A 71,881-nucleotide genomic window follows, 5' to 3' on the forward strand; every position below is an offset into this window, starting at 1 on the left:
TGTGTGTGTGTGTGTGTGTGTGTGTATGTGTGTGTGTGTGTGTGTGTGCGTGCGTGCATGCATGCGAGAGAGAGAGAGAGAGAGAGAGAGAGAGAGAGAGAGAGAGAGGGGGGGGTAATACTTTGGTCTACTTGTGGGACTCCTAACACTGGGAGTGGGGTCGATTCCTAATGCTGCTCATTGTACTTCGGCTGGCTTTGGGGGCACTATTACTCATACTGGGTTGCCTTGCCCAGCCGTAATACAAGGGGAGATGCTTAGTCTTACTGCAACTTGATATACAATGCTTTGTTGATATCCATGGGAGGCCTACCTCCTGAACAGAAACACAGGAGGAGTGGATTTAGGGTGGGAACAGAAGAAAGGTGAGGAGAGGGAATGAAAGGAGAGGAGAAATGAGAAACTGTGATTGAGATGTAAAATAAATACATTTCATTTTTTTAAAAAAAATAACATCATGAGATTTGCAGTCAAGTGGACAGATTGGAAACAATCATCCCGAGTGAGATAAGACAGGCCTCAAAAGTCAAATATGATAATGTATTCATTTATACATGGACATTAGCTGTTAAGTAAATAACCAGTCAACAATCTGTAGACCTAGAGAGATAGGTCAAAAGGAGGGCTCTAAGGGGTGAGGCATGAATGTTCTTGTGAAAGGAAAATTTATTTTGCTATTTGGACTGGGAACTGGTGGGAATGGAAGCAGGGTGGATCAGGTTGTGGGGAGAGATGGTGTGGAGGCAGAGAGTGTACGGAGAGGCAACTGGAAATGGGGGAATTTGGGAAGCAGTGTGGAAACTTCCAGGAATCTATAAGGGTGACACCAGTGATGATTCCTAGTAATGGGAGATATGGAGTCTGAACTGGTCATCTATTGTAGCCAGGCAAGACTCCCATTGGTGGGACTGAGATGCATTCAATTGAGTTGTTAGCCACGGGGGTCCCTTGGAGATCACTGAACAACCAGGGCTGAAGCTAGGACAGAGAGGTGCTGTCTGCAAACTAACTGAGAGCCCATTGCGGGTGACAACTCCCACACAGTTCACTAAATGTGAAGAATTCAAGTTGGTACAGGAAGCTACTTTGAAGGCTACCAAAAGAGAAACATGGACATCAACCAAGTCATAAAACCTTTGACCTACAATGTATCCTGCCTACAATGCCCTGGGACAATTGCAGTGCAGAATTGGTGAGAGTGGCCAACCAATGTCTGATTTAACTTGAGGCCCACCCCACAGGAGGGAGCCTGTGCCCTATTCTGTCTGGATGGCCAGAAACCAGAGACTGGATAATCCAGACCCCTAGATAAAATCAAAAGTGACTAGTCTAAAAAATTCCTAAAAATGTTCAGCTATACTCTCAGATCATGGATCTAGATCGGTACCTTGTACAGTCAACATCATAGAGGCTTCCTCCAGTAGTAGACGGGAGTGCAGAGACCCACAACCAGACATTATGTTGAGAGAGAGTCTAAACTGGAGGTTTTCATCCTATCTCTCCCCTCAGAGCTCAGGGAATCCCACAGAAGAGGTGGAGGAAAGATTTCGGGAGTCAGAGGGGATGGAGGACACCAGGAGAACATGGCCTGCTGAATCAACTAAACAGGGCCTGAAACAGCAAGCACAGGGCCTGCATGGGTCTTCACCAGGTCCTCTGCATATGTGATATTAGCTTGATGCTTTTGTGGAACCCCTAGCTGGTATTTCCTTGACTCTTTTGTCTGCTCTTGGACTCGCCTCCTCCTGCTGGGATGCCATGTCCAGCCTCCATGAGCTCTCATGAAATTGAAAACCTAATGCAAGGCAAAGGATACCACCATTCACACAAAGTGGCAGCCTACAGAATGGAAAAGATTCTTACCACCTACACATCTGATAGAGAGCTAATATTTAAAGTATATAAAGAACTTCAAAAACTGGACATCATGAAAACAAATAATGCAATTATTGTCCTACTATATATTTCCTACTACAATGACACTTGCTCAGCCACGTTTATTGCTGCTCTATTCATAATAGCCAGAAACTGGAAACAACCTAGATGTGCAGTAACCGATGAATAGATAGTGAAAATGTGGTACATTTATACAATGGAATATCACTCAACTATTTAAAAAATCAAAATCATGAAATTATCAGGTAACTAGACAGAGCTAGAAAAAAATCAACCTTAGTGAGGTAACGCAGACCCAAAAAGATAAACATGGTATTATTCACTTACATGTGGAAGTTAGCTGTTAAATCTTTGATAAGCAGGCTATACAATCCCCAAATATTAACTATAGAGTAAAGCACTGGGGGAGAGAAAGATCTCTCTAAGAAAAGGAAAAAGAATGTATATTATAGATGCATGGAACGAGGGTGAGTGGAACAGGAGAATCACAGAGGGGAAAAGAAGATGTGGAGAAGAGAGAAAATGTGGGGAGAATAAGACTAAGGGCCATTGAGAGATCTATGAAACACAGTACAGCAGAAGCTTCTTAAAATATATACAACTGTAAAGGAAATGTAAATGGAATCACCAAATAGCAGGGAGACACCGTCCCAGAGAGACATCTCTCACCATCAGCTGAAACCTCCAGTGCCAGAAATGGGTCACATCTAACTGAGTTGTTGGCCAAAGGGGCCCATGGAAACCCTAACCAACTCAGGCTATTGGGTTGCTCTCTACAAACTAATGTAAGGCCCTGTAGCTGAAGACAAAGCTGCATAATTCACTGAACATGAGAAGTCAATCTGGGGCACAGTTTCCATGGTACTCCACACACCACCAGAGGAGAAAGGGCAGCACCAACCCAGCTACAACTCTCCCCAGGGTTCTCAGGGAGATGGTAAGAGTCAGTGGGGATGGTTAACACCAAGGAAACAAGGTCTTCTGAACAAAACAGGACTTAGACACACACATGAACTCACAGACTGTGGCAGCATGCACAGGCCCAGAACAGGTCTAAGGCAGATGAGGTCAGCTCTGAGAGAAGAAGTGGACACAGTCCTATCCCTGAACCAGCTGTCTGCAATGGACAACTGACCACAAAAGAAAGTCAGTTTTCTCCAATGGAGTCTCACTGGGTACGCAAAACACACTGAAAGGCAGGCCCATGCCCAGCAGTAGTCGATCAACACAACGTGAAACCAACTGTATTTTTAGAGTTTTTTTTTCTTCTCCAAAGTTGTCTGGGCATGATTTTAACCTTATAGTTCTCTTGCTTATATATTATGGCTTCGGATACTGTTTTATAGGTTTCGTATGTATGGATATGTGAGTCTCTTTTGCTTTTTCTTTAGCTCATTTTTCCTGTTGGTTTGCTTGTTTTGTCCTATTATGATTTGTTTGTTTATTATTTTTATATGTTATCTGTTATTTTTTAATAAGAAAGAATTTGGGTGAGTAGGAGATGGGTAAGATCTGGGAATATTTGGGGTGGAGAGACTGCAATCAGAAAATATCATATGAAAAGAATCTCTTTTTCAATGAATAAAGTGTGTGTCTGTGCATGTGTGTGCAGTGTGTGTAAATGTGTCTGTGCATGTGTGTGCAGTGTGTATAAATGTGTATGTGCATGTGTGTTTGTGTATGTGTGTGAGTGTGTAGGGTATGTGTGTTTGTGTGTGTATTATGTGTGAATGTGTTGTCTGTGTGCAGGGATACACGCGCCATGGCATAAGTTTCAGGCATAAGTTTTCTTCTTCCACCATGAACTCCTAGGATCTAACTCAGATTTTAAGGCTTTACGTGTCTTTACCCACTGGGCCATCTTGCCAGCTGGCATTACCTAACATTCTAAATGTTCTTTTTAAAAGCTTAAACACACACACAATTGTTTTTACTTTATAAACATTTGTACCATATTAAGATTTTTTTTCTTGGGCTGGAGAGATGGCTCAGTGGTTAAGAGCACTGGCTGCTCTTCCAGAGGGTCTGAGTTCAATTCCCAGCAACCACATGAGGGCTCAAAAACCATCTGTAGTGAGATCTGGTGCCCTCCTCTGACCTGCAGATGTAAATGCAGACAGAACACTGTATACATAATAAATAAATAAATAAGTAAGTAAAATAATAGTAAATAAGTAAGTAAGTAAGTAAGTAAGCAAAAAAGATTTTTTTCTTTTTTATTCACTTTTCCATACAATTTATTTTGATAGCATTCTTCCCCTTTCCCAGCTCCTCCCAGATCCTACTCCATCTTCCTACCTATCCAACTTTATGTTCTTTCCATATTTCAGAAAACAAAACAGAAACAGAAACTAACACAACAGTGGAAAGCAGAGAGAGAGAGAGAGAGAGAGAGAGAGAGAGAGAGAGAGAGAAAACAAAAGAGTCTCTCCTGATCACGGGGCCATCCCGAGAGTGTAATTGATGTACCCAGTGTCATTCTGCTGGAGAAAATACATATTCCCTCTGCAACAGGTATGGATTGCAGAGAGAATTTTTGGTTGGGGTGGGACTTTAAGCCCACTTTCCCTTCTCTCCAGTGTGGTTTTTTCTGACTTGAACTGTGCAGGTCTTGTGCATTCTGTCATCATCTCTGTGAGTTCATATGAGCCTCAGTTCTGTTAAGGCATATTAAATCTAATTACAGCTATTTTAATTAGCTTATTTACATACCTCAGTGAACAGGAAGAAGATGAGCTGTGCCTACCTCAAGTTGTCACTCCTGCTGACTAGTGTTCATGGTGCTGAAGGTACTCTGCATGCTACCAGAAGACAAAGATAAACACCAACTCTGTTACAAATCCTTAGATTTGCAATGGTGACCTGTCCATATGATATGCTCCTTCAATGGTGTCACAAATGTGGGAATAACCAACCACTCTCTGATCAGGAACTCAGGTTCACTCCATTACATAGTACCCACATCTGCTCAGGTGGCCAAGAACCTGAGATAGACATTGATCTAGATTTTAAAAAAAATACTATCATTCTGCTAAACGGACATAGCAATAAGATGATTCCTAGTTATATTTTGTTCTACCCTTAGGACAGCATCTCACTCAGCCATCTATGGAGAAGCTTCCTCCTGTAGTAGATGAGAACCTATATAGAGTCCAACAAATGGACGGTGTGCTGAGGCTGAGAGACCTTGGAACAGTCAAGCCTAAATGGAATGGCTTCATCAAACCCCTTTAATCAGAGCTCAGGGAACTAGGACAAAGATGAGGGGAAAAGAGCCAGAGGGAATGGAGGACGTCAAGGAAGCATGCCTTCCAGACACAATAGATCTGAAGCACATACATACTGCCAGAATCTTGGACAGCATGCACAGAACCTGCGGAAGTCCAAGAAAAGGGGAACTAGACACTAGCTCCCATTCCTAACTCAGAAGCCATCTCCAACTGACAACTGCTCACAAAAGATAATTCATTTTTCTCTACTAGAGTCTTACAGGGCATATAAGTAGATAGATAGAGTTCATACACTCTTTCTCTTTGGGTTGTTTGGATGCGTGGAGTTAAACATACAATGTGAACATTGTTGCAAAGAACTTTTCTGCCAGCATCCTTCTGTACAAAGAATTACTAAAAGTCAAAAGAGAACAGATATATTTGAAAGTACAATTGACCTTATTGGTTCAGTTTTACAAATGTAAAAACCAAGATTCATGTCACTGGGAATCTTTTGCCCTATTCAAAAAGAGACCCTCCCTATTAACCATTAAAATATTCCCTCTTTTTAAATTTGCAGTATCATGATATCTTTACAAATTCAACATTTACGGGAAACTACACTTCCATTAGCAAAAGAATTTCTTAATGCCAGAGTTCTTCCCTGTGCATTTTCTTTGATATTAAGAAAGAAAAACAAAAACCAGGTAGTGGTGGACCAAGCCTTAAATCACAGCACTCAGGAGGCAGAGGCTGGTGGATCTCTATGAGTTCAAAGCCAGCCTGCTCTACAAAGCAAGTTCCAGGACAGGCTCCAAAGATACAAAAAGAAACTCTGTCTCAAAAAGAAAAAAAGAAAGAATGGAAGAAAGAAAGAAAGAAAGAAAGGAAAGGAAAGGAAAGGAAAACAACTTATTTTTACAGCCTGGGTTTAGGCAACTGCCTAAATGGCCTATAGAACTGATATCATTTTGTAGAAATTGTATGAATATTAACAAATCACCCTAATGATTTCTTTATCTGAAAAGATAAGTTCATCATCATAAATTCACTTTGAAATGCAAAAGCAGAAATTATACTGTTGTTAAAATTTTTCGAAACAGCGCTTCATTTTTTTAAGTCAATTTACTTTTTCTGAAATAAAGAGTTGATTGTACATCTTATTCTACTAGAAAATTTGATATATCACAAAGTAAAATTACAGCATGTACCAACAATTGATCAGGTAAAATGAATCTGAGATATAATTCCTTCTAAGAATGTCTAGTTAGCCAGTTGAGTGATCAGTAATCATAAAGACTGCCGGAAATTGAATGAATTCTGGGCCCAGTAAGACCCTCTGATTTTTCCTCCTAGTGCTGTATTTCATTATACCTTTCATTGTCATTTTTCAACACTGTTTCTTAACAACTAAAATTAGAACACACATATTTACTTAAAAGTTTTTTAGCTATAAACTAGGCTAAAGGATATAAAAGTTGAATGCCCAAAGCATATAATATCTTCCTACAAAATTAAGTCTTAGTATTTTTGCTTAAGCAAGTTTCCTTATTTTTAAACCATTTCCCCATTGATTTTTAAATTAACTGGTGAATATGTAGTTCAGAAAAGTTCATTTCAGTTTTGTATAACTCATTAAGTTACTTCTATATACTCTAAAGTATGTCATTTAATGTAATATAATTTATATATTGCATTAAGCTTCCTTTTAACATCATTATTGTACATTCTTTCTTCAGTCAGGATTATAACATAACCAGATGCTAAAAAGAATATTTAACCATTAATTAATATACACTTGTTCAATTATAATAGAGACAAAATACAAAGCCAATGTAAAACTTCACATATTGGTAATAGAATAATGTGATAAAATGGTGGTTATAAAATGTAAAACTATTGAATCATGCAAAACTGTGTCATTTTAGTAATTCTAGACATAATAGTCACTTAATCAAGTCTGCATATTATCAGGATGGCAACTTTAAAGCAAATGAAACTTTCAGTGTGATAACAAATGGGACATCCTTCAACTTCTCTTTTATAATTTTCAAACAGAAATGTCCTTTCCCAACTTGAATTGATTAATAACCAAGCATTTGGAGACCTTATTCAGAAAAACAATAGCGTTAAGGTCTACAATCTTTAAAACCTAATATCTATTAAGAAAATTAGCTACTGAAGTGGAACACGATAGATGGGGGGGGGGGGGACGCGAATCAAATAATCCCACACTAGCTCCAAATAGGGTATACTAAGTTTTTTCTTTATTTTAATAAAAACTCACAGAACAGTAATGGGGGTCCAACATCCAGGTGTGAAGCACGGGAAGAGAGGGGCAAGCGGGCGAGACAGCGGCTTTTTTGGTACCGAAACTGAGCTTTGGGACCTTAAATTTGCTGGTCATTTTTCAATCACAAATAGTTGTTCAAAACTGCCAAGTTCTGTGCACGGAATCCAAGATGCTAGTATGACTGTAGCGAGACCTTGGGAGCACAGTCTTTACACACTGACGACTCTGAGAAGAACCTTCACAGCTCCCTTCGGAATCCGCGGTACACACTTCATCGCAGCAATTGGTGCTCCCTTCTCTTTTCTAGAGAGAACATCCAGACTTTAATTCAACAGCTGTTCATTAAACATCCTATGTCATGGATCACACCAAAAATGAAAATGCAAAAACCCATAACATGTGACTTTTGTGCTTACCCTTAAAAAAATCTAATCCAGAAAAAAAAAGGCATACAGTTATGAACAATAAACTACAATTTCTGCAACAGACTTGTGAACTGGAAATCTCAGTGACAAAAGTCATCAAGAAAACTTGCTGGATGAAAAGTTGCTATTTACAAGATAAGCCAAGTAAAAATACCGCAATGGTCAAGACAAAAATATGAATGAATGCAAGAGCAGAAACAGATTGTCATTGTAGCAGGACTGGGAGCTGCTTAGTTTTCCTGGAATTAGCTAGTATGCAAGGACTACCGGTGATGTGAAATGATGAAACAAAGGGTTGTCAGAGTGAGGCTGGAGCAATCTGTAGTGACTTATAGCAGAAAAGCCGAATGAAGACTAAAAGGAATGAAATTCATATATTTTATTTTTGCCAATTTTTTATTTCTTTTTTTATTGATTTTTATTGAGCTCTACATTTTTCTCTGTTCCCCTCCCTACCTCCCCTCCCTCAACCCTTCCCCCAAGGTTCCCATGCTCCCCATTTATTTAGAACATCTTGTCTTTTTTCTATTTCCCATGTAGATTAGATCTTTGTAAGTCTCTCTTAGTGACCTCATTGGAATTGTGGATTGTAAACTGGTTTTCTTTGCTTTATGTTTAAAAATCACCTATGAGTGAGTACATATGATAATTGTCTTTCTGTGCGTGGGTTATCTCACTCAAAATAATGTTTTCTAGCTCCATCCATTTGCCTGCAAAATTCAAGATGTCGTTATTTTTTTCTGCTGTGTAGTACTCCATTGTGTAAATGTACCACATTTTCCTTATCCATTCTTTGGTCAAGGGGCATTTAGGTTGTTCCCAAGTTCTGGCTATGACAAACAAAGCTGCTATGAATATAGTTGAGCACATGTCCCTGTGGCACAATTGAGCATCATTTGGGAAAGGAAACACTTCTTCCTTGCTGGTGGGAATGCAAGCTGGTACAACTCCTTTGAATGTCAGTGTGGCAATTTCTCAGAAAATTAGGAAACAACCTTCCTCAAGACCCAGTAATACCACTTTGGGGTATATATCCAAAGGAATCCATATATTTTATAAACAAGAAAAGTTATCAAAAAAACTTTTAGTATGAAAATCACAGAAACCTGGGCCCATATTTGAGGCAGAGCACTATCCTAGCATGTGCAAGACCTAGGATTCAATACACATAACCACAAATGAATAAATAAACCAGGGCCATATTTGAGGCAGAGCACTATCCTAGCATGTGCAAGACCCAGGATTCAATACACATAACCACAAATGAATAAATAAACGTTACAGAAACACAAGTTTCCAAAATTTCTAAACAAGTATGTACATTTTGTTGACAATAGTTGTGCTGGCTAATTTTATGTCAACTTGACAGAGGCTAGAGTCATATGACAAGAGGGAATCCCAATTGAGAAAATGCCTCTGTAAGATGGGCTGTAGGCAAGCATGTAGAGCATTTTCTTAATTAGTGATTGATGTGGGGGTCTCAGCCCACTGTGGGTGTGACCATCCATGGGCTGGTAGTGGCCCTGGGTTCTATAAGAAAACAATCTGAGAAAGCCATGGGGAGGAAGGCAGTAAGCAGCATCCCTCCATGGCCTCAGCATCAGCTCCTGCCTCCAGGTTCCCACCCTGTTTGAGTTTCTGTCCTAAGTTTCTTCAAGGATAGACTATTGGAATCCACAATGTGGAAGTGTAAGTCAAAGAAAACATTTCTTCCCCAACTCCTTTTGGTCATGGTGTTTCATCATAGCACTAGTAACCCAAACTAAGACATTTCATATTTCATGATATATCTGCTAGGTTACCATCTAATTGGCTACCATTTAGATGACCTGTTATAATTTTTATTTTTTTATTAATTTTACATACCAACCACAGTTCTCCCCTACTCTTGTCCCCCTCCTCCCAACCCCATTAACCACATCTCAGAAAGGGTAAGGCCACTCATGGGGAGTCAACAATGTCTGGCACATTCAGATGAGGCTGGGACCTGTCTTATATTTAAATGTATTTCCCATAATCCTAATCTCAGCCTCGAGAAAACTTGAGAATTAACTACTTGTTCTACTACTTGAAGAGTACTCTTAAATATACAAAGGAGATACCATGAAGGGTCTGCTTAAAGAATTCCAGCCAGAAACTGACTTGAACTCAATAGTCCTATCCGTAGCTAGTCATGATGCCTATGAACCACAAAAATAATCAGCATGATAGAATACCCTACCTTGTTTGTGACCAACAGCTCTCTAAGTGGACTTTAGACCCACTCAACAAGATGTAAGCCATGCCTAGTACTGGGAACCTAGCCAACTCCCCATACCTAGTGAAGTCATAACTGCCACTTTCCTAAACCAGCATACTCCCTCACCACATTCTAAATGTTTATAATTATATCCACAGATAAGTAGTCATCACCACTCATAAATGAAACTTCTCTTTTCAATAGATGGAGACTGCTACAGAAAACCATAACCAATCAAATGCAAAGCTTCATGGATGCAACTATAGAAAAACTCCCCTACCTAAGACTCAGGGAGCCACGTGGAAGAGGAAGCCCAAAGATTGGAAAAGTTACAATCAAAGAGTTTGCTGTGAGATTGTATCTCCTACTGATATAAGAAGCTACACACATAAAATATCACTAACATGATTACCTAAACATGAGCCTAATGAGAACAGCTAGTAATTCTACTAGACAGGGGAAGACCACAGGCCTCAGCATAGACAAAGAACTATAAGTAACTAAGGAATGCAGAAAATGTGAGAGCACTCCTACTGGTCATCCAACACCAAACGGGCAGCCCAGAAAACAGACATACAAATAGCATTATGGAGACTGAACAGGTTGTACTTATATATTTAAGAGTATGGATTTAGACCAGTTGGTGTGGCTCATGCCTTAAATCCCAGCACAAAGGAGGCAGAGGCAGGTGAATCTTTATGAGTTCAAGGCCAGCCTAGTCTGGAGTGTGAGTTCCAGGACAGCTAGGGCTACAGAGAAACCCTGTCTCAGAACAAAAAGAAAAACAAACAACAAAAAAAAATAATACAGATGTATATACGTGTGTGTGTGTGTGTGTGTGTGTGTGTGTGTAAAACCCATTTTGCAAAGGTTGATAAGCAGTCCTCAGTCACTCTCCATCTAATTCCTCTTCAAATTTGTGATTTTATTTATCCATTATGTGTCTGAGTATTTGCCTGAATATGTCTGTGCACAATGTATGTGCAATGTCCATAGAAGACAGAAGAAGGCATTAGATGCCCTGGGATTGGAGTTACAGGCAGTTGTTGACTGCTATGTGGCTGCTCTAAGTGGAACCAGTGTCTTCTGGGAAATCTGTCAGTGCTCTTAACCACTTTGTCACCGTTCCAACATTTTACCTTACTAGGAGATTGGTTCTCTTAGTGAACCTGAGGTTCCCCATTTTGACTAGTCACTGACCAGTTAGTCCCCATCCAATACCAGTACTGTGTTTCTAGACATATCACCACATCTGGCTTCCTGTGACATCTCAGATCTGTGCCACAAATAGTCTCAGTTTACCCACTGGGCACCTGCCTGGGCCCCACTTCTTTCTTTTTCAGTCTTACTTTGATTGCTTACACTCAACTGACGAAGCTCATACATCAACATCCCAACAGTGCATCGAGCAGCATAATGTTCATAGCATTTCTGATGGATGAATGAGGCTGTGACTCACCATCCATAGGGATGAGTTTCCAGCTGCTTTCCACAGTAGAAATGGACCTGCTAGTTGGTTACTTCTATTGTCAAAGCTCCTTTCTCAACAACAGCCTATTATCTGTAAGATGAGCATTGCCAATGTCACAGAAAAAAAAGACAAAATAATTACTATAGAATAAAAGTCACCTTTGATTCCAAACTATTATAGTCTAATAAACTAAAAAATAACAGAAATGTTTAAAATTTGTCTAAGAAATAAAAATTTACAGTTGTGTTTATTCTGAAACATTTGTTATACTCTAAGATATCATTGATACAGATATGGAATAATCAACCCTGACCACTATCCCCATCTGAAAATGTTATCAGCTGTCTTAAAAAGAAAGATTGTCTCTGACACGTAGAATCTTGCTCAAAACATGGATGTATGCCAACTTCACATCCCTCATCACCAGTAGCAATAACTGGGAAAATTACAGAAAATTTTTGTTAATGTTAGCAATATTCTCAATAGCATTAAATGCAATATGACTGTAGCCAAAATTACTTAGACATTTCCCAGAATTCTGAAAAATATCACAACTTTTTATGAAGAAAAAATACTTTAATTTTTCTACTGTATTTATTCTGCTTAATACAGAAGTTGTGTTATAAAGTGCTCCTATCAATTCTTGAAATTGAATATTACCAGTTTCTAGTTGACTCTGCTTCATGGGGGTTGGGGAGAGAATTAGACATTATTGAAAAACATTGCAAGTAAAATTAATGTTATGCCTCTATATATAAAAGGATAATATATTTGAGTGAAAACTGTTTTTAAAAATCCTTAAGAAGCACTTAACAAATACAACTCGAAATCCTGATGCTAAAATCATAGCACTGTTGAGAATTCTGTGAACAAGGGGGTTTGCTGGACAACTTCAGAACAGTAGCAGTACAGATATTACTAAAAGATTTGTCTCAAAAAAAAAACTTTGAAAAAATCAGATGAACAAATCCCAAGTCTGTCATTAGCACAAGTGAAATCAAATATACTCTTACAGGAACTGAATTTATATGTTCTTAAGAGTTTGAAATAGTTGATATTTGTAGTAGACAAATATATTGTATGTATTTTACTAATGTAACCATGTAGGAGAACATTAAAAAAGACGTGCCTTTGATCAAAAGAATGACACCTGTGAATCTTAGGAGAACCCATAGCTTTAAAATATATAATTTAAAAATTAATAAAAAATGTAGGTTGAAAAAATTTCTCAGCTATGTATAGCTACTTACAAAAATAAAAGACCAAATTATAGCCAAGCTTCTCAGCTTGCGCAGGAAGAGTTCAGTGGGAAAGTAGAGTGTCATACTAGAAGATAACAATGACCATAGATCAAGTCTGAGGTTCCTCTTGTCTGCACCCATCTGCTGCAACCCGCGATGCAAATCCATAGCCACCTGTAAACAAATCAACTCTGTTAGCATTAAAGCACTGTAAAAATATGCACAGTAACAGCTGCATATTTAAAAGATTTCCAGTTATCTTCTCTTTATCAATGAAGTCTTCTTAATGTCCTTCTCCACCATCCTCCAGGTAATAGAAACTGAGAGTCCCCTACTAGGCTACAAACTCTGAATGCAGTTCTTCATTTGGTTTCCAATTTCTACAATATCTGGAAGAACACTAAACAAAAGAGTCTATAAGATCAAAATATATCATATTCATGTTTGCATTAAATTCTCAAAGAACAAATTAAACATGTTATTTTTTAAAGTCCAGTAAGAACAAAAAATATGAAAACAGGATACTATATCATCATATAATCAGTTCCAAGACAAGTTTTATACATAATACTATAGATACTAAAAGAAAGAAAATCTGGCCTACAAATCTTCAGAGGGAAAATAATCACTTGAGACAAATACTAAGAAAGTGCGAGCTGGAATCAAGAGTGCCAAAAGGCCTTCTTGGTGGAGGAAGAAGCGAAAGGTGTGGCAGTGAAGAAGACTACGCAGTACCTGAAGATGTCACGTACCTTTGGGAGAGTAGAAGATGGGATGAGAAAGACATGAGAAGGATTGTGGAAGTGCGCAACAGACCAAAAAGCTAGACCTCTGTCCTCATAGAGCAGTTAAGCCAGGAGAACAATGTGATCACTGAAAATGTTGGGCAGAGGCCTGAAAGTAAGAGGGACAAGACAGATGGCAAAGAACTCAGTCCCACAAGACAAGGCTAACTTGATGCTTGAAAATACAGTGACACAACCCACCACCAATGACCATCAGGTTAATGACCCAATGGATATTAAGTTCGGATATATAGAGTACTATGGAATATAACTTATTTTAGAAAATTGTGTGTAATATAATCTTCAATGAAAAATGTGTCAAGAACTTGACAAGTATTATATGATGATTCAGAAATATTAATAACATCTATCTTTGAGGTATGTGTCACGCTTTTTCTGGTTAAAGACATGATACAAATACTAAATGTAATGATTTCATTGTGGATGTATGAATTGAGTCTAAGCTCCACAACTCTGTATTTTGTTTGTTTGTGATTTTCTGTAATGGTCTTCATATGTTGCAAAGAGAAGTTTCCTTGATGTGGGGCAAGAACTACACTTACTATGGGTATAAGGAGAAACATTTAGAATGTAGTTAGGGACTGTACTAGTTTAGAAAAGTGGCAGTTGTAGGTTCTCCTTCAAGACACATGATTTCCCTAGCCCTGAGTAGTTGCCTAGGTTTCCCTCTTGTTGAGTGGGCCTTCAGTCCAATTAGAGACCTTTGGTTACCTTTGGCTAACAACAAGAAATATACTTAGCATTAGCATGCAACTCTAGACAATGTTACAGTTTATAAGTGTCATAGCTGAGTGCAGACAGGACTGTTCTTTGCTCTCCTCCTTTGGAAATGTGTGGCACTTTCAGATACCATGCAAGCTAGTCTTCAGGGAAGGGACTTTCAGGTTGCAGGCAGCTTGGCTCCTCTGGTTCTGTGTCTGATATGTTTGATGTGTTCAACAATAGGAACTTACTTTCTGCCTTTGGGGATACACAAAGGCAATATAATGACTTATAATGTTTTGGGAGTCTCTTTGAAAACAGTGGCCAACCATTCAAAAAAGAGATTCTCATACCTGGTGATGGATTTTTGTTAGTCTATGGCTCCTGAGGAAATTGTCAGTCAAAGTGGGAAAATCTTCTTTTAAATTATGTGTGCATAGAGTTTTTCTAAGAACATTCAAGTCCTGTCTCCAGAACAAATATTCATATGTGATTCATCAATTGGCACACACTCATATAATTATATCAATGTTTCGACAAACTTCAAGCTTACATATAAAGCCACTACCAATGAATTTTCAAGGGTACCATCTCATAAATATTACATACTGTTAATGGATTGAATTTTATCCTCTCAAAAGATGATGCTGCCGTAACCTCTAGTTCCTGTGAACGTGCCCTTAACTGGAAATAGAGTCTTTGCAAATGATCAAATTCCAATGAAGTCTTAAGAGTGGCTTCTATTCTAATAACACTTAGATGTTTATAAATAAGGAAATAGGGACACAGAGGCAAACATGTACATGAAGGGAAAGTATGTGAAAATGAAGGCAGAGACCAAAGTAACACATCTACAAGCCAAAAGTACCAAAGCTTCCCAAACAGACTCCAGGAAGGAGCCAAGAACAGAGTCTCTGGGGCAGCTTTAGAATAAGCCAATCAACTGACATCCTGACCCTGTATTTCTTTTTTTATTGATTTTTATTGAGCTCTACATTTTTCTCTGCTCTGCTCCCCTCCCTGCCTCTCTCCTCCCCTTCAACCCTCTCCCAAGTTCCCCATGCTCCCAATTTACTCAGGACATCTTGTCTTTTTCTACTTCCCATGTAGATTAGATCAATGTATATCTCTCTTAGGATCATCATTGTTGTCTGGGATTGTGGTTTGTAGGCTGGTTTTCTTTGCTTTATGTTTAAAAAACCATCTTATGGGGCTGGAGAGATGGCTCAGAGGTTAAGAGCATTGCCTGCTCTTTCAAAGGACCTGAGTTCAATTCCCAGCAACCACATGGTGGCTCACAATCATCTGTAATGGGATATGGTGCCCTCTTCTGGTCTACAGGCATACACACAGACAGAATATTGTATACATAATAAATTAAAAAAATTTAAAAAATCTTATGAGTGAGTACATGTGATAATTGTTTTCCTGTGTCTGGGTCACCTCACTCAAAATGATGTTTTCTAGCTCCATCCATTTGCCTGCAAAATTCAAGATGTTATTTTTTTCTGCTGTGTAGTACTCCATTGTGTAAATGTACCACATTTTTCTTATCCATTCTTCAGTCGAAGGACATCTAGGTTGTTCCCAGGTTCTGGCTATGACAAACAATGCTGCTATGAACATAGTTGTGCACATGTCCTTGTGACACGATTGAGTATCCTTTGGATATATACACAAAAGTGGTATTACTGGGTCTTGAGGAAGGTTGTTTCCTAGTTTCTGAGAAACCACCACACAGACACTGAGAGAAACGACTAATTAATGGGACCTCCTGAAACTGAAAAGTTTCTGTAAAGCAAAGGTCACAGTCAACAAGACAAAACGACAGCCTACAGAATGGGAAAAGATCTTCACTAATCCCATATCAGACAGAGGTCTGATCTCCAAGATATAAAAAGAACTCAAAAAATTAGTCATCAAAAGAAAAAATAATCCAATAAAAAATGGAGTACAGACCTAAACAGAGAACTCTCAACAGAGGAATCTCAAATGGCTGAAAGACACCTAAGGAAATGCTCAACATCCTTAGTCATCAGATAAATGCAAATCAAAACAACTCTGAGATTCCATCTTACATCCGTAAGAATGGCCAAGATCAAAAACACTGATGCCAGCTTATGCTGGAGAGGTTGTGGGGGAAAGGGAACACTGCTGCATTGCTGGTGGGAATGCAAGCTGCCTCTGCATTTCTATCCTTCAGTACTGAGGACAAAAATAATCGCTGTTGTTTTGCTCACGAAGTCTATGTGACTTTAGCAGCATGAAAAGATAATTTACTTTTTAGGCCAGACTATGCTTTTACTTTCTGAAAGTCAAGATAGAAAAATAGAAATGAAAAACTTAGGCAGGCAGAATAGAGCAGCGCTTGTAGAGGAGAGAAGGAGAACGAGAGGTGCAGTGGCCTTGACAGGTATGGGAGCGTAGCTGCAGCAGACAAGGGAATATGTCATTACCTAGTGATGCCGGGAAACTTGGGCCACTAGCACTCCCCCTTTACCCTGGAGACACCACTGCTGCTCTTAAAGCTATTGAAGAGAATCCACATCGGGCCACAGCCTATGACCTGTAGTGGCCATGTAGAACACGGTGCACAGATGAGATGAGACCACCAAACCAATGCCCTCTCCAGCCCTCACCATTCAGTCGTGAGCTGCTATGGAGGAGCCAGAGCACTGCCCTGCTGTGAGAAGGAATCTGAAGAGCCCACAGTACCTCCAGAACAACTATGAAAAGGTAGGTCTGAAAAGAAGATGCTTTTAAAAAGTAGACTCGCAAAACTGGAAGGAAAGATGTAGACAGCAGTGAAGGGTATGGGAGCCATATGGGAGAGCACAGACATGGTGGACCAAGAACATAGCATTACTGAATAGGGCCCACTCTAGGCTCACTGAGCAGCTCCCAGCGTGAAACCTCTGTGACTGCAATCTTTGCTTACCCTGCTGGGAGGCCTACAGCCTACAAGCTCAACAGCCATGCATGCTGAGCCTCGGGAGGTGGGCACCAAGGACAGGGTAGAGTGTGGTAGCCTGAGTTACTCCTACAACTGATAAACACCTTCATCAAAGTGACTGGATACAAGATTAACTTTTAAAAAAGGAATGAGTAGCACTCCTACACACAAACAATAAATGGGCTGAGGAAGAAATAATAGAAACAATACCCTTCACAATAGCCACAAATAATATAAAATACCTTGGGGTAACTCTGACCAAGCAACTGAAAGTCTTGTGTGATAAGAACTTTAATATATTGAAGAAATAAATAGAAGACATCAGAATATGGAAAGATCTTCCATGCTGATGGATCAGTAGGGTTAATATAGTAAAAATGGACATCCTATCAAAAGCAATCTACAGGCTCATTGCAGTCCCCATCAAAATTACAACTCAATTCTCTACAGATCTTGAAAGGGCAATACTCAATTTCCTATTGAAGAAAAAAAAACTCAGGATAGCTAAAACAATCCTGAATGATAATAGAACCTCCAGAGGTATCACCATCCTTGATTTCAAGTTCTACTACAGAGCTATACTAATTTAAAAAAAAAAAAAACATGGTGTTGGCATAAAAACAGGTTGATCAATAGAACTGAATTGAAGACCTAGACATAAATCCACACACTATGGATATATGATTTTTGATAAAGAACCCAGAAATAAACAATGGAGAAAAGAAAGCATTTTCATCAAATGGTGCTGGATATCTGCATGTAGAAAAATGTGAATAAACCCATCTTTATCACCCTGCACCAAACTCAAGTCCAACTGGTTCAAAGACTGCAGCATAAAACCAGATACACTAAACCTGATAGAATAAAGAGTGGGGAATAGCTTTGGTCAAATAGACACTGTAGACAACTTTCTGAATAGAACATCGATAGTGCAGGCACTAAGGTCAACAGTTAGTCAATGGGACCTCATGAAACTGAAAGACAAAAGACACCATCAATAGCACAAAATGACAGCCTACGGGATGGGAAACCTATGTCAATTCCACACTTGATGAGGACTTATACTGAAAATATATAAAGAACTCAAGAAACTAGATATCAAAAAAACCAATTCAATTGAAAATGGGGTACATATCTAAACAGAGAATTCTCAATAGAGAAGTCTCAAATGGCTGAGAAACTCTTAAAGAAATGTTCAACATCCTTAGCCATCAGGGAAATGGAAATCAAAACTACTTTTAGATTCCATCTTAAACCTGTCAGAATGGCTAAGATCAATAACACAAGTGACAGCTCATGCTGACAAGAATGTGGAACAAGGGGAACACTCCTCCACTGGTTGTGGGAGTGCAAACTTGTACGGCCACTATGAAAATCAATATTGTGATTCCTCAGAAAATGGGAAATCTATCTACCTCAAGACCCAGCTATATCACTATTGGCCATATACCCAAAGGATGCTCCATTCTGCCATGAGAACACTGGCACAACTATGTTCATAGAGGCTTTATTCATCATAATAGCCAGAAACTGGAAACAACCTAGGTATCTCTGAATCAAAGAATTGATAAAGAAAATGTAGTATATTTATATAATGGCGTGTTACTAGCTGTTTTATAAAAAATGACATCATAAAATTTTCAGGCAAATGGATGACACTAAAAATAATCATCCTGAGTGAAATAACCTAGATCCAGAAAGACAAACATGGTTTGTACTCACTTATAAGTGGATATTAGCTGTTAAGTAAATGAAAATCATGCTTCAATCCATAAACCCAAAAGACTAACTAACAAGGAGGCCTCAGGGGACACATGGATCCACCTGGAAGGGGGAAGTAGGTGAACTCAGGGAGAGTGGGCATGGGAATAGGAGGGATCAAATGGGTGTAGAGGGAGGGGATATGGGGAGAGACTATTTGAACTGAGGGTATTTGAGGGGCAATATGGAAAACTAGTGCAGTGTAAACTCCCAGGAATCTATGAGAGTGACCACAGAGAGGACTCCTAGTAATGGAGAATACACTGTCCTGCCCTGTCCATCTTCTGTAACCAGAAAAGGCTTCCAGTGGAGGGACTGGGGCATCAATCAGCCACAAAACTACAATCTGTCCTGCCTGCAAGATGTGCTAGAGCAATTGTGGCACAGAACTTGTGGAAGTGTCCATCCAATGTCTTATTTAACTTGAAGTCCACTACATGAAATGGAGACCATGCCTGACACTGTTTGGATGGCAGCCCAGAAACCTCAGATAGAACCAAACATGACTTTAAAAGAATTCAGTGAGATGATTCCTAATGATATTCTGCTATACTTAGAGATTCATGCCTAGACCAGTTATCATTAGCGAGGCTTCCCCCAGCAGCACATGGGAGGAGATACAGAGACCCACTGGCTAACATTAGAGGGGGATAGAGAAGCCAGGTTTAGTTCTTCGTTGGGTCCCTCCTCGTGGCCTGGAGCTCAGAGAAACCTGCAGAAGAGCAGGAGAAGGAACTGTGGAAGCCAGAGTGAGGGACACTGGTAGGGCACTGGCCAAGGATGGAATCAGCTGAGTAGGGTTCATGAGGGCTCAAAGAGACTGAAGCAGTTTAGAGCCTGCAAGGGTCTGCATTAGGTCTTCTGCATAGATGTTATGTTGTTGGCAGGGTGTTTGGGGGAGACTCCTGACAGTGGAAGTGGGGTGTTCCTGACTCTTTTGCCTGCTTTTGGGACTGTTTTCTTCCTACAAGGTTACCTTGCACGGCCTCAATGTGAGGGTTTGTGCCTGGTCTTATTGTATCTTGTTGTGCTGTGTTCAGTTGGTGTCCGTGGGAGGCCTGCTTTTTTGGGGGGAGGGGGTAGATGTGGGGGAGAGGACAGGTAGGGGAGACTAGGAAGAATAAGAGAAGGGAAGCTGTAGTCAGAATATATTGTATAAGAGAAAAATAAATTAAAAAATTAAAAATAAAATATATTGTATAAAATTCTCAAAGAATAAATAAAAAATCATTTTTAAAAAGAGTATGATTCATAGTTTTATAAGTTCCCGAGTATATGTCCATGTGGAAGAAAGCAAATAATTTACTAAACCAGCTATTTGATTTTGAAGGAAGAGATTAGAGAAAAGTGAACTTTAACTGCAGTTTTGTTAATAAGAGGATCATGGCCCTGTGTAAACATTATGAGTCAGGTTTAGTCATTCAGCTAAAAATGAATTGAATTTCCAGGAGTAAGACTCAAAAACAAAGTACATACATGTGGATCTACATGGCTACATTTAGAAGATTTTTCTCCAAAGACACTGTAAGAGCAAATCTGAAAACCATCTCACTGTGCTGTTTTCACTGTCGTGCGCCTGTACTAAAGAAGAAAACCCAAATGCTTTCCAAATAGACAGTTATTTCTGCCATGAACATAGCACAAACTATAAAAAGGGAAAAGTAATTAAAGTCCTGACTGACAAAATATATCAAAAACTAGACATACATGTGCGTTTTTCTGGTCCAGTATTTAAAGAGGTCAGAAAATTGACTGAAGGTAAAGAGACTAGTGAAAACTCTCTTAGTATCCAAATTATCATCTTTTTGAAAAATACAAAGCAATTCAAAAGCTCTGGAAGACACATGGTCTTCTCATTCTATATGAAGCTCCTAGGTTGATAAAGCTCTGCTATTTTTTCCCAAATAAGTATTAAAATATTTGAGGGAAAAACCTCTTTTCTTCTCTTGCCACACCATCCCCTCCCTTTCTATACCCCTCTGTCTCCTTAAGGAGGAGTCTGCCCCTTCTAGAATGTGTGAGCATTGTGCCTTGGAGTGAAAAAGAGGGTCTGAACGGAACTTGAAAGAGGTGAGTCTGGTTCTTGCTCTTTGACTTACTGTGTGGTTTGGTCAAAGTAGCTAATTTCTCTAGGCTCCATCTTTATTTCTCCATTTTGTTTAATAATATGAAGAACACAGGATAATTTGTGTTTTCTTAAGTATGGCTTCAGTAACAGCAGAAACCAGCTTCCTGGATGAAGATGGCAAAGCAGAGGCACACCTACTCAGGAGTGATGAGCCCTTCTTACAGCAGCCACAGAGCCAACATTTTTAATTCACTTGTTTAAGCACAAATCACTGATGTCACATTTAAACTGTATTTTTTTAAGGCAAATAGACAATAAGAATCAAACTTAGAACAAGGTCATGTCTTTAGAAGCCATATGAGAACATATTCCAAAGGGCTTCAATATTACTGGTAATGTTTTATTTCTCAACCAAGTTTAGAGTAGATGAATATACATAATAGATAATCATACATGTACATTCAATCATGTTTCATATGAAATTCTTTTTAATCATTTTTACGTAACCCACCAAAGCATCTGTTACCAAAAGGTAAATAAATGAAAACATTTCTCTGGAATTTTAAGGGCCAGGGGAAATAGTTGTGTGTGGTTTCAAACATTCTCCTGCTGAACTTAAAGGTAAATATTGGGGGTAGGGATGCCATTCACTAAGGCATGTGCTCAGCATGTGTAAGAACCTGGGTTACATTTTTAGGGGTAGATAGTATATGATATGTTAACTTCCTCTCTTCCATGTAGTAAAAACAAAAAGTTTGCAAAAGGCATAAAGACAAAATAAGCTGTACTGGTAGCTTGATAAGCCCTTTTAAGAATACTGAGAGAGATGATGGTCAGTAAGCTGCATTCTAAACATATGCCTGAGCAAAACACGCGAGACCCACGTCTGAATTGTTTTTCCTAAGACAAGTCATGACTGCGATACTTTACCTTAAACTAAGCAAAGCTCTTCTCAGCGTCTACCTGGAACTACCTGCAAAACTCAAGTGCCTCTGATAGGTCTAAAAATTTCCACCAAGGAAGTATAGGTCATTCAGCAAAATATATTGACTGTATACTACCATAATGACTGATTAATTGTCGTTATGATGCAGATACTTAGTGGAAACAGATGTTTCTTTTTCCTCTCAACAGTACACAGGAACGTGTAAATCTGCTGACGCCGTGTGGACACCTCAGCACAACAGAGGCGAAAAGACATTAGCACATGGCAATATTAGTTTTTACTACACAACAAATTGCACAGAAAGTATAACTTGAAGCTTTCCAGCTCTACAGAAGGGAAACAAGTAGACTTCTATAACCGGACGCTTCATTTCACATCTGCAGTTGGCAAAGCCCTTCTGAGACACTAGGCATAGTCATTGCCACCATTGCTTTCTTAACACAAGGAAAGGGAGGTTGTCCTGTCATCTTTGCTCCTGCAGCATGAATAGAACGCTGCCTTTACAGAGAACTTCGTTTCTGGGCCTTGGTATAATGGCTAAAACTTTTCTGGAAAGTAGCTTGGCAATCAATGCGAAGAATTGACGAAACAGTCTGTACCTTCAGTCCGAGTAGTTACTTTTCTCTACTAATATATTGTGGGGAAATGGACACACATGATTAAAGATGTGTTTAAAATGCACAACTTTATTATAATGGAAATTAGAAATTCTATTTCTCCAAAAGTAGATCAATGATTAATTACAGTGCATGGTTAAAACACAGCTAAGCAAATATAAGTGTCCTTCGTAATAATTTAATCATATTTAACTTCTTGGAGGAAAATGGGTTGAAAAACACACAAAAATGTCATTTTTAGTTTTTACAAATTCTCTCTAATGAGGACACACTAGTTTTTAAATCAAGAAATGTTGTGAGTCTCTTTTTTTCTTTATATGTTGTATTTCTATGTTCTGATACAACTGTCATTGTCCAAAGTTTCCAAAAATATTTCTGGATCAAATAATTCTACCAGAAAAATTGATAAGGTAAATTGACTCAAAACTATGCAATATGTAATTAATTTCTAAGTTTAGCAGAGAAACAAAATCATGTGCCAATCACATAGGTAATATACATTCTCCCCTTAATGAAACAGGTTGACTACAAATTATAAAACATTTACAGAACAAACATGTTTACTTGCAATCTACATGTTCTGTTATATGTCATCAATTCTAGAATTTGTCTAATTAAAAGTATTTCTAAAACCAATAAAGCAGCTTATTAATTGCTCTCCTCTACAGGCCAATAAGAATATTTGCTCTAGCTTTCCGAGGACTCTTAGTTTCCTTGTTCTGTTTTACAAGAAGGGGTTGATTTGTCTTAGACTATTACTGTCTATTACTTCTAGAAGTCTCGAGGAAAGGTGGGAAGCAGCAAATTCTGGCAATCTGCCTAAAGAGAAATCAATGAAACAAATTAATCCTTCGCTGGCTGCAATGACACAGTAATCCATCACTCAGAGCTGCTTTCCACACCAAATCAGAGAACAGCAGAAAGAGCCCTGGGGGACATCACAGACAGCACTGGGAAACACTGAAGAATCAGTTGGTTTAAAGAGAAGAGATTTCAGTTGATTGCCTGTTTTGTCAAATAAATATTTTTCTTCCACAATGTGATCAACCTAAGAGCCATCACTACATCTTTAGAGTTCAGTACCATATACTATCTGACACCTATAGGGGATGCATACTAAGTCATTTGCATTGTTAATTAGTATGGTCAAATATCTAATGAGAAATCATACCATTCTATTCAACTTTCATGTGCGTCCCCTTCTCAGTAGGGTTTAACTGTAAATTTACATACAAATCTGCAACTTACACAATATTTCTTAGGAAACTCCATATGAAGTGTTTATACATCAGGTGTAATGTTAGAAATATATGTAATTTTCTAAGTGCTATGTAAAGTTTAAGGAGTTGAGATTTTTAATTACATTTTATAGTGTGGATTTCACAAAGCGAAGCAGATTATATAAATAAATAGAACTTTAAAGTGACAAATAATCATTTTGTTTATAATAGTTAATGGTATTACGAGATAAATGTATAAATCAATGTAAATGCCTGTATCTTACTTGGCTAATGTCTTCTAAGGAGAAGTAGTGGCAGGAACATGGCATCACAGCATATTACTATTGTTCCATGTAGGCATGAATTCTGTAGTTATACACGAGGAGTTAGTGAGGATATTCTAAATAACAAAACAAATAAAAATAAAAAACACAAACAAACAGCACTACATGAGCTCCTGGAACGCTGAAACCCTGGAATACTTTATCACAGATCCAAACAGAAAATTAGATTCAATAAATCCTAAGCATTTAGTTTTTGAGTGTCGTCTTCAATCCCAAGGTCTGCAGCCATGTGATCACAATTCCCGACCATGCTGATGCATTTTTAATTCAATGCATGAATCTAGTATTTATTGATTTAATAAGATGAGGAGAATTACCTTGTTGCTGCTACTGATGAACTGTCAGCAATGTAATCTAGTGAAATCTTACAGGGGATGTGTGTAGGACTGAGAGATGGAAAGAAGCGATATTCATGTGTCTTTAGGACTGAGAATAGGAAAGGAGCGATAGCCATGCATACAGAACCACTCGCTGCTCATGATAGTGGCAAAAGCAAAAACTGTTCTTTTCCAACGGCTTTGAACTTCAGACATTTTGTTTTTCTGAGGATGTTGCCTACAAATTGATTTAACTGACAGTGAACAGGCTGCAGAATAATTTTGCTGAGACCCTTCAACATTGAGGGGGAATGTATTATCCCGCACTTCCCTTCTAGCCTCTCCTCACACATTATTTTGTCTTTGTATTCCTAACAGAGCAGGCCAACCAGGCCTTGAACTCATTATGTGGCTCAGGCTGCTGCCCAGGCTGACTGTAAACTCTTGGTCCTCTTGAACCTGTCTCCCGAATGCTTGATCCTTGTCAGTTTGGTTTTTACACACACAAGCACACACCTAAACTTTGTCACCTAACAGAATTTCAAGGAGTCAATCAAGGTCCTCTTCCCTTGGATCCTAACATTTTCCACAGCAATACTACACACATAAAAAGAAGACAATGGGGGAAATCGATTTTCTTACAGTCAGTTCTGACAAAGTAAAGTCAAAGAAGAGAAGTTCTTAAACGAAGTCAGAATCAGAAAAGGGCCAAACCCCATCAAAGTTTCTGAAGCAAGCACCCAGGCTCTTGGTACTGTGACACCCTGCTTGTCTGCTTATTTCCCCAACCTAGCACCTGGAACCAGGGTGTGCTTCAGGTTTTCTCTCACTTTGAAGAAATGCCTAGTCTAAGAAGGGGTGCTGCTGCTGAGGTCAGTAAAGCCATGCTAATTGTGAACCTAATTGCTTCAAGCAGTCTTGCCTCTAAACAGGGAGAGCCCAGTTGATGGAGTCAGTCTGTTCCTAATAAAATGAAGAAGCAGTGAATAAAATTCCCGAGGAAGGCACTATAAAAGTTTCCACAGTGTAACCAAATGACTTCACCTCTGCCATTGCCTCCAAGATGACATCTTTGAAGAAACACAGACCCCAGTTGGGCTCCATATTCATAAATTGGCTGTGCTTAGGCCTGTAAATCTGGATTGATTTAAAAGGCTTCTTCATCCTTCCACTCAAATGAAGTCATTGTTAATTAGATGTTTTTTGTTAACAATGTCACTCTCTCCGTATTACCTGCTCACACTTGCAGCCCCTCTGGTGAAACATCTGGAGTCCCATTTCCCCTGCAATCATCTTTGAAGCACTTCAGTTAGTTGGAAGGTGGTGGTGGTGTTTTGCACTCAATACCGGTCTGAAGAAGGATGCTATCCACGGTGCTAGTGTGCCCTACAGACCATCTTCCTAAACTGAGATTATAAAGCCGTAACTGGAAACACAGTAAAGGTCTGGTAGTTCTTGAACTACGTTGCAGGGTTTTCTTGTTCTTTGTTTTTTGTTTTTTTCTGTGTTGACCCTAACTGGCAAATGAATGCCTTAAAGTATAGAAGGAGCACATGAGATAGACGTCTTAGCTGATAAAAAGCCATTTGCCACCGAGCCTGTCCACCCGAGTTCGAACCCCTTGGAAGGAGAATGGAATACTGAAAGTTGTCCCCTGAACTCCACATAGTACCAAGGCATGCCGTGAAGGTGATATTAAAAAAGAAAAACAAAAAAGAAAAAAGGCTACAGTTAACTTCCACTAGCTCTCCAATTTCTTAAACCCAGAATCTTCCTTAAAATAAAAGATAAAATATGTTTTGTGGTTCTCCAAACGTGCACTGACACCGAGCCCCCCCCCCACACACACACACACCACCACCACCACCACACACACACCACCTAAAAGCTCTGTCTGCCCCTAGAGAGTCAAATTGCAGAAACTGCAATGACTCGCAAAAGCAGTTTCAGACAAGGCGGTTCTTTGAATACTATGGGACTGGGCTGGGACAGCTCACACTCCCTCCGGCCCTGTTTCTGGGCGCTTCGCAGTAATTACCCAAGAAGTTGCAAACTGGCAGTGAGGACCCAGACGCCCTCACGGGGTTTGGGGAGCGTGCGCCCCCCCCCCCACCTGGCTGGGGTTCCTTTCTGAATCCCTCTTAGCAGGCTGTCTTTGTCACTGTGCCGGTTCATCCATCCGCTGGCGGCCTTCAGTGCCACGGAGGCCTAGCATGCTGCTGTTTTCTGGCAGGGGTGGATCCCTGCCCTGCTGGGCGCCGCACAGGCACCCAGGGCCAGTGGATAACCCTACGACTAAGGCGGGATGTGGATCTCTCTTGCGGAAGCAACTCTTAGCAGAGTGACATGTGAGTCTGCATTTCTGCTGGGGCTGGAAAAGCCTGATCCTCAGACCAAATCATTCACCCCAGGCCTGCCCTTTAGGGATAAGAAGACACAGGAGAGCAAGAGCCCTTGTCTGTGGTCCGCAGGGGTCTGGATTTGCCAGCAGCAAGGATGTTCTGATTCACCACTCCAGTTTACTAGGATGCACCGCAGGCAGGTCAGGACCTTGGCCTCCCAAAGAGCATTGGGCCTTCCCGAAAGCCCTGGTCTAAGCAATTCTTCAGAGAGAGCCCGCCCCGCCCCCTATTTCGTCTTTGGGGAGAAGTGTACCATTGGAGCAGGAGTCATGAGACAGGGCATGAATTTAGTCTTGGGGCCGTATTCCTAACCCCAAGAGCCTGAGGACTGTACCAGGTCTTAGGAAGCAGCTCACCATCCTGCCCATACTGCTGCGGAGGGGTCCGAAGTTCAACACTAAGCTACTACAATGGACCTTGATTTTCTAGTGGGTGGAACCACTCTAGGTAAGGTTGGTTAGTGACCACAGAAGGACGGACCTCTCTGAGAAAACACATGCCTGGGGGTAGGATTCTTAATTGGAGGTCTTCAAATTCTTAACCTCGAAGATTTGCTGGTCCCGCAACATGTACTCCCTCCGGAGACAAGAGGGTCTGGGGGAAATCAGTTTCTTGGCATTCTTTGGTCCCTGTTATGTGTGCTTAAGGTATACAATGGCTGCAGCCTAAACACCTGGGATCTCTTACAACAATCACTTTGAAAAGTCATTTCAGTTGTTTCTCATTCCTCATCCAGAGGGAGAGAACCCTGAAGCAGTGAAGTTACCTCTCTAAGATGTGGACAAGAGATTTGCAAAAAACAGCTATAGACATTGTCGCCCATATCCTGGGTAGGTTTCCCCCTTGCAAACAGAAAAGGCGAGACAGTTTTTTACCCCATTTCTATTTAGTGCTTATGTGACCCTCACTGTCCTGTATCCTAGGAAACATTCCTTTGACCCTCGTGATTCATCTGGAACTACGCAAAGGGAAAGTAGTCCAAAGACAGGCAATCTGCTACGTAGAGGGCAATGAACAGAGGTCCTAAGAAGAAGCTGGGGTTGTTCTGACCCGGCTTCGGAACCTGCCCCCAGAGCAGGTAACTCCTTGTGTGCCCGGCCTCAGGGCTCTGTCACACCCGGCCTAAATAACGCCACGTGCTCAGGGCTGCTGTGCCCCAGCTCTGCATTTGGGGGCTGTTTGCGCGCGCAAGCACTCAAACGGCGCGTGCTTCTCGGTCCCAGCGCCTGGGGCCCATTTAAGGCTGTCTGGACAGCGGAACTTCGCGAGGTCCCGCAGAGCACCCACACTCGACCATTTCCCTGGCGTTAGACCCGAGGTCACCCTGGCCTGGCCTAAGAGGCCCGGAAGGCGTGAGGTCATTCAAAGCCTAGCAAGAAACAGCATCTTCCCGCCTTTGGCTTCCTCCCTGACAGTCAGCCCCGCCACTAGTCAGCCTTAGCTCACTCGGCTTCGATTACCTCCCAGCAATTACAAGACAACACCGAGCCAGACCGACCTGAGCACCGGGTCAGCTCCCGAGTGCGTGGGTCCTAACAGTCAGGACTCACAGGTGCCTCCAGGTAGGAACAGCACCAGCGCACTTTTCCAGCCTCAGCGCTTCACCTCTCCCCCTCCCACACACACCCGACAGAGCGAGGACCCGCGGGTGTTTGGGGTGGCTGTTGTTCTTTTAAAAGTATATTAAAGGATCATTGGCGTCTCCCCGTCAAGTCATTACGCCTTTATCCCCATCAATTAAGCACACCTCAGAGGGCTGCTATTAAGAGCTAAATTGAGCTGCAAAAGTAGGTATCCCGTTTCAGGCAGCTGTTGTTATCTCCCGCTGAGGTGCGGCCGGCCAGGCTCTACCTCGGCTTCCCGCTCCCGCCCCAGCTAGGACGAACACGGCATTCGGCGCGGCGCGCAGAGAAGAAGCTGAACCGGAGGTCACAGCCAAAACAAAGTGCTGGTGCTAGGAATGGACCCTAGGCCATCTCAAGTAGTGTAAGTGCTGTGCACGTCAATAAGAAGTGTCTTCCAGAGTTGAGTGGAGTGGACGACGCCAAGAGCTAGCTGAGCGGGGTTTTTTGTTTGTTTGCTTTTGTTTTTTTGCTCCGTGAAGTGGAGAGTATCTGTTCTTAGTCGGCTTTCAGCTGGAGATGCAGAAGGAGGAGGTTGGGAGGGAGAGGGCAAACTAAGTGTGGCTGGCCGACTGCTACCGTATGCCCTTCTTCCTTCTCCATCCTCTGCAACCTCTTTCCTAGCTAACAGGCCCCAGAAACCCAGAACACATAGTGGATCAAGGCGCGGTGCGGTGGAGACAGGGGATTTGGAGCCTCAGAATCCCGAGCAGAAAGGTGCACTTAAAACAATGGAGACTAACTTGGGACTCCTGTGGCCTTCCAGCCAGATGTGTCTTCCCACCCTTTCACACTCCAGGCCCTGGAGGCACCACTGTCTCCCACAGCTGGGAGACCCTGGAGCGCTAAGGAAAGAAACAAAGGGACATGGCCCTTACTTCAGTCACAGGGTTTTCTTCGTGACACCATCCACAATAAATTAAGCCAAGGCTAAAGGAGATTAATTTCCCAACATAATCCAATTAAAAGATTTCTAAACTAATCTTTTACGAAAAAAAACCTTTAAAAGTGTGCGGTTAAAAAGCGATCTGGTTTTGATGACAGTGATATACTACCTTCACGTTGAGCCGCGAGCAGGGAACGCTTGCTCTTCTCTGCTCAATTTGACCGCAGCACCCTGGTTGGCTCCTTCAGTCCAACCTGTACCTCCCAGAAAGTCACTTACCACACTAACCTGGGCCTGGCTGAAAGTGAAGGGCCTGGGGTTGCTTACAAGCACCGTAGACTTTTTAAAGTGCTATTAGATTTATGGTCTCTTTGTCGACGCCCATCTAGAGTAATTAGCACATATGTTCTAAATAGATGATAGTTTTGTGAGCAATAAAGCAATTACCCATCGTTGGAGCTGACAGTTCCTCCAACTAAACTCCAACCAGCAGCTAATTGGAAAAGTCATTTCAGCTACATTGTCTGCAATTAGTCTGCTAAACTACTACACCCCAACTTGCTGGTTTGAGGTTAATTTATTCAGCGTTAAATTTGCATGGACAAGTCTTTGCCACAAAGGGACTTGCCTTTTGCCCCCTCTGAACTGCACCCCGGAGCCAGAAAAGCAGGTGTGAGCAAACAGATGATATTTGGGGGCCGGGGTGGCTCCGGGACCAAGGTGAGGAGGGGGTGCCCCTTCGGTCTGAGCTTCAAGGTCAGTGTCCATCAGGCCGAATACCTACAGAGGAAATCATTGTTTCTTCTGCTAAGCAGTAACCAGAGGAAGCAGTTTGTGCTACCAAAACCTCCACTAAAATTTTTAAATCAAAATACAAAGGAAACAATGAGTTCTAAATCACGCCCCTTCTCACATCCCCCCAGGACCACCCCTACTGTCCCAAAGAGATAAATGTGAATCAAATAACACCCACCCAAGAAGAGCTCTGAGCTCGCATCTGGAGGAAGCAGCCTCCAGTTCCCAACGGGACTCCAGGAAAGAAAAGGCTAGAAAGGCCAAGATGCATGGTTTCTGTCTGCTGCGGCTCTGAGCAAAAAACCATGTACCCCTTGAAAATGGGATTTATCCATAACTTTTAACTTTCTTTTCTTGGTTGTTTCCCTTTCCGCTGTTTTTTCTTTCTAGATCTTTTTCTTCCCTCTTTCCCAAAGTTAAACCCAATTGGCCCAGGATGTATGTACATTGAGTGGAAACAATGTGTTAAATGTTGGTTTGACGCCCCACCAGCGGCTTCCAAGTGCCCACAGCTAAGAATCTTCTACTTCATTTAATCTTTAGTGGACAGGGTTGCCCCTGTGCTGCTATTCCCCAGGAAACCCCAGGAAATATATCAGTTGGGGTTCAAATCCTGGGAGGGAAAGAAGAGGTAAAGAGAGATTAATCTGCCCCCACCCAGTATCTAACTTCTGAGCTGCAACCTCAGTGGGCTGATAGACAGAGAAGGGCAGCTGGAGCTCCCAGTATCTACAGCCAAGGGTATCTGTATCAGGGAGCAGAGACTGGCAGTTTGACATGAGAACTTGTAGCCCTGGTAACGGAGTATTTCCCTAGAGGAATTTATAGCAGTGTCCCAGGCTTAGAATTCTGCTTAGAAGAACATGGAGGGGGGTGCTTCCTAGGGAGGGAAAGCCCAGTTGCGGTTGCTTTCAGTGCTAGAAATCACATGTCCTTTTCTAGATAGCTATTCGTATTTCTTTTTAAAGTAAATGTAGCAAACCCAAAGGAAGACGCATTCAGTTCTGTTTTACTCAGCCTGAGTCTTACTAAATAATTCTAATTTTAAAATAATTTATAATCAATCATCAGCTTCAAGGAGTTGAAGATATAAATATAAAGAAAGAAACTGTTTAATGAGCTTTATGTTCAGCTTTTTTTTCCACTTATTTATTGTGTTTTGCCTAGTTGAATTTGAAGCAAGAGAAATTGAAAGTAAAAGGCTTGCTACCAGTCTGTCCCACCTGTAATATCATCTCCACCCTCTGAGAAGAGACCCTTCTATCAGGTAACTTCTGGTGGAAAACAAAAAGGAAATAAGATGTCTTTTCTAACAGACTAACATTTGAGTTCTTATTTGTGTTTGTATAATGCTTAAATGTGGCCAGAAACTGAAGACAAGAACAAACTTAAGGGAGAGTCAGCTAAAAGTATCACCCGATGTGATAGAAAATTAAAATGTACACAAAGAGCAACAGAATCCACCCAGCCCCTGAAGTGTATGAGATATGTACACACATCCATGAAGAACCCCCAAACACCCTAAGCTCATATGTGCAGAGATGAAGCCCTGTGCAAGCTCAGCTAGCTGTCTGCAAGCATGTATTCCCCTCTGGAGCAAAGGCATTTTTGTTGCTCCCATAGTTTCTTTCCATTAAGAGCGATTAGATGATGTCTATTCAAAGTTGCTGATCCAGAGAGAAAATAAGAGTAGATAAAAGGAGATTTCAAATGACCTCCTCATCCCTTTCACACCAACCTGAGCCCTAGAATAGACTAGGATCAACTAACACAAAAGCCCTTTACTTTCTCCTTTCAGCTTCAGAAGATTTTGTGCAAGGGGTTAACAATAAAACATAGAACTACCCTGAGTTTTGTTAGGTCATGCATTTGGAATACTTTATTAACTCCTCCTGTGGATGAGCTACATGGATTTTCTACCTCTGACATGGGAAAATAAAATATACATATCCTCACATAGAACATAATTATTTACTGTTCTGTATGGTTTATATCAGAGATGTACTGTATTCATTCTTTTTTATTTAAACTTTACCTGAACCTTTACCCCCTCAAACATGTAAGCCACTGTAATAAACATGTCTTTCTACTGACAGTTTGGAAGAAATTGTTAGGTTTCCTATTTTGATCAGTTTTCTGGTAGGTAAACACAATTGTAATAAGAATGCAGTTACTAGATTTGCTGGGCTTTTCCTCCATCACTAGTTTATATTATAGTCAGTGAAGAAAATGGAATTAGAGATTTAAACATATTCAAGCCGTCTTTAGTTAGTGAAATGTCCAACTCAGCTCTACCTCTGATGAGCTAATCCTGTAGTGAGAGAAAGGGGTGCTCTGACAGGTAACTATTAAGGGAAATGATTATATAGTACAGTCGATTGTATTGTCAGGATAGTCTAACAACCTTCAAACTCATTTCAAAACTTCATCTTTTCACTGAAACCAACCCATTTTCTCTGGAAAGACTAGCCGTGCAGTTATTCTTCAGCCAAGTCATGCATTTAAAAATAAAAGAAGGTGTATTGTAACATTAAAAGGCAACCTTTCTTTCTTCCTTTCTTTCTTGCAGTATTTCTTGGGCTATACTTGGATTGTATAAAAGGTACATATTTGACTCTGACTTCACCAATGTTCTGGAAATGGCTGTCTATTTTCCTCTTGGTTTGCATCGAAATGTCAGCTCTTACTTTACCCTCTTGCTGTCCCCACCCCAAAAATTCTCAATCCTGGGCTCTCTAACTGAAACCGCCTGCACACTGGGATGTCTCTCTCATCTTTCCCAAAATATGTTTTATAAATGTCTTGGTTTGAGATAGAACACTAAACAACTTACTAAGGTAAAGTACTTATTTCTGAGCCTTTTTTTTTTCTCAAAGATGACTAAGAAGAAATGCCTGGACTACCAGAGTGACAATGGATATGGAAGCCTAGTATTTCCAAGGCTCATTGAACCCTATGGGCTACTAGATCCATTTCCTCAGGTCAGCCGAAGCCCAAATCCTAGCCTGGACTTGTCACCCTGGCCTTCATGTTGACAGAGGCATAACTTTTTTTTACAATAGGCAGTTATAATGCAGACTACTGTCAGTCTTGGGAATGGGAGGGTAGATTTCTGATCTAGCTGGAACATAATTTATTTACGTATTATTTTAGCTTTAGTAATCCTAAAACATTGGTTGGGCATTCCTGTACCTCTCCCCATTGTTTCCCTCCAAAAGATCTGTTCACTGTCATGTTTATATCATGTCTCTTCCACTGTGCTCTCCCTGACTTTAGCCTCATGCCAAGGGAGACAACTTGATTTGGAAACTTTAAAACAAGCTCTTTGGGAAAGGCCTACATCAGGATCAGAAGCACTGACCTCTCTCGAAGGGTTAGCAAGCACGTTCATCACTCCACATGAGCTTGGTAAAAGGGTTGCTTCTGTCCTATGGTTTCTCTAGACAGAATAATACTGTTTTAATGACTTAAGGGTACGAACATGGTGGACAGGAGAAGTTTCTATACACATGTGCCATTGGACAGTCTCATTGGCTCTTGGGCTAGATTTATGAAATGTCTCTACAAAGCTCTCTTTTTCAGCGTAACTTAACAGAAACCTAAAATGTGTGTGATCTGTGTCTTTCTAGAGAACAAACTGAGAGTGTGAAAGGAGCCAAAGGATTAGAGAAGAGTAGGTTGGCCTATTTACTACCTGGTAAAAAATCTATGGAAGTTATGTGAATGGGGTAAAGAGGCCACTTGGACTCAGGAACTTGGAACACCAGTTCCCACTGTGTAGGTAGCCACAGACTCAGCATCCCTCCCCCTCTACCTGGCACTCACCAGAAAGCTGGCTGGGAAATCAAGGCAAACTGACTAAGACCCAACCATCATGCTAGAAGAGCATAAGGAATGGGTAAATTCACAGCTTAATTCCCTGCCCAAGCAGAGGGCACCTTCTCATTTAATCTAGGTGAATTGCACTGGAGCCCCTGTTTGTTGGACAATTCTCCATAGTCTCTAGGAAAGTAGAAAAAAGCTACAAAAAGAACCCTCTGGATGAGGCCTTCCAGAGGCCTCCCTGCAAGGCCCTTAGAGTCCCCAGACTTGTCTAAGCAGAGGGAGTGACCCCGGGGAAAGCTAAGCACCATGTCCCTGCCCTCGACCCCACACTAGCAAGACCCTTAGGGTGCTGAGGCAAAGTTCACAACGGGTGCCTGTCCAGCAATCACTTTCAAACTCAATTTAACTTTTCCAGGGAGCTGGCTGGCGTGTGGGTGAAAAGAGGGGGAAGAAAGCTGAAAAAGAGAATGGGAGGGAAGCGATGGAAATCGCAACTGCTCTTTCTATTCTAGCATTTCAGCATTTGAGCGTACCTGGGTATGTGTGTGTAATTTCACAGTTTGAGGACTCTGGTGCCCTTGAAAAACTATAAGCATTTTTCTGAGGTGCCCTATTCAGCCACAGATTCTAGGACCAGGGGCGACTGTGGCAAGTTAGACTATTGTCAAACCACGGTGGCTTTAAGAAACAAGGCCAAAAGTTCCCAAACCCTGGGCTGACCAGCAGCGCCTCTACGGAAGCCATTTTAGTGGAGGCTGTACTGTGAGCTGAGCACAAGCGGGACTCGGCGGATGTGTGGCTAATCCAAAGAGCACAGACACTGGAGACGTTGAGTCCTACGTGCTGCTGGACTATACTGTGTCCCAAGGGTGGTCAAGGCCCTCCTCAAAATCTCTGCTTGATGCTAACTCCTCTCAAGAGACTGGGTACACTTGACTCAAAAGAATGCAAGCATTTCCCCCTTTCCAAAAGCTTGAGACTTTGCCTACTATGGGCACCAACAAACAGCCTCCGGTGCCTACTCCTAGATCTAAGGCTGAGAATTGCGACCTCATTCAAGAGGAGCTGGTAGCTTCACCTAAGGCCTGAAGGGGCCGATTTCCTTCACTCTTGAGGGGGAAGTGGGAGTCACTCTGGGTCTCAGAGGCCTTTTGGCGAATTTGGAAGCTTGGGGCAGAGAGGGAACGCGGGAAGAAAAGGCCCACAGTAAGGATCGGTGGGCGACGTCTCTCCTAGTGAGTCTCTGCTAGTCCTTGAGCTTTGTTGCAGGACTTGACCCCCCACTAGCCCTTCTAAGCAGGGCTGATTCATTCAAGAGCCCACCCAGCCCCCAGCCCCGGGACGCGGTACCGAATGTCAGCTCCCCACCCCCACCCCCGCCCGGCGAGCCCGCCCTGCGCGCCCTCTGACGCAAATGCGCGCCCCTGCCGGGCGAAGGTGGGGATAGAGGGAGCGCTCCTGTTGGTTTTAATTGAAGCTCTTCCTTTCACACGCTCAACCTCGGTCCTCACTCCTGGGAGGCGAGCCCCTCCCCGCCCCCAAGCCGCCTGGCCCAGCGTGCGGAGTCTAGCTTTACAACCTCGCTGCTCTGCCGCGGCCGCCGCGGGTTCTTTGCTTGGGAGAACCACTGATGTCCCCTTTAATCCGCTGACACAATCGCCCACATCAAACGGGCAGTCATCGATTGCTTTACTTTACTCGCGCCGACCGTGGGCGGGAGGCTGAGCGCGGCTAGCACAGGTGCCCGGGCCAGCCGACTCCACCGCAGCTCCCGCCTCGCACGCTGCAGGCTGGCCACGCGGGTTCGAAACTAGACGCAGTCTCGGGTCCCCTGCCCACGCAGCCCTTCCCACAGAGGCTAGTGGGGGGACCTGCTTTGAATTTGGATTTGGCAGGGAGTCCTCACCTCCAAGGAAGTGCAGCGGAAAGGAAGGGCGAGAGTAGCTTCTGAGCAGGCCCATGCAAAAGTTCTCCCGGTCCCACCTTAGCCGCCTTGACTACGCTGCGGAGGTCGAGTGAAGATTGCCTTTCGACCCGACCGCGCTATTGAAGGTTACAGACCCCCAAGTTCCAAAGAAACGATTATCGTTGCGTTACTCGCCTGGGTAGGTGCCGAGTCTCGCTTCCGGTGCCCACAGTGTACAGTTCAGAGTCCTAGGACGGCTGGACTAGGGGACCCGGCATCCAGCAGGCCTCCAGTTCCCAGACGCTTGCTTTTTGCTTCCTCTCCCACTCTTTTGCGATTCTCAACCACCCCCCCCAACACACACACACACACACACACACACACACACACACACACACACAGACTCCCTTTCTCTGCTCCGTTCAGCTGCTCATGACTCCGTCTCTGATTATTTGGGGAGTAAATTTTAGAATTTTTATATAAACAGCGCTCTCTACTCTTTCTACCTCTTCCTTTCTTCTTCTTTTTTATCTTGGGGGGGGTGTATTTTTAATCATATCAATTTCGCCTTTTAATGAACCGGGAGACTTGAACATGAATATTAGGGCTGAGGGGTTAAGGCCAGGAGCCCCTGTCACCCCCTGTCCGCCTCTCCATCAGCTGCATACAATGGGCCGCAGCACACAGAGTGCAGTCTCCATTATTAGAGATAGAAGAGCTGTGGGGCACACATAAGAAAGTCTTTATTCTGCTCTTTGAAAAAAAAATGGCCACTAAACGGTAGATTCCAGAGACCACGATCCCCGTAAAGCGTACCGCAAACACGCAGCGCCTTCCACCTCCCGCCCCCCCCCCAAACACACACACATAGTGAGATTTAAAATGGGATCCAATATTAAAAACGAAACCCTACCTCTTCAATACAGCTTGGCCATTACTTCCACCTTTACCTGGGGGCGCTCGGAACGCTTGAGCAGAGATAAACTTTTACGCTCTCACGAGTCAAGGGGTGGGCTGGCAAGAGGGACTCCCACTCCGGGAGGTGGCAGCCGCGGCTTTGTCACCGCCGTTTTGCGCCCGCCTGAGCCTGCCTAGGAGAGCGATCTTAAAACCTGGGGGGTGCTAGTGAGGGATTGGAGACTATGTAACTAATAGAAGTATCGTTTTCGTTTTCCCCCAGTACAATCTTTCAAGGAAAAAAAAAATCCATTGAAAGAATTTTCAAAGTGCTGTCTTCCTTTGGAGAAAAGACACTGGCTGCCTGTAGGGAGGGGAGGAGGGACTCGGTTGCTTGCCGCCTGGGAGCCAGCTCCCGTCCGCTAGGTGGCAGCCGGACCTAGCGATTCCTGCAAGTCCCACGGCGGGACCCGCTCCTCCCGCCTGCCCCTCCTTCTGCAACCAATCACCTTTGGAAATGGGGTCTCAACCGCCCCCCCAAACATACACCACACACACACACACACACACACACACACACACACACACACACACAACTCTGATTCCTTCCTCTTTCTCCTTTTTCTCCTCCTCCTCCTCCTCCTCTTCTTACCCTTTCTTGTCCCCCCCACCCTCTCTCTCTTCCCCGTCTTCTGTTCCTTTGCTCTTTCCCTGTGAGTCCGAGTTGTCAGCACTAACAGCCGCCCCACGACAATATGAGGACTAACTAATGCTTTATTAATAATTATTGAAACACTATTTAGAGTTGGAGCGTCCTGGGGATAAAAATGATGAAGAAGAAAAAACAGGATTGATTGGAAAGTTTATTTTAAGATCATATTTGGGATGAATAGGAACCATCGATTCGGATCGAATTTGTGGCAGTAACTGCAGTTTTGAGAGAGCTTTGTAGTAATTACGCCTCCAAAATTATGATATACTTCAAATTTTTTAAATGAGGAGACTTTTTAATAATATCAAATTAGCAGGATCCAGACTAGGATTATGTTGAATGTGAACGAAGACTCTAGACCCATTATATTTCACAAATCATTAAAATGGTGGTTTCATTCTCATTAATTTTTCTAACGTTTTCAGTGACGCTCATAAAATCTTATTTTAAAAAGTTTTCAGAAGATATAAAATAATTTCTTTCTCATTCTCGTTTTTTTTTTCCCATCGCAACGCATTCTCTCCCTCATCATCCCTTCCCCCTCTGGTGTGTGTGTGTGTGTGTGTGTGTGTGTGACCATACACGACCCATACTAATCAGGTCTCAGAGTAAATAGCAGCGCAGGGCGATCTCAATGTAAATTGTGCTTGTCAGAAGCACACCCCCCTCCCTCACTTTCTCTCCTCCTCCCCTCGATACCCCTTACTGTAGGTAGCTAAGGGGGGAGGGGTAAGGGATTTCCAACCAATGGCGTGCAGGAGGCTTGGCTAACCTTAGCCTCCCATTTTCTCTCCCCCCCATTCAGGGCTCTGACCAGTCAGTCGCCTTTGATTATCAGTTGCCAGCAGCCCTTCTCTTGGCTCCTTGACACGAGCTCCATATAAGGCAGCGATCTCCATAGAAACGTGTCAGTTTCAATAGTAGTGTCAAAGTTCACTATATACAGACATTCGCGCAGATCCCCCTTTCGGAAACATTGCTCTGAGTGTCCTCCCGTTTAAACGCCTTCAATTTTTTGGTCCCTCTCCTCTCCTCTCCTCTCCTCTCCTCTCCTTTCTTCTCTCTCCTCTCTTTGGCCTCTCTCTCTCTCTCTCTCTCTCTCTCTCTCCTCTCTCTCACCCACTCTCCTCTTGCTCCGTCTCTCCCCTTTCTTTTTCTTACATAGTCTACTAGTTGTCCCCCTTTCTCTTTCTCTCCCTCCTCCTTCTCTCTTTCACTCCTTGCCTGCAAAAGAGAGACTAAACTTGAAAAAAAAAGGAGGAGGCACCCCCTGCGTATTCTTCTTATCGTTATTTTATACATATATGATTTTTTTTGGAGGGAGGGTGTTGGTTCTCGGCTGAAGAGCACTTATTTAAAATACTAAAAAAAGAACATTTTTGGGCGATCTCCAGGGTTTTTTTAACTAGCTCTGTGTGTTATAGCAGAAGAAGCAGAAGAAGCAAGAAAGAGGAAAAGAAGAGGATTATTTATTCGACCTACTTTGGATGTCTCTCTCGCTTTCTTTCTTTCGTTTTTTTCTCAAATATTTTCTTCTGATTTTTATTTTTTTCCTATTTCGCTGTGAATTCGTCGCCGGCGTGAATTATCTCGTATTTTTCTCCCCCTTCCGTCTCCTCCCGAAAGAAGAAGGCAGAGAGAACCCGGCGCCACCCGCACAACAAAAAGAGCAAAGTGTGTGATCTTCCTTGCCGGCTGCCTCCCGCTCTCCAGCGCTGCCTTCCTGAATGGCTGGCTGCGTCCGGCCCTGGACCTGGCCCCCCGACACCCGAGCTCCCTGATCGTCGCCTGCATCTTCGCCCCGCATCCTGCTCGGCTCTCCCAGCTCCCGTCACTCTTGAAGCCGGGCGAGGGCTCCCGCCGGGACAGCGGCGGCGGTGCGGGCAGCCCCGGCCTCGGCTCGCACTCGGGCTGCGGCCCCTACTCCAGCTCGGACTCCGGCCCGGGCCCCAGCTCCTCCAGCGGCGATCGCAGCAGCAGCCGAGGCGGCTCCTCCAGCGGCGCCTGCAGCCGCGACCTCCTCCTCTGCAGCCGCCGCCGCCGCCGCCCTCGCCGCTTCCTCTATGTCGGCTCAGCCCGCGCGCTGCGCGTAGCCCGAGCGGCCGGCGGGCGGGCGGGCGGGCGCCCGGCGCGGGTGAGCGAGTGTGTGTGAGTGTGTGTGTGCGCGGGGGTGCGGGCGAGGCGGAGGGCGAGTGTGTGCGCGCGCCGTGGCCCATGCCCGCCGCCCCCGGCGCTGCGCCCCGCGCCGCTCCCGGCTGCCGCCTGTGCCATTTCTGATTTTGCAACTTGGGGAAGAAGAAAAAAGCGAGAGAAGGGAGCTCGCTCGCCGGGGGGTGGGGAGGGGGGAGAAAGAGCGCGGCCCCCCCAGGAACGGAGCGCGGGGGGAGCGGGCGAGGGGAGCAGGGGTGTTGGGGGGGGGGAGCCTGAGAGCCTGGGGGGGCTGCAAAAAGAGAGAAAGAAAACAGCAGGAACCACAACAAAACGCCAGCAGGGCGGGCGGGCGCGCAGCAGCAGCGGGGCGGCCGAGGCAGTAACGGCGGCGGCAGCGGCGGCGGCACAGGCAGAGGCCGGTGCCCGGCTCGGGCTCGGCTCCGGCGACCCCGGGGCGCCCGGTGGGCCCCCCGCCCCCTCCCCCTCCCCCCTTCCCCTTCCCCTTCCCTTCCCAGCGCTCCCGCGCGCCCCGCGGCCCTCGGCGAGCAGCTCGGCTCCCCCCAGCTCTCCCCGGGCCCAAAGATATGGCAATGGTAGTTAGCAGCTGGCGAGATCCGCAGGACGACGTGGCCGGGGGCAACCCCGGCGGCCCCAACCCCGCAGCGCAGGCAGCCCGCGGCGGCGGCGGCGGCGAGCAGCAGCAGGCGGGCTCCGGCGCACCGCACACGCCGCAGACCCCGGGCCAGCCCGGAGCGCCCGCCACCCCCGGCACGGCGGGGGACAAGGGCCAGGGCCCGCCCGGTTCGGGCCAGAGCCAGCAGCACATCGAGTGCGTGGTGTGCGGGGACAAGTCGAGCGGCAAGCACTACGGCCAATTCACCTGCGAGGGCTGCAAAAGTTTCTTCAAGAGGAGCGTCCGCAGGAACTTAACTTACACATGCCGTGCCAACAGGAACTGTCCCATCGACCAGCACCACCGCAACCAGTGCCAATACTGCCGCCTCAAGAAGTGCCTCAAAGTGGGCATGAGGCGGGAAGGTGAATATTTCTTCTCTGCTTCTCTCCCTGAGCTTCGCCCGCCTCCCTGCTCTTTCTTTCTCCCTCACCCGGGTGGTTGTGGCTGTGGGGATGGGGATCCTGTGGTCCCAGCCGGTCCGGGCTTCCCAATCCTGGCTGCTTTCCTCCCCCAACGTCCCCCCCCCCCTTCCAGCTCGCTGCCGCTGCCTCCCCCTCCCGGCCTGCGCTCCTCTCCCCGGCTCCTCCACCCCTCCCGCTGCCTGCTCAGGATTGTGTCCCTGGGATCGTGAGCTGTGGTTTAAAAATCCCCTCCCTTCCTCTGTTGGATGTGCTCCGTGTGTGTCTCGCTCCCGCCTGTGTGTGAGGATGCTTGGGGCTGTGTTGGCATGAACTTGGGCAGGGGTGCTTATTCCTCGCAGAAAACTGTCTCCGTGTTGGTTGTTTTTGTCTTTTCCTTCATTTCACTTTTCCCTCCACCTTCCTGTACCTTTTATGTACAATGGGAGAGGACTGGGGCTGGAGGACCCTGAACCATAGATTCATTGCTGCCATCATCCTTTAGGAAGCTTAGCTTGGAAAAAGAGGAGTGAGATTTATTGCACTTGTAGGTCTAATTAGGGGGAGGGGAGCTTCTGGCCTGTTCACTGGTTCCCTCTCCTCTTCTGGGATCTGGGGCCGCCTCCTCCCGAGCTGTGGCCTTGTTTTCACCCCTCGACTTTGAAAGGAAAGTTTGTGACTGAACCCTGTCTGCATAGTATTGTCATTTTTAGAGCTTGGTACTCGTTTTATTTCTTCATCAAACTCCACCCTCTGCTTAAATACTGCATACAAATTACAATTTACAACGGCATTTACCGATCCTTCTGATTTGGCTATAATGCATAGGCTGCAGCTGGCATGGGCTTTTCTGCATCGTTTAGTCGATGTGCCGTATGGGTTTTTGTTTTTTTTATTAAACACAACTTTTGATGTTGAATTTGGATATGCTTCATGTTCATATGGCTTGAGATGGAGCACTTTTCTTACAAATGTATTTAGCGGTTTATAGTTAAAGTTTATCTCCTGACAATCATTAAGGATATCTTACAGTCAAATTAGTGAACCAGTCAATTTTGCAGGATGTAGATTACTTCTTCTTGTAATTGACTTCAAAATTATATTTTATATGTCACAAGGAAAGAAATTGAATTCCTTCAGATCTCAAGGAGAAGGCAAATATGACGACTTCATTTCTAGCTCCAGGGAGATTCTATAGGCATCTGGGAAGAAGAACAACTTTGAATTGTGTTCTCATTTAATTGAAAAATAACTGCCAAGTTCAAAACTATAATTAGAAAAAGTATTCTAACCATTGTGTTTCAAGAACGTTAAATTGCACTGGAACTCTCCTTGGAATTAGAACCAAAGGCAACAGTGCCCAACCTGAAATAGGAGAGCTCTGTGGACATGGACCATCTCTACTAATTTGTTGTGGGGTGGGAGGGAGAGTTCAGAAGCCCTAACTTTCCCTAAAGTTGGCTTTGTTTACATGGCAGTTCAAAATGCTTGCTCTATCGAAGTAAAACATACACATTTAAAAAAAAAACCCTTTGGTCAGCTTTAAGAACTCAAAGCATGCTTACGTTTTGCATTCAGATGGTTAATGAATCCAGTGTTTTTGCAGTTGCAAGCTCGTGCATTCACTGGGCAAAAGCTGGCTGCAGGTTGCAGTGGCACCGCGCAGGACAGACAGACATTAATTATATTTCCTACTTTTTTCAATAATGTTTGGCTACTGTAAGTTCAACTTTTTCTTGAAATATTTCAAATTTCTGTTGCTTTTAATAGGGAGAGCTTTGTATGGGGCAAGCAGAAGGGGGAAATGGGAGAGGGTGTGGGGAGTGCTTACTCTCTGGTCAAAAGTTGTAAATGGTCAGTAAGATATGTAACTTGTATCTCTTTTTAAAGGTAATTCTGTAGCACTTTAGCGATTATGGGAACATTTTATGCACTGAACGCCGCTGCTTTGCAAGAGAGGAGTGCATTAAGGCTTGTGCCTGGTACTATAGCCTTTTTCAGGCTTCACTTTTTTTAAAACCTCGATTTGTATTATTGTGGAAGGATAAATGGGTTTTCATTTATCTGTGTGTTGCTTCTTAGTAACTGGGGGGTTGGGTGTTACTTTCTTGGCCAAGCAGAGCTAAGGGCCTTGAAGTCAGGCCTAGTTCTTCCGTGGCTGAAGAAGCCAGGGGTGCAGGCTATGGATGAACACACCGAGCCGGTGAAGGTAGAGGGCTTCACCGAGAGCTCCTGGAAATATGGTCTGTGAGAGAGAGCCAGCAGGAGAAGATGCTCCTAGAGCTATGACTGCGGGAAAGAACTGCATTGCGTTGGGTGCGCGTTGCGGCTCGGCAATGTTCACAAGCCCCCTGGATGCACATTGCCTCTTTTCTCTCTTTCTTTTTGTCAGCGGTTCAGCGAGGAAGAATGCCTCCAACCCAGCCCAATCCAGGCCAGTACGCACTCACAAACGGGGACCCCCTCAATGGCCACTGCTACCTGTCCGGCTACATCTCGCTGCTGCTGCGCGCAGAGCCCTACCCCACGTCTCGTTATGGCAGCCAGTGCATGCAGCCCAACAACATCATGGGCATCGAGAACATCTGCGAGCTGGCCGCGCGCCTCCTCTTCAGCGCCGTCGAGTGGGCCCGCAACATCCCCTTCTTCCCGGATCTGCAGATCACCGACCAGGTGTCTCTGCTACGCCTCACCTGGAGCGAGCTGTTCGTGCTCAACGCGGCCCAGTGCTCCATGCCCCTGCACGTGGCGCCGCTGCTGGCTGCTGCCGGCCTCCACGCCTCGCCCATGTCCGCGGACCGCGTCGTGGCCTTCATGGACCACATCCGCATCTTTCAGGAACAGGTGGAGAAGCTCAAGGCGCTGCACGTCGACTCTGCCGAGTACAGCTGCCTCAAAGCCATCGTGCTGTTCACGTCAGGTGAGGATGCGGTCGCGGGGGAGGGCAGGCTGTGCCGGGAGCTGGCGCAGGCACCGTGCGGCGGGAGCCTAGCTTTCCGCATCTCCCGCGCAGCCACTGCCGCTGTGAGGCTCGGCCCTCACCCCACCTTAGGCCTGCCCAGGATATGCAGCCCCAGTCCGTGGTTGTCGCGGACCGCGCCGCTGCCATCTTGGGAGCTTAGCGGTGCTGGAGCGGAGGAGCTCCGGTGAGGCCGGCGGCGGCCTGGCCTGACGACCTAGACCCCCGCGAGCCTTCGACCGAGGCAACGGTCTGGGGAGGGGAGAGGCAATACTCTGAGGATAGTGGCTCCGTGTGTGTGTGTGTGTGTGTGTGTGTGTGTGTGTGTGTGTGTGTGTGGTGTGTGGTGTGTGCCAGAGCTCAGTCTTTCTGGGGGAGGAACGCTACAGAAGGAAGAGAACGTGGGAAGGTGGCTTCCTACTCTGTGTGGCTCTCTCCTTGGATGAGTTTCCCGACAGTGAGACACAGACAGAGGCGGAAAGAGAAGAATACCACAAATAAATCATAAATAATCCCGCTTTATTGCTGCCTGATTTTCCCTTATCGGAAACCATTCATGTTTGCAGTTGCTGGGGTTATTGAGGGTCATAAAAAACGGATTCTATCTAAACAAGAAAGATAAAAAACAAAAGCAATACTGTAAAGCCCGCAAGCATGAGAGGATTCCGGGCCGGGAGATAAATTTCATAGCTATGCAAAACACAAGAACATTGGAAATTTTAAATGATGCCTTAAAAATATCAAATTAAGTGTAGGCGGTGGTAGCAGGCTTGTTAACAATCTCTCTTATGATAGATGGTTCAAATTAACTTCCAGGAAAGTGAATTAACGTTGCTTTTGAAGGGCTCTGGTCTGAGTACGTGAGAACACTACCCGCCTTTTATTATTGGAACCTGCAAGAGGGAAACATATAAACACCAGGGACCGCAGGTAACCGCGGAAGGAAACACAAACAAAGCCCGCAAGGGCTGTGGTGGGCGCAGAGCTGCTTACATGGGCCTTGGGCCCTGCCCACTGCGAGGAAGGTGAGCTGCAGCTTTACCACTGCTCTTGGCACTATTGTTTCTAATTTCTCCATTAGGAGAAGAGTTAAACCATTCTAATAAATCTATCCTAGAGCCAAGCCCTCCAAAGCCAAATTAAAACCATCCTTGAGCAGAGATGGCAAAAATATCTTTCCCAAACAAGGCCTTGTTGAACAGTAAGCAGTCGGATAATATATCAGTATTTCCTGACTTCCATGCATGAAGAATCATATTTACATTGTATCAAAATGACTCTTAAATTTGCACAATATTGTAATGTAGCAAATGTAGTATTAATATCGATCAGAGAAGCAGATAATTTATTTAGACAAGAACAGCTCATTTGTATGCAAGGTGGCCAGAGTCTTGGACTTGGGCTGCTCCCCCACCCCCTTCGCTTTCAGCGCAAATGCAGGTCTGCTAGTGAGAGTGGGTTATTCTTTGCAAGGGGATGAAGTGCAAACTTAAAACAAATGGAAGATTTATTGAACTGGTTCTCAGTGTTTGAATGCATTTTATCTTAATAAGTCTCCTTGATGGAAATGTGTTTTTCAAAAGTGACAAAGAGCCTGGGAAGCAGCGACCAGGATCCTTTGACTCTGGCAGGCCTAGGCCTTGCTGGCATTCTCCTACCCATGGCATTAGCCAAATCCATCAGGAAGAAAGCCAGGGACGAAAAACTAGGGTTTCAAAATCTCACCCAGTTAAGTGTCTTAAAGCAGAAGTGTGACTTGGAGCTAGCTGGACAGGGGTTTTCTCAGGAAAGGTCTCTCTTCCCTTTCCCTGAAGTCCTTGAAGCTCTTTGAATCCCCTCGACTTTGCTGATCTGGTACATGTTCCCAGGGAGAGATCTACGATTGTGCCGGCTTCAGGGAATGTTGCAGAATTATGCAGGCTTCACTTTTAAACTTTCCATCCTAAGAGAAGTTCTTTTTCAAAAAATCCAAAGAAGTATTTTGAGCCATGTTTTCCAGGTGCAAGGGGTGCTGAGGGGTGAACAATAACATTATTTTGCTGGGCAATCACGGGCAGAATATCTAAGCATGGAAACAGAACTGTCAGGAGTAATTTACCCACCTTCCTTCCATACAGCACATTTCCACTCTTGACTAAACTTGTTTTGATTGCTAGCCAGAAGGGAATTCATGGGAAGAAGGGAATTCATGGGAAGCCTCCTCAAAAGTCATCCAACTTTTAAGCAAACTTTGAATGATGGAAAAGACAGTTTTAGACATATTGTCCAATGTGGCTTGTTCTGGCTAAGTATTTGAAGCTGGCATGGGGGTCCCCTGTGGTGGTTTTCACATTTGGCCTCCGGATGGTATGTTTAATCCTTAATATTCTGGACAGCATCCAAAGACTAGGTCATGACCTGAACTTGCTTTTAAGAAAATTCTTTAATTCATATACCTAAATATTCCTTCAAATAAATGAGACTGACTCTGAAAAGAGCCATCTAGTTAACATAAATACAATAAATCCATTTTCAGCACAATAATAACTTTGATTTCTAGTTATGGCAGCTGATTACATCTATATTTCCTGAACACTAAACTCTTCTGAATGCACAACATGAAATACATTCTCTGCACTACAAAGGCTAAGCCGGGAGGGCCTGAGCAGTAATGGTTATTTATTTACATAATTTCTTTTCCATATACTGTAGAAGAAATATTGAAGGTTCCCACATTGACACTACCATATAAAAAGTAAGACGTGGATTTTGTATAGTCTGTCTCCTTTTCTTATCTGTAATATAATTCATCAGGTGCAAATATGTACTAAATTACAGCCTTTGCTCACCTCTCTGTGCCACCACAACCCACCAATTGATTCAAGCACTCACACTGCCTGTCCACAGATGGGAGAATTCTGCTGCAGGGTGAATGAATACTCAGTGTGTGAAGCCGGGCCAGAACTAGGACTCCTGGTGGATGAAAGACAGACCTAGAAATAGGAATTCCGTCTCAAAGGTGGAAGCAGTAGTGCAGGTCCCTAGTATACCTGTCCAGGCTTCTCCTTAGAGTCAACTATACATGAGTGAGGAAGAGACCTTGCACTTTAGGGACTGTGATGTTTTACTCACCTGAGGGCATGTCATATGGATCTTTAAGGGAAAATCTGTTGGGATGTTAATGGATCTTTCTCCTGTTGTGTTGTCTGTGGCTGTGACTATCACATGGCCCGAGGGACAGAAAATGTATGTAATGCAAGATCTGTGTAAATACAAGTCTGTTTTAGCAAGGCTTTTCTAGAAAGCAAGTCCACGGGCAGATCTCAGAGTCCCCACGCTAAGCAGTGAAATCCCAATGTGTTCCTCTCCTGGCCATGCTGACCATAATAATCTCCCTGGCTTCCCAACTCAGGCCAGTGTGGATGTACTGCATCAGCTGGATGGAGTAGTTAGCCATCTGAGAGGAACCCAGTATGGACCCAAGGTTAGAGGAGGCTTGCCTCAGAAGTTCTTGAGTTCTCAGTGGTTTTATTTGTATCTTTGCTTGAGGCCATACCCTTGTAGATGAAGGGAGAAGAGGGCTTTGTGACTCCAGCTCTTGAACTGTAAGGATACACAGCATGGAAATAGTCGACACAGATTTGGATTTGAATAAGTTGTTTTCTTGGGGTCACACTTCCCCATTACAAAGTGTCCTTTTACAAGTATGGTCAAATGTAAATTCCTTCCTAGATCTATATTTTAGCAAACTCCATCTTTGATCCTTAGTCAACCTCCTGACCGACTAAGGGTTCCTCTGTGATCTTCCTGATTTTAAAATATGTGTTTTTAATATTAAGAAATAACATAGGGAGTAGTGGAGAAGCTTCACTCTGTTTCCCTGATTCCATGTTCCTCTCCCTTTGCTTGGCCCTGGTTAGCGGATATAAGGATAATCTGCTGTCTGGACCTAAAAGAGTTTTAGTTGGTTTGAAAGAAGCATAAAGGTTTCTGGTTGCCATCATTGTATGAAGTGCCTTGTCCCATCTCCTTTAGTCCTGCTATGGGAAACCTAGCTCTCCTGCAAAGCGATCCTTAATCCTCCACTCCCCCATTTCTGAGACAGAGTATCAGCTGCCTCTAGCATAACGTTGTGTCTGATCATTGTAGATGTTTCTTTTTCGCAACCTGGAGTAACTGAGCCATATTTCTTCTGGTAATTATATAGCTTGCAGAGATGCAACCAATTTTCATTTACTTGACCTAAGGAACTGATAAGAGTGTCCACCCTCACTGAGGATTTGTTGTCGAGTCCTTGCTTGCATATATAGATGATCTCAAATCCTGTATTGCTATAGCATGGACTTGATCTGATTCTCAGTTCTGACAGCTTGTGATCCCTTAACACCCCCCCCCCCCCGCCATGTGTATTCACTACACAATCTAGGTTCTCCTTGAGCTTGCTGGTTGGGGTCATTTGGGTTTGAGAGGAGACTCCAAGAAGCCTCCTAAAACTGCATCCAAGTCTGCATACTTCTTCCAGGGTTCCAAGAGCCCAAAATCCAGAGGGAAAGGGACAAATGCCTTTCTTTTAATGAGCACAACCAGAAAGGTTTTCCTCTACAGGCAAGAACAGGTTGCTATGCACAGCAAACATGGATTCACCATTCTACATTACGCAAAAACAAAGGGATGGCAAGGTTATGCTTCCGTGTGCATGTGTGTCTCTTTCCCGCTCCCTAGGCATGGGGAGGCTCTTGACTTTTATTTGTGTGGTGGATGGGAAAGAGTATGGCCTAGAAAGGAGACTCTTTGCATAGAAGAAAGGACCGCTTTTCTTTTTCTCCTATTTCTTTTTCCTTTTCTCCTCAAAACATTAATGGCTGTGTGCCTTTACTGCTCACTAACCTAATCGTCTGTCCCCCTTTCCCTGTCTCTCCCTCCTGTGGCTGGTCTGGCAGACGCTTGTGGCCTGTCGGATGCTGCCCACATCGAAAGCCTGCAGGAGAAATCGCAGTGTGCACTGGAGGAATATGTGAGGAGCCAATATCCCAACCAGCCCAGTCGCTTTGGCAAACTGCTGCTGCGATTGCCCTCTCTTCGTACAGTGTCCTCCTCTGTCATCGAGCAGCTCTTCTTCGTCCGCTTGGTAGGTAAAACCCCCATCGAAACTCTCATCCGGGATATGCTGCTGTCTGGGAGCAGTTTCAACTGGCCTTACATGTCCATCCAGTGTTCCTAGACTCTGGGCATTTCCACCTGCTCCTGGCCCCCACCCCCTAGAGACTAAGAGGACTCACCCAGACCAAGGACTCCAAAGCCTTGGGATGCTGGTAGGATGGACCAGACAGGCCAGACAGAGGGGAGGAGGCTGGGGACAAGGGCAGCCAACTCTGCAGCAAGGCAGCCTAAGCTGCGAACTAGGAGGAAAAGAGACTTATTTAGGGTCTGATCTATTATGTAAGTATATTGGAAAGGAAAAAGAAAAAAGGACCTCATGTCTGGTGAGAAAATGGCAACAAATTTTTCGGAGAGAGGACCTTGAGAAATTTAATAAAATCGAAGGATTCTAATGGACCTTCCAGGATTTATTGTGGATGGATGTGGATATATTCTGTACAGAAAACAACTCATATGGGAGCGGACTGAATTCTATGTAGAAACACACACACACTGAACATTGTTATTCATTTTGTAAAATACTAGTCTTTATTTTCATTTTTTGTAAAATTTAAACATCGTATGCACATAAAGAAAAAAGGAACAAGATTAGGGGAAAATAACATTTTCCAAATAATTATAAAAAATGTCCTGTGTCTATGTATCTATATCTGTTTTGTATTTTTTTCTGGTTCCAAACCAGATTTCCTGTGATTCTATACTAATAATTTTTGATATAACCCTTTGCTTCTTACAATGAGTGCGATATATGTTGTCGAGGCTGTTCTTCAAGAATTAAAATTGAAGTGAAAATTTAAACAAAAATAAAAGAATTTAGCAAAACCCATGTGTCTGGTTACTTTAACTATACCATCAGAGAAAGAGAAACCCTTGGATACTTTCTGTCTTCAATATTGTTAGAATCTGGATTTTTGAGAGGGAGAGGGAACTGTTCAGGCCCAGTCGAATTTGGCTGCATCTGTTTCTTACAACAGTCGCTGCATTACTTTTGTAAAGGCTGAAGGAAAGGCCAGGCTGTGTGGGATGTGTCGGAGAGGAGGGCAGGAGTCTCGGTGGCAGACAGCAGTCTTTGAGATATCACTTCAAGGGCAACCCTAAGCACAGCTAGGCAGGCTGCCTTGCCTTTGGGGCACAATTTCCAGGCACTTGGGCCTTACAGACCCCTGCGTGGTGACCCAGTGCTAGTTAGTACACCTAGACTCTAACTGCTTTGGGAAACTTGCAGAGCTGGGGAGGATTTGCAAAGGTTTACTTAGCTGACCCTCAATGGGGGTGAAGAGAGACTCCTCAAAGCTTTTGAGTATGGATGGGTCACTGACTGTCTTAAGCTAGGTGTTGCCTCTCCCTGCCTCTGGGCAAGACCTGAGATGTCAGCACCAGGAATTTTGACTTTGTTCCTTCTTGAGCATCTCTGGAGATCTACATACTTATAGTTTGCCCTTCTCTCCCGGCTCCTGTCCCAGGCTTCCCAGTAAGAACTGTAGCCACCCTTCCACTCCTCCTAACCCCTCCCCCAGGGGACTTCGAAGAGTCCGGAAGCTGGACTGGATTGGGTTCTTCCCGAAAGTGCCTCTCCTTGAGGCGTCTATCTAGCTGGGCGTGCGTTGAGGGGCAAGCTCTGTGACAGCCTTCAGCATCTGAATGTTTTACGGGATCTGAGTTGAAGCTGTGAGAACACATACTGCCAAGGGAGCGCTTCCTTAACGTATTAATAACGCCAGATCTTTAAAAATAAAACCCCTCTTTAGCACGCATTCCGCCACCATTGGCCCAAGGCAGGCTTATATGAAGCTAGAGCTCACTTTCAGGAATTCCCGGTATTCTTGTGCTTTCAGTTTGCTGCATGGAAGTTTCCAGGTTCCTACAATTCTTAGGCGCACCCACCTGCTTGACGTTTTTTCATGATCTGGATGCAGCACAGCCTCTGCGAAGCGCGCGAGGCCACTGGAGGTCAATGGTCTTAAACCAGGCCGCTAGAGGACCACCTAAGCTGCGCAGCAACTAGACAGGCAGGGCATAGAGTCTTTGCGCCTAAATTCATTTTCCTTCGGGTCTGGACACCCGAGGCAGAGGGGGACAGAAAGAAGATCATGTTTAGCCCGGGGAACCCCTAAGAAGTACTGGGAACCCTCACAGACTGGCCAGTGGCTCAAGGGTGGGTGGGCTGCAGCTAGGGCACTGAGGGTCGGGAGCCAAGCTGCCAGGAGAGTTCACCGATCTTTCCTGCCTTCTTGAAATGAGATGTAAATATATTCATTACAATGTGATCCCTCTGATGAAAACAGATAAACATTTTTCGCAGTTCAGAAATGTACTTTTCAATTAATTTCAATATGGAGGCCCATGCACAAGACGCCCAGTGTAGAAAAAGGCAGGCAGCACAGGTCCAAGAGGAACAAGGCACTTCCTCAGGATTCCAGGCTGTCAGCAGAGTCGAAGACTGGGGTCAGCAGGGTGCTCAGGAATCCCAGAGACTTTTGTAGCCTGGGCCCAACCTCCCAGCAATCAAAGTGGAAAGAAGCGCAGGCCTCCCTAGAGGCACCTCCAAGAGCCAGGAAACCTGGAATGGGGGCGGGGGGGGGGATACTTGCCCACTGGCCCATTTGGGAATACTAGCAGTACTTTTTTTCTGCCCGCCTGCAATATACACGGATACAAAGTTGTCTTTCTAGAATCAGAGATCGAGGTCTCTTCTGAAGATAGAGAAGAACTCCATGAGACTCAGGAATCGCTCACCCACGCTAGGCTGCTGAGCTGCTTGAACCCGCAGAGACTTCCCACTTTTGGAGCATAGGACACAGAGACCACACACACACACACACACACACACACACACACACACACACAAATCCGCACACCCTGAGGGAATGTTGAGGAAACAAGACCAAGACACCTAAACTTCTGCTGGATCCTACTACCCAGAAGCATCCTAAGTTTCCTGGCTGGCCTTAGTGGGTGCACATGGGACCAGGACAGCAGCCTCGGGGCTCTCAGCTCCAGGAATACGCTCCAGTAGTAGCCAGACTGCTTGAGTTGAGCATCTTGTGATTTCTCTGGCTCTGGTAGTTTCTGTGGTTGTGGGCCTGAACCCGAAGCCAGGTGGAGCAGGCTCCTTCTGTTTGGGTGGCCTGGGTGGCCCGCTGAAGGGTCTTCTGTGTTGAACTGAACCACTTTCACGCTAGGCGCCAGGGGGAGCCATGGAAGCAAGGTCTGAGTGTCGAGGTCCCTGTATGGCTCAGGAGAAGTAGCACGAACCTGCCCCTCAAAAGTTGGGAAAATGGAGACCCCTCACAACGGAGCATGGGAAAACATGGGTTCTCCAGAGTCAGTGGAAATACGTCTTAACACTGGAGGCAGCACACGTAAAATGACTTTTATCTTCAAATTACCCATTTAGGAAGGATTAATGCTCTTTTCTAACCCAAACACTTGCTGGTACCCGAGAACTTTAGGGACTTTGAAGTAGATTTAAACTACCTTAGCTGAAACTAGTATAAGGCCAACTTTGGGGGCATGTTGCTTTGAGAAATCGCTAGGGAAACCAGGGTGTGCCCTCGCAGCTCCTAGGGCAACCACAGAACATACTCTGTTCTTCCCACACCACTTCTAGCTTGTTATCAGGCTGGGTGAAAGGAAGTCCAGGCAGAAATGTGGATCCTTTCCTGTTCGCCTTGTACTTCTAGACTCTGCCCCTCCTTATAAGGGGCTTGGGGCCTCTGGCAGTAGCATGGCCCAGGGTCCTGGAGATGCTGGGGAGCTGGAACCCAGACCAACGCTCTTTAGGGCTGTGCAAAAAAAATTAAATATGTTTGTTTTTGAAAATGTTCTCTCTCCTTTTATCCATGCATAGGCAATCCTTCTATTCCTCCACTGGCTGACTCATGTCTGGGGTGCTGCCCTGTTACTCAGAACACATCATCTGAATGCTCTGCAAACAGAGAAGCATCAGGATGGGGGAGGGGGTGGGGAGGGGACACAAGTGGGAATTAATAAAACTCTTGTTAAAGAGCTTGTTTGGACTCTGTGGCATCACTGGGCTTTTTACTCTGGAAGCCAAAGAGTCCTATTCCTAAATGAGTTAAAGTCCCATTTACCTCTGTCGCGTTCTATTCATCAAGCCACAAGTTGAGAGTTCCTAACATGAAACTATTTGTTTGCTTACACAACCAGCTGGGCGCAATTTCACGTCTGAGATATCTATCTGAAAGCGCCCCTCATTTATTATCTCTTCTTGTCAGGGAATCCATTTTCCAACTCCCCCTCCCCCTCCAGAATTTGTTTATTTATTTATTTAGCTTCAGACTTCTTTGCTTCGGAAGACCCTCTCCCCCGGGAGCAGCCCCTGTCTCCTTCGGGCTCAGGGCCTGCTACACCCAAGATCTTGGAGTGGAGAATAATAGCGGTATGCTGTGATTGTTGCTGTGACCCCCAGCTGACTCACCCCAGGGCTGGGGTGGGTCTGTAGGGCAGACCCAAAGTGGATGGGGCTGCCTTTTTTCGTGAACGTTCTCCCTGCTAACTCTCCCCAAGAAAGCTTCAAACACCTGTGCAAGGTTCAGAGGTAGGCAGAGGGCACGGAAGTAAAACCTGGAGTCTTCTCTAGAGATTAGGGTTTGAGATTTGGATTTGAGAGATGCTTTGACAAAGTTTTACCTACTTCCTTGTGGCCAATTTCTTCTTCTGGGGCCAGATCGCAGAGCGAGTAACCAAGATGTAAATAGTAAGCATGATGGGTTGGGGGAGGGGGCAATGCATTTACTGTGTGTGCAGAGGGAAAAGACAGCACGTGGTTTCAATTTCGAAGCACAAAGAAATAACATGCAATGCAGAAAATAGGTTTATGAATGTAATTGAGAGGAAAGAAAACAATTAACACCGTGGAAGGTTGCACATCAGACTCCCCACCCCTTGTTTTCCCTTCTATCTGAATTTGAGAAGTCCAGATCACGTAGACTAGAGTGGATCTAGGCAGTGGGATTCTGCTGACAAGAGAACCCCCCTCCCCTCAGTGACAGCTAAATAATGATTTCTATACATCTTCAGAACAGCTAAGACCTCTTCTAACCAAGCTCAAAGCTTGGGATCAAATCCTTAAGTCTAGCCTATAAAATAGCCCCAATTCTGAAGAATGAAAAGAGGAGGAGGAGGGAGAGACAGAGAGACAGACAGACAGAGAGAGACAGAGAGAGACAGACAGAGAGACAGAGAGAGAGAGAGAGAGAGAGAGAGAGAGAGAGAGAGAGAGATTTCTCTAAGAAAGAACAGGCTAATCTCTGCACGCCATCCTACTGTGTTGATTTAGGAAGACATTTGCTGTATATAACGTTTAAGGCTGATAATATAATTGAACAGTCAGATAAATAAAGCTTTGGCCCAATAGTGGGGTCAGCGATCGTCGATCTCTGGGCTCAGAGAAAAAAGGCGAGACAAGGTCGGGCAGGATGTTCTGTCTGTGCGCCTGTCAGCCAGCACGCAGGACCCAAATGTGTAGGAGTGTGTGCTGGGTGCTGTGCGAAAGCCAGAACCTAGTCTTGAGCAGGCCAAGAGGCTCATTAGCATTCCTAACCCATGAACCTGCGCTGACAACTAACAGAGACATCCTTACACCACCAGCCCTTCTTTCCTTTTGTCTTCAGATCTGGAAGATGGAAGAGAAAAAGATTTTTCAGTGGAAATTGGAGTCTGAACTTCTCTGTGATTGTTGGATATTCAGTGTGTGTGTGTGTGTGTGTGTGTGTGTGTGTGTGTGTGCATTTGCGCATGTGTATGTGAGTATTTCGAGAGAGGCCTACCAGCATTTTGCACCATCTTTCAGCTTGCTTTTAATAAGTTCCTTCTTCAAGAAGGAACTTTTTTTTCTTTTCTCTTTAAAGGTATAACATGCTTGTTGAAAGTCCGAGTTTAAATGAGAGATGAAATCCCATGGAAACATTTTGCCATTTCTCCTCGTTGACAAGGAGAGAGGTGGCTGTTTATGTGTTTGGTTCACATACACATGTAAAAGTGATTCTTAGTTAAAGATGGCTGGGACACAGCAAGCAGGGCGGTTTGAGCTTTGTCTTTCTTCTGCTCCGGTTTGTTTTGTATCCTAGACTCCCTGTTTATTTTGTCACTCCCCATTGTAATAAAGTAAAGCTCATTTTTCAAAAGTCCCACAGAATCTCACTTTCCATTAGCTCAGGAGAACATAATTGTAAAATTATCCTCACTTGTGCAGTATTAATTGTCCTCATGTTTATGGACTGGGGTCTTTTTTTCTAGATCTCCCATAAACAAATATGTACCGATGTTACTATCTTAGATTCCGTTTCTTGAACTCGATAGAGCTGGCCAGATAGTTTTGCATTGGATTGTACAAGTTATTCCATGTTGACAGATGTTTGTCACTTAGTAACTTCTTTCCAGTCCCCCCCAACCTTCTTTCTAGCTCCCTTTGTTGTTTTAAAATATGCATGTCTCTCACTGGAATGCTAGTCACGAGTGCAAACTTTGTGTCCAACCTCCCACATGAAATGATCCTTTTAGAAGAAACTCGGTATGTCTCAATCTGCTCTTCGCTCAGAGCCTCTGGGTCCTGGCCACTCACTCACTGGTCCAGGATCCAAAATAACTCAGCAGACACAAATTTCCAACAAAAAATCCCCCTGAATGTCTCCCAGGGAAGAAATATAGCTCCTATAATTAAAGGAGGCCACCGCCGAGGGGGAAAGCAGCCTGCAGCCAAAATCAAAGAAAGTAAGAGTTTTATTCATTTGCTGATTGAACCTGGATTATCTTGGCCGGCAGGTTTACCCACACTCAGGTTTGAGGTTTGTTCTGAGTGTACAGGTGAGAGGGGCAAGGGAAGAAGAAGGGGGAGGGAAGGGTGGCAAGAACTAGGAAGGGTAAGAGAGATCAGGCCAACTCTGAAAGGACGTGATCTCTCTCTGTGAGACAACACAGGGGGAGTTCCGACCACTAGATTTGAGTAATATGGGGTGGGGGAGCTCAGAAGAGAGGAGAGTGTAATTATAGTAAACGTTTAAATATGGGTTATCACCAGAAAAGAGAAGACTTGAGCTGTTTTCCTCGGAAAAGTAATGTGACAGCAGGAAAATTATTAGCTGTGCTGTGTGTGGCAATTCAGTATGTGGGGGGTGGACGTATGGAGGGCCGAACTAGAGAAAAGAAGTTCTGGGGTGCAAACCAAAACTGCCTCGGAGCCAGGAGTCCTCCAGCCGGCTTGGCAAGGGTTGCTTGGGAGGTGTGGGTGTGCACTTTATTTTCCCCGGTTTCAGCCGAAAGAGCCGATTCTTCCATTAGAACTCACACAGGATGAAGAGCGGCTTCCCGCCTCATGGACCACCCCATAAAAGGGAGCGGTGCTGATTACAAGCCCCAGAACAGGAGGGTACCCATGCTGGGAGGCTCATTTCTATTAAAAAGGCAAAAATTTAGCACTGATGAAAAACACATGAAATTTTTTTCTTCCTCTCTCTGCAACAGTCACTCTCCTTTACTGATGTGTAGTGACGTCAGCAATGCCTGCCCTATCCCCTTGGAGAGTAGGAAAAGGGGAGGAGGGTTGGAAGGGGAGCAGGAGAAAAGCTAGGGAAAAAGAGAAAGAGGATCTGAGACAAGAGGCAAGGGGTGCTGGGAGGGGCAGATAATGGAGATGTACATTCGACACTTTTCGGCCGAAATTCCACCAAAAGTGGGGGAAACGATGTTTTCGCAGCTGGTGATTCAAAGAACACCTTTCCTTGCTCTCACCGATCTACATGTTCTAACATATGGAAAGCTCGCAGGCCCTGTGCACTTATAGAAGCCGATAATGCATTAGCTCTCAGCAATATTTACAGCACCGCTTTTAATACACACCAGATGGTTCGCGACTGTGCCGCCTCAGCCAGCTCACTCCGCGGTTTTACTCGGCGGCACTTTGTTGCAATTACACTCCATGCTGAGACCAATTTTATTGGTGACCTATTTTTCATATTTGCAGCGTTTTATGTTAAAAACCTCCTCTCTGGCCTTTTTGTAAAGGGCAACGCTCAGGAAGAGAGAGTTAGGACGGCGGTGCTGAGAAGCTGGAAAGGTGGATATTAATATTTATCACGATGTTACATAGCTCGGGTTTAAGTGAGCAAACCCGATAGACATAAGTACTCCGGTCATTATGTTTGCTCACTCTCCCCTGTTTGCCAGACCCCCACGGACTATCTAAGAGGCGCGCTTGCCTCGGAGTCAATACATTGGGCCATAAATATTGTATTCCATTAATTATCAGGCCACTCGCTTATCCTGGGCGCCCGGCATCCTTGAGCGTCGCAGGGCAAATGAGGACGTTTCCGGAGCGCACTCCTAGGCTGGGAACCCCGCTGAAATTTCCGCAGTGCCTGGGAATTCCGAGCCCGGCAGGCCTAGGGCGGGAGCTGGGGGGGGGGGGGGGGCAGAGGGGGGGCGGAGGAGGCGGGGCAGCCGGAGAAGGCCTCAGCCGCCAGGAGCGCTCAGTACCTGTTATCTTGCCACGCAGAAAGCCTCAGGGAGAATCCCATTTGGCACGCCAGGAAAGGCTTTCAACTTTATCTCCCGCCATGTAAATATCCCCGAGTGCCCGATTGGGGGGGACTTTGTTTTGTACCGAACAATATAAATATCCCATTTTCTACAGCACAGGTGCGCTCTTCCTTCGCAAACTCTTCTTTGTTTTCCTTCCTCAGTCGTTTATACTAACTCTTTATGCCCCTCCCCTGATTAAAAAAAAACCCACAGATGTTTACTTTATTGATATAACCTATACCATGGTTAGGCCGAGAATAATATGTTTCAACTAACAGTCATTTAGCAAATAATAGAGGAGCCCTGGATGCCTTCCAACTCTACACATGTACTTGGTCATAAAATGATACGTGAAAAAATTAACATCTGCTTTCCGAAAATAAAGTGTGCCAAGTAGCTTTTTATGAATGCTTTCCTCATTTTAGAAAGAAATATGGAGAGATAACCTGGCACCCAGATGTATAGCATATTTATAATAGTTTGGGGCTTAAAGGTAGCGTCATTGCACAAGGCGTTTCAAAACTGTTTTAAAAATTACTTAACCCTAGACATCTTTGAATTCTGAAGAGTATTCCGAATTTTACTACTTAAAGAGAAATTTACTGTAGTTTAATTGTGCACCAAGGTTTCCGTCTTGGTAAATCCAGCTCCGTGGCTCCCCGCAGAAGCAGCTCTGTTTATTTCCCTACTTTCTTCCAAGGTTCCCAGGCCCTTCAGAAGGAGAGTTGGGAAGTTTAGTTGGTTTTTGTTGTTGTTGTTTAATTCAACTATTAGGAAATGAGGCCTACCTTTGAATTATTTCATTAGGATTTGGCCTTTTGGGGGAAGGGGTGGGAACTATAATCATTAGTGGCTTTTTATTATTTCTACAGTAAATGGCTTGAATGTTTTGCAGATGTTCCACTTAGAGCAGACCTGACCCTCTGTTTCCTCCCACGTAAGTCGCTTGAAGGCTCAGGGCCCATCCTCTGTAAGCATCAGATATACCCTTTGAAATTTCCACCCAGTTGCACACACACACACACACACAGAGAGAGAGAGAGAGAGAGAGAGAGAGAGAGAGAGAGAGAGAGAGAGAGAGAGAGAGAGACAGAGAGTCGTTGAGCCTGAAGGAAGACTACGGTGGGGGACCCGTAGGGCGGAATGGGAAGGAGAGAAGTCGGCCCAATGGTTACTGCCGCTGTGCGCTGAGGCGCGCCCTCCACTGGGCCCCTCGCCTCTTTGTGCCTTTGGTTCGAAACTTTGGAGGTGGCCCAAGTGATTTCCCCTAAAGGGCTGGGAATCTCGATTTGTTAAGCGCTTCAGAGCACCCACCCAACGTGTTGCAGGGCTATCCTGTGAGTCGAAGCAAAACCAGGGTAGCAGGATCTCCCAGTTGGTTCATCTGTCTGGGTCTGGCCGCACAGACCCCGCCACTGCTTGGGGACCGAGGTGCTTAACAAAGGACTCTGCGGGGGCTCCGGGCGCGGCCACGTGACAGGCCTGAGCTCTGCGCTGCTGTCCCGCAACCGGGAGGGGCGTGCTGCCCTGGGTGCCTGGTGGCTTCTTGACATAAAAAGAACTGCGGGGGCCTCAGCGGGCCGAGAGAGCGCTGGGTCGGGGTGAGAAGTACTTGTCTGGCTTGGCTAAGAAGAAGCTGCACCTCTCATCTCTACAATACTTGGAAGAAAATTGTGTGTTCGCGCGGGGAGCGCCGCGGGGTGGGCCAGGGCCGGGCTGCGAGGCCGAGCAGAGCTGGCTGGTGGGCGGATGCGGAGAAGTTGAAGAAACGGCTCTTTCTGAGTGACAGGACCCTTTTTCAAAGGGCAAATGGGAAGGGGGGGGGTCCTAATATGAATAGATTTTTCAGGGTTTCCCAGTTCTCCTTCCCTTTGTAGAGATTTTCTTTTCTCCTTTTTCTTTCTTTTTTATTTCACGTTAGGTTAGCAACGTCTGGACAAACATGTCTTGATGTGTTTTCGGTAGCGTGAGCCATTCACTTAAAATATCTATATATATCTGGGTTGGAATAAATTTACTGCAGCCAACATGTTAGCACGTTTTTGTGTCCTAACTGACTGGAGCAGCCGCAGAGGAGACAGGAACTCACCCAAAAGGTCGTTAAAGATGCTGTGAGCTGGGGAGAAAGGAAAGGGGACTTCTGAAAAGTTCTTCATCCCAACAGCAAGTCTGGTCACATCTTTGCTTTCTATCAGAGAAGACCCCTGTCCTCGTTTTCTCACCGAAAGCCTGTAAATTGGTGTTAGATGTCTCTGTGAGAAATCATGACGGAAAAGAAAACCTTATCTCGCAGGACGATTTAGTCAAAGCCCGCTTTCATCACATTTAGAAGTACTATTATTATGTCCATTCCCAACCTTAGCTCCCCCTCCCCAAACGGAAAGACCATGCTTAGAGAGGAGAAGGCCTTTCAGAGCAGATTTAAACTCATCTTGGTTTGTTGTTATCATGAATATGATGGTTATTATGTCACCTCCTTCTGGCTTTTGATCTGATGGGAGAACTTTTTAAAGACTATGAAGTGAAGAACACAAAGACAGTTTATCAGTGAAAAGAAGACTGTGGCCTTTTTTTTTTTAAAATTAGGAATTAAGCAAAACTCAAATTTAGATGAAGTATACCACCAGATCTGCTTCAAAGTCTACCTAATTCCCTTGGGCTCAGTCATCACCCACATGTGATAGCTGGGAGCTCTTCGTGGAGGTAAGGCACCCATGGGTGGCAAGTCACTCAGCAGCAACTTGCTGCTCTCTAATTCCAGACACATTTAAACTAACAGTCTGCTGTATCACAGGACTCAGATTTAGCAACCCCCCCCCCCCACACACACACTTGAAACAGTGACCTGTTCATTAAAGTGATCCCTTCCCTTGCTTGATTACTTTGCTCACTGAGAGATCCTAGTCTCCCTTCTACCTCGCCTAGCAAGTTGTGTATACTGGGCCATACTCTTAGGGTTTTTTTTAACTATTATTTTGTGATCAACTCTGCTTACTTTTCTATTTATTTTTGGACCTCAGCTTTTTTGGATCACAAATGTCCCCACAAGTAATGCAGCAATAAATCTGAATAAAAATAAGACAGATTTCCTCATCGATGTGTAATAAAGTTAAAGGACATTGTTTTGTCAGACAAGCGCTAAGTAGAAAATAAATCTCAGAGTCTGGGGAAACAAAACGGAGCGCTGCCGGCATGTGTGTAAATTTACTTTTAAAAGCAATAAATCAATGTTAAATTAAACAGCTGGGTACCCGGTCTAGGAGAAGGTTCCATGTTTAAGAAGACCTTGAGGGGAGAAATATGCTATTTAATAACATCCACCTCAGATTTTTGGGGAGGTCCAGAGGCAAGGTATCTCTGACAACATTTCCCCTGAACTTCAGACAGGTAGAGGAAAAGAGAACAGAGAACACGACTCTGCAACCCATCATTAGAATTTTACACACTTTCAGATGTAAGGAGACAAGGAAGCTCTGATAAACTGTTTTAGATTCTTCTAAATTGTCAAGCCTGGCTCTGAAATCCTGTTTTCTGGTTTAGTTTGTTGGATATGTTGTTGTCATTTTTTAAATTGCTCTTGCATTTTTCTATAAATACTTTAATCCCAAAAATATTGTAATGAGCATATGTAGCATGCCTGGTGCTTTTTATTAATGTGTCTGTTTTACACAGCAAAAGACACGGTAAAATATTATTATTTTGTACATATTATGCACATTTTTATCAAGAAAAAGTTGGCATTCAAGTGGTATTAGAGCTAAACTATAATATTTTAGTATTTCTTTTTCTCCTTTTATTTTTATCCTGTTATAAAAGTCTTCACTGGGAGATATTGTGTGAGATACGGGAAGAGAGAGGGGAGAGAACAATAGAAATCCCAAGCTTTAGCTCTGTGTTCTAAACCAATGTGAACCAATGCATTTTTACAGAGGTAGACATAAAATAGCAGAAAATTAGGAATAGTTTATGGGTGGATTTTTTTTGTAGTCACTAAATCAAATCACAAAATGGTTTATCAGTTCTTTAGAAGAGAGACATTTTTGAGATGAACTTTCTTAGGCACTGATTGAAAAGGAAAAAAAAAGATGTGATTCCTGCTTATATAGGTCACAGAAGAGAGTTCTTTTTACTCTCTTCATATTGATTCCCAGTAAGTTTTCTTTTATAGCTGTCCTGTTAGCCCACTTCCAAAGAATGTTACCACAGTTCAGTAACATCGAGATTTAAAAGCTGGAAAGTGCTGCTTCATTCCCTGCGTTGCAAACCAACAGGGGTGACTGTCCAGCACCCTAGCCGCCTTTGACTTACCAGCTTGCCTGAAGAAGAAGAATAAAAGTTATATTACTTATATTTAGATGGCACCATTCAGTTTCCAGAACCATTTATGGCTTGTTAAGGAAACCTCGTGTCAGTCAGAGATATCTCAGATTGCCTGTCAGGAGACATCTGGGCAGGCTTAGAGACTCAAAGGACTTCTCCAGCTCTGCTAGGTTTGTCCAGGGATGTGCAATCTTTGCGCTGAAGCCCTGGGGATCATTGTAGCTCAAGGTGAGCCTTTTGGCCACTTCTCTTTGTCCTTGTTTGGATAGAAGGGTGCTGAAACCATTAGATGCTGGTCTAACGATGGAAAATGCAAGAGAGAGGGATGGAGAGGCTGACAATTTATTTAAAGACAATAAGCAACCCAACGAGGAGCTATCCTTTAGCTCAAGGCAGAAACCATCCACCTCACCTCAGTTGTTAGTTTGAGTTGGCTAGGGAGGTAAAGAGCAGAAACTTGTAGGTGAACTTGTTTGTGGGTGAGACCAGTCTTGTAGCTAAATCAAGGCCAGTACAAGTTGCCGTCAAGTTGCTGTTTCCTCCCTATCTCCTGGTCTCTGGATGCTCGTGCTCTGACACAGACTCTTTCAGATTCTAACTTTGCTTGCTAGATGGCGCTCGGCATCTCAAGACCTTCCAGTTCAGAATGAAAGTGGCTTTTTAGCACAAATCTGAACAAGTTGTGGGCATTTTGATTAGCACAGTCCTGGTAATGTTATTATTGTCCATGTTTTTCTCAGCCTTGTTCTCTTTTGTATTAAGACAGCACGCAGGTGGGAGCTGTCCATCTTAATCCTTATAACAAAAGAGTAGAGGAATATTCTACCTCTGAATTTATGGCGTACTTGTGGCTCAATTACTTGTTCTGATACATTTTTAAAAAGCATCTAAAGTTTTTCTCTAGTAATCTGTTGGAGGGTTTTAGAAAGAATATAGATCAGTCTTCTGATTTAAGCAAGTCCAGATACTTGCTCAAAACCCTTGAGGTTGGGCAGCAGAGTCCAAAGTCCACCCTTCACTCCCACAACCCTCACTCCTATCTCATCTGCTATCATGGGTACCATTAATTGACATAAAATATGTTCTGTTCTATTTAAAGCCTAAAGTTAAAAAATCAATGCCTATAGACACATGTTTAAATGCTATTAATGAAAAAATTACCACACAGTTTGTCTTTTAAAAATGAAAGAGCGATTTGTGGATTCTAAAATGTAACCATTAAGCCTTTCTCAGATATTCAAAACATTTTTTTGGGGGGGGGGAAGAGGGAACTCTTTTGTGTTAAAGCACAAAGAGAAAAAAACAAATAGTTCTGATAGAAAAATGAAGATGGTCCTAAAGGACCTATATGTTGCTTTGCTAAATGAAGGTGCTATTTTTCCAGAACCCTTATCTGTCCTTTAGACAGAGGGCTTCAGGTGAGAAGGGCAGTGCTCACATTGAAGTCCATGCATCTCTGTAAACACAGGATGCTTTGACCAGAGGCTGAACTTGTCTCTAGGCATTGGGAACTGAGTTGTATAGAAGGCTCAACTTTGGAAATATTAACAATATCCAGAACTGAGTGCTTTGGAAACCTTGGTAAAATCTTGGCTGCTTTAGAGAAGATTCTGGCAAAGTCTCTCTCTAGGTGTTAGGCTGAAACTAGCAGGCGCTGAAAACCAAAAGAGAAAAATTTACAACTTGATCATCCCCAGCCACACACCAAAAACCTGCTACTGTTGGGAACATATGTTCCAGATTAAGTTAAGCAAATGGCTCTCATTTTTTTCAAGGTTGAATTGATCATGAAAATTTAAATTTAAGTGTGTTGGACTTCCAAGGATCACTAGGTCCTCAAGTGTTTACAAATCTCCCCCTAACCATTTACTTAAAGACTTTTAATATTTTGTTACCTTCCTGAGATACTAGTTTAGACTCTTTTGCAGTTGAATTCAGTCAGGTGCTATTTTCCAGAAACATGTGTAGTTGTAAAAGTTGGATAAATTGCAAACTGAGTATATTTGTCCCTGTACTATCAAATCACTGGACAGCTAAAGCATTACTGTAATGGCTTGTCTAAATTCCTAATATATCTTCTCATTAAGAAGCTGATGCACTTTATTTTAAAGTTCTTTGAAAGTTTCACTCATAAAAAGAATGGGTGATTTCTTTTCCATACCGTGGAGTCACCAGAGGCTTTAATTATGTCAGAAAAGGCTGAAATCATAGTGCTTCTTTTAAAAAAAGGAGTAACCCCCACCCCCGTGCAGTCACTCAGCCATCTCCCAAATTGAATTACTTGAAAGTTAGTAAGGAGCCCTGTAAAGAAGCATAGAATTTACCTTCAGTTTCTAAGATAACTCCCTGGGCAAGCTGCAGAGGGGGAAGCCAGGCAACAGGTAACCTGGATAACTTCCAGAGCGAACCCCCTCCCTCCAGAGGATCTTTCCAGCACCTTTTAAACTATCCTTGCTTGCCCTATTGGCATTTGGTAGTTATGACTTATACTTCTTCCTTTCCAAAGACTCTTCACAAACAGAACTTACTAATTCCTGTTCTCCCTGATTCATTCACAGAACTTATTCTTTTATAATGTATAAATATATTTCTTTAATTAAATAGGTAGTCTATATTTGGCATTGACAAATGGTCAAGGCAGAAAAATTTAAAAGATTTGAAGGACAAAAATGACCAGGACATCAGTGCCACTAGAGAGGGTTGAAATGAAACACTTGAAAAAATAAAGGAGAGAAAAAACAACAGTCATCTATGCTTTAGAAAGTTTTAAAGTTCCCCAGACACATACCCGTAGGTAGTAAACATTGATAGAGATGTTTCTTCATGAAGAATTGCTTGATATATATCTGCAATATTTTGCAATATAGAACTGAGATTATACTTTTTTATTCATGGTTTTCTTTAGCAAAAATGGTCTTAAAATATATGCACATGTTTGTAAGTTTCTTACTTATTAAAGTAGCCCAGGAAAGTAAAGTCATTCTGAGACTGAATCAGGAATATAGTGTCCTTCAATCTTAAAAAGCTTATTAATACGGAAAGCTTGCATGGAGGAAAAGATCTCCTGGCATCCACACTGAGAGGGAAGTTCATCTCCTAGGAGTTCACTTGGTGCCACCCCTGTCACCCCAAGCCTCCACAACTCTCTTCCTATTGACAAAGGAAACCCTTATCTCTTCTTGCACCCAACTCCCCTTTGCTGCAGAACAGGCTAGAATGAAACATTTTTCCAAAACAGAAACTCAGTTAATTTAAAAATAAAAAACAAACAAACAACAAAAAACAAATCAAAAAACCAAAAAATGACTAATGACTTGCAAACACCTAGAGATACTTGAGTTGTGACAGATGGGAGAGGTGCATAGTATCTGAGTCCCAAGTCACTAAGTTCAACAGGTTCCTTTTGTAGCTCCCCCCATTTCAGCTGCCAAATCGCATTAAGCCTGGTGGGTCCCCATCAGCTTTCGTAGAGGGTCCAGCTGTTAGTTTAGACAGCTTCCAGTTTGAATGCGTTTCTCTATAGCATGGTTCCTACACAACGACTAATGTGACTTAAGCGATGTTCAAACTATGAGGAAAATTTTCTTTGGGAAAAGCAAACTCAGGAGTGACTCTACACAGAGAGAAAGGCATAAATAAAGTTCTTGTGGACAGTGCTGGACAAGAGAAGAAGCTGCTCAGAGCAGTTCCAAGAGAAGAGATTGAATTACTAGCCAGGGAAAGATTATTATTAACCAGTTATTTGTGTGAGCCAATGGGAAGAAAAACAAGGTGTTTTAAGGCTAACTTGCCTCTCAACGGAGAAATTTAGTGACTTTTTTTTTTTTAATTGCAATGCCGTGCCAGAGAAAACTTTTCTCCTGAATGTTTTGGATAGTTCCTGTGATTCCACAGAACGCGGTGGAATCCCGTTTGCTAAGGAGATATCTGGGTTCTTTCTCATTTCATTAACTTATCACTCTTACTCAAAAAGTTTGCAGTAAGTTAGTTGGTTTGGAACGGATTTCATCCAATCTTTAAAAAGAGATTGGTTTTGACTGTCTCACCCGTCCTAAACATGGTGTTTTTTTTTTTTGTTTTGTTTTTTTTTTTTTTTAAATTGCAGTATCAGGAGATCTGATGATCCGAACTGCGTTTTGAAGGGAGGGGCAAGATTTCACTCAAAGCCAAACAAATAAGTCGAGATTTTCAATACAACAAGGTGTTATATTTGGAATCTGTCTTAGGAGTGTCGGCTGGGGTTGCTAGGGAGACTACGCAATGAACCAGATGCCACCAGGAGTGGTTTTCCATTATTGCTCTTTGCTCAACGCGACAGTTGGGGTAGGGGGGAGACAAATAAGGAGATTTAGTGGAAACAGCTAGGACTGAAGTCTGTAGAGGAGAATAAGTGACGGGCACAAGCCAGAGGCTCCCCTTTTCGGTGTTGTCAAGTTGCTGTCAGGCTCTTCAGCCGCCTGCGAGAGCCTGCTGCAGAAAGCCTCCGCTTGCTTGGAGGAGTGATTAAGCAGTGCCTAGGCACCCCAGAGTGAGTCAGAAAATTTCAACCACCAGCAGGGTGGTGAGACCAGGGACTGTCGGGGCTGCATCTACATTTTTTTTTTTTTAAACACGTATCTGTAGCGACTGAGATTATAGGCCTATGAACAAAGCGGTCCCCGCAGAAACCCTTTAAAGCGGAGTTGATACAGATCTTGCTAGCTAAAGGGTGGTGATGAAAAGTTGGTCCAAGAAAATTTGGGTTGTGCAATGGAAGACCCTTACTGTAGCAGTGACTGCGGGGTGGAGCTATATACAGCACAGACTCGATGCAAATTCGGGAGACTCCCTGGCAAATGGAGCATCAACTCTGGGCGCTCTGATTAACACCAGGCAGGGAGCAGGCAAGACTCTCCTCCCACAAACCACAGTCTTTAAGCTCACTGTGGTTTTGGGCTCAGATCCTGAGGTTTTAGAAGGGAATATCCTATGGTGCGGGAGTGGCTGGCTGGAGTGAGGAATCCTGCTAGGCTGGAACTTTTGGGGTTCTGACCAAGGGATAGAAGGAAGGGGGCGCTGGGTGCTGTCCATGGTGCTGGGAGAACAGGGAGCCTTCGTATTGCCTTGTTTCGCGGTCTCCAAACCAACGCGAGGTGTGAAAAATGAAAAGGGACACCAAATCACGGTACAAGGAAATTTACCTCTTAGGAAATGTGGGAAATACGAATGTGGCAGTCTAGGCGGGTCCTACTTTTATTTCTGGGTCATTACAGTGTAGACAGCTATTTTCAAAGTATGTAATCAGCAATTGCTGATGTGCAAAATAAAGAGGAAAAAGAAAAATGAAAACTATGCCTTGAAATTCTAAATATACCCAAGGATAGGCTAATTAGCTATTTCCAGGGCGCTAGGAAGTCGAGGAAGACGGTTGCTTAACTTGCTATCACATTTTATTGAGAAAGGTATTTTTCACCTAAATACTTTTTTGAGTTCTATGTTTGTGAAATACTGAAGTCATATTTTTGTCAACAAGAATAAAAGGAGCAACTTACATGTTGCAGTGTCTGACTAAGAATTCATTCTCTGTAATAAAGCAATACTTTTGATTGCATTACTATAAAGCAAACTATCTTGATTTTTTAAAAGAGGCTTGTGATTAGCAAGAAAGCAGGATGCAGATAGAAATTATTTCAATATTGAGGCAAAGGCCTGTAAATAGAAATGTAAACTGTCGAGTAAAGAGCCGTAGTCTTGAAAAGGACTGTACACACATGCTATAACAGATACATCATTCACTATGCTTGGTAAAGCTAGAATTGTGAGAAACAGGAAAAGGACTGATATTGTTTTAATCACTAAAATCTTATGTATCCTCAGTAACTTGAATCCATGTGACAATGAAGAAGGAAGAGGACATGAATTCAAACAGCTGACACAGTGATCAGCAGCAGCTGACAGCATCGCATTTGATATTTGATATCAAGCACTAGATCAATATTTGTGAGATCAATGAAATTTTAATGGTTTTCTTTCAAAACCGCATGAAAGCCAATCGTGTCACTCTGAACTACTGTTATTTTTTAAAAGCTGGTTATTCCAGGGGATGATATTAAATAACTTACTGAAGTAAGCAGAAGTGAGAGAGGAGGGGTTTCAGGGGTGGTAGGAAACACCACCATGCTGCAAAACACCATGAGTGTTTCTTTAGTTGATAATCCAGGAAAGGTGCACTTTTATTTTTAAAAAGCACTTATTTAAGTATGCTTCTAAAAAGAGAGAAAGCTTTTGAATGATTACTAGGAGGTATATGAGGATGAGTGGGTGAGAGACAACCTTCCAGATACTGTAAGAATTAGGTGGTATCTGAATAAACACAAATGTACATCATAGAAGGGGGGAGACTCTGGTCTTCCCCTCATGTATAGAACTGAGTGGGAAATAACAAACTTTTCTTCATTATTGAGAGTTCCACCTGATACTTAAGCAATATTCTCACCAAGGTAAAATAGGAAAAAATGTAGCTATAAATATTGTCTATTATTTTTCTTAGAAGATTTTCTCCCTTAAAAATAAAATGCCATTTATCTGACCCAGAAGAACACAGTTTTCTAACCTTTAGCTCTATTTAGATAAAATTCTAAACTTGGATTTGTTGGTTTTTACAGGTTTCCTTTTGAGGAGTTCCCACCCAGAGGACTCTCAGGCCTTCAGTCCAGATGGAAACTCCTGGGGAGGGCAGCAGAGGTATGAGCTTCATCTCAGTAGGATCTATACAAAGGTGACAGTTGCACTGGGGAGGGATCTTGACAAGCAGAGGTGTGATTTCTCAGATGACAAAACCCAGAAAATAGCTTTCATTCATAATTCAACATTAGTTTAAAATTTGGGGGAAGGAATTTGCTTTTCACTGAAATAATAGCAACATTTTAGGAAATTTCTGACAACTCTAAAGGCCTCTCAATCTTCAGAAAGAATAAGATACTTGAGACTAAGCCATTCTTAGCTTCCCCCAAGTGCTTCCCTCTTCTTGATTCTAGCAGGTTGTCTAAAGAAACTTTACATGAAGTTCACATTCCTGGGGTTTTACAGAAACGTACTTCCCATCTTCTGCTCTGTAAGAAACTAGGTAGAGAAAGAATTTTCCAGGATTTTAATGACCCCATAAACAACAATAACAACAACAATTCATGGTTTGCATGTGTCTCTATGCTCTTTTGTATTCAAAATTGGCAGAGTGCCTACAAAACTAAAAACATTCGCAGTTTAAATCAATTTTCTTTAATGAAATAAAGCCAACCTTACACACAAGTACACATTACATACTAGCAGATATTTACAGAGGCAGCACAAGCTTGGAGCATTTAAGAATATTTATTGCAATGCCTTGAGGGTTTTCCATATGAAAAATCTATTTCATAAAGATTCAAACTTTCATGAAGATCAGCACATACAGAGCACCTATGTTATAGACACTGACTAAATACACACATATTGTATATGTTGTCTGTGAAATGAGCAGAAAGGCATAAGTATCCTATATAAAGCTAAGTCTATATGAGACATATAGATGCTTATATACATAAAGTTTTCTATTTGATCTTAAAAAACCATCAGGTATTTTAAGAAAGGAAATGAACTCTATAGTCAATGGTAATTATTTTGGACTTCATTTTGGCAAATCATAATTTGACTAATAATTTTTCCTCATAGGATGAGGAATTTTAAGTGTTAGCGCAGCAAAAATCTTCTCCTTAAGCCACTTTGAAGCGATGTTAGTGAGTCTACAGTAGTCACATCTACATGGTAATCTCTGGTTTTGCCTTCAAACAGAATTCTGTTACAAAGGACTTGGAAAGATTTTTGAATCTATTCAGGAGAGGAAAACTCTTTAATTTTCTGAGGAGTAAAAACTCCCCAAGAAACTTCATATAGCTTCTTAGATTTTGCTTCACATACGTGATAAAACATTGATTGTTGCAGTCTGGTGACCCATGAAATTTGGGGGTTAGTTTTCTCTTCAGACCAGAGCATATAATTATGCAAATAAAGAGCTGTCACTGATCTAGTGAAATACTCACAAACACATGCACTCTGAAATTGGACAGAAAAGGGAAAATGGTTTGTGATGTGTGTGCCGTGGTTTGCTTTCCTGCCAACTTTCCATCTGAGTTCATTATTCAAATCGTAAACTTTAAAGAGACATATCGTTCTTGGGGTGTTGGGTGTCTTTCACTTCAGATTCTTTGTTTTGGGCACAAAGTAAGTTCAATATCATTTTATCTATGAGAGTTTCGTATGTCACCCAGTGTAACAGCCACAGGAGAAAAAGCTGAGTGACCTGGACAGGCAGGTGTGGGACCTTCATACATTTCTTCCTAGAAACACGCTTCACAGTGACATAGACAATATTCGGTTTCAAAAATACAAAGAGTATAATGAAAGGTTTTACAAACTTCAAGGCAAAGGGCCAGGAAAAGTTGCTTGGAAAGATATGAAGGATTAAGTAAAATTTTCATCTTCTAAGTTTTACATTTACAAGAAAATACTGGCCATTCTATGATGTCCAGGTAGTGATCAAACCTTGAGGACAATTTTCTCTAAACAGCAACTCTTAAGGTTTTGCGATTCATTTTCCATTATGGTTCCTACAAACCTTAATACTGAGAATTACCAATAATTCTTCATTCGATCAGTCACATGAGTCTTGAGATTTCCCAGTCCCAAAGTTACCCTTGCGAGGTGGTTGCACGGTTTTAGATGTCATGAAGGGTCCCACTGATGAAATCTGAGAAGTCTTTTGTCAAACCACTGACTGCTAAAGACATTGCTTCATGAAAGCAACGGTGTGAAACTTTAAAAACATTGACCCAAATGAATCAATTAAATCAACATCCATTCCATCTAGGGTACGGTTTAAAAATTATCATTGTCATTTAAAAAAGCAGATTTCCAGAGAAATGCTGGAATGTTTTGATAACTGTTTCTGTTCTTGGACCTCTCTTAATGCATTTTGTGCTACCCTCTTCCAACATCTTCCAGTAGGTGGATATCCTCTGAGTACAGTGTATGGCAGTTGCAATGGTTTAAATCTCAAACCACCTCACAAAGCTAATGCTTTAGGTGGGGTAGTTTTAAGCTCTGAAAAGTGTTGATTAAAAACCCTTTCCCAGACTCAACCTGATCAGTTTTTTTTTTCCTGGAGATTAAGACAATATTAGATAAAATGAAGATGAACAGTTCAAGAGGCTCCTACTCAGTCATTCTATACAGGGAAGTAAGGAAAGTATTACATTTTTTGAAAGGGGTATGTCTTTGAGTCTTTTATAGTATTATGACAAAGGGGATATAAGTAGTCACCACAATTATCCCCCCTTTGCAATCATATTTCAAATATATGACTGTTTCACGTTTATTTTTTTAGTCTGTCCCCCACAAGAATGAGAAAAATTTCCAAAAAATTTGGCAGTGTGTAACTTTATACTGTGAAAACTACTTAATAGTAATTTTTCTTAAATGAATTTGGAATACAGTTTCTTACAGGAGCCTATAAGTTAACAATCTAAACAATGGTTACAACATGTAAGATACATGTTTAAATTAGAACTGTGCAATCCAGAGAAACAGGAAAAAAATCTAATTTTAAATTACCAGTGCTAATTTAGTTGCCACACTCTGTCACCCAAAGCCCCTTCAAAGGAATGGAAGGCATCTGAAGGAAAGGCTGCAACAAATGGAAACAGGTCAGTTTTGAACTGGACACACTTTAACAAGGTCTGACCATTAGCAGTTTGGCCAACTTACTCTTACTAGGCTCCCTTTAAGAAACATATTTACTGTATATTAATGGTTATTTTTTAAAGCATTTTGAAGACAAGTTGTTCTAACTTCCTTATCTACATATTAAAAACACTTGGCTAAAAATGTTATTTTTATGACATATGTGAGCCAGGTAGATCGTCAACTAATGTTAGGATATTGTTGTATAGCAATAGCAATAGTAATAATAAGTAGCTCTAATGCCTATAATGTTGATGTATATGGTCCAGTCACTTTGAGGTCTCAGCTTGGAAAGCCTCTGTGCAGGTGATGAAAAAAGAGCTGAAGAGAAATAAAACACAGCTGCTTGTTGACAACCTTATTTATTTTAAAATGTTAAACAGAAAAG

General features: G+C 43.3%; 2 protein-coding genes and 1 long non-coding RNA gene across 10 annotated transcripts in view; 1 reads left to right on the forward strand and 2 right to left on the reverse strand.

The window, feature by feature from the left end:
- Positions 1–7,358: 7,358 nt before the first annotated feature.
- LOC121455679 lies at positions 7,359–37,202 on the reverse strand. Of its 4 annotated transcripts, none has more exons than XR_005975532.1 (5): positions 36,858–37,202; positions 24,132–24,213; positions 12,784–12,948; positions 11,522–11,623; positions 7,359–7,701 (listed from the first exon to the last, which is right to left on the reverse strand). It is a non-coding gene; the product is annotated as an uncharacterized LOC121455679 (long non-coding RNA). The 4 variants fall into 4 exon arrangements; XR_005975534.1 differs by having other exon boundaries at positions 24,132–24,247; XR_005975533.1 differs by lacking the exon at positions 24,132–24,213.
- A 2,765-nt stretch (positions 37,203–39,967) lies between these two features.
- Positions 39,968–49,711, forward strand: Nr2f1 (nuclear receptor subfamily 2 group F member 1). Its single transcript, XM_041663316.1, has 3 exons — positions 39,968–40,742; positions 43,171–43,698; positions 48,657–49,711. The coding sequence occupies exons 1-3, from the start codon at positions 40,289–40,291 to the stop codon at positions 48,935–48,937; spliced, it is 1,263 nt and encodes a 420-aa protein (XP_041519250.1). The 5' UTR covers positions 39,968–40,288; the 3' UTR covers positions 48,938–49,711.
- A 19,140-nt stretch (positions 49,712–68,851) lies between these two features.
- The window catches only part of Fam172a (family with sequence similarity 172 member A), a 456,488-nt gene continuing 453,458 nt past the window's right edge, over positions 68,852–71,881 (reverse strand). For all 5 annotated transcript variants that reach the window (XM_041663254.1, XM_041663252.1, XM_041663256.1 and 2 more), the window contains one exon: positions 68,852–71,881. This exon is cut by the window's right edge and continues 2,679 nt beyond it. The gene's annotated coding sequence lies outside the window, so the exon portion shown is untranslated.

The sequence above is a fragment of the Microtus oregoni genome, unplaced genomic scaffold, assembly GCF_018167655.1.
Source record: "Microtus oregoni isolate MIOR12 unplaced genomic scaffold, Mior012 000014F_ref0000157, whole genome shotgun sequence".
In the NCBI taxonomy this organism is placed as follows: domain Eukaryota; kingdom Metazoa; phylum Chordata; class Mammalia; order Rodentia; family Cricetidae; genus Microtus; species Microtus oregoni.

Coding starts and splice junctions, on each gene's coding strand:
- Nr2f1 (XM_041663316.1), top strand. CDS start 40,289: ATGGCAATGGTAGTTAGCAGCTGGCGAGATCCGCAGGACGACGTGGCC. Junction 40,743..43,170: donor AGTGGGCATGAGGCGGGAAG/GTGAATATTTCT, acceptor TCTTTTTGTCAG/CGGTTCAGCGAGGAAGAATG. Junction 43,699..48,656: donor CATCGTGCTGTTCACGTCAG/GTGAGGATGCGG, acceptor CTGGTCTGGCAG/ACGCTTGTGGCCTGTCGGAT.